General features: G+C 46.6%; 1 protein-coding gene across 10 annotated transcripts; it reads right to left on the bottom strand.

Annotated features, from left to right (window-relative positions):
* Nucleotides 1-38,511: 38,511 nt before the first annotated feature.
* On the bottom strand, nucleotides 38,512-69,901 carry ACTR3B (actin related protein 3B). Of its 10 annotated transcripts, none has more exons than XM_050940425.1 (9): nucleotides 69,851-69,901; nucleotides 61,875-61,985; nucleotides 60,472-60,567; nucleotides 60,208-60,315; nucleotides 58,355-58,498; nucleotides 57,426-57,599; nucleotides 42,547-42,672; nucleotides 41,851-41,934; nucleotides 38,512-39,521 (listed from the first exon to the last, which is right to left on the bottom strand). In XM_050940425.1, exons 1-9 carry the CDS (start codon nucleotides 69,887-69,889, stop codon nucleotides 39,387-39,389), a joined length of 1,017 nt encoding a protein of 338 aa, XP_050796382.1. In that variant the 5' UTR covers nucleotides 69,890-69,901; the 3' UTR covers nucleotides 38,512-39,386. The 10 variants fall into 10 exon arrangements, with proteins under 10 accessions (XP_050796382.1, XP_050796384.1, XP_050796386.1 ...); XM_050940427.1 differs by having other exon boundaries at nucleotides 60,277-60,315; XM_050940429.1 differs by lacking the exon at nucleotides 69,851-69,901 and adding an exon at nucleotides 63,124-63,238.
* Nucleotides 69,902-72,089: the final 2,188 nt, after the last annotated feature.

The raw sequence follows: 72,089 nt of genomic DNA, 5'->3' as shown, positions 1-72,089 counted from the left end.
ATCCGCGGGGTTGACGGCCAGACGCCTCTCCAGTTCCAAGACCTCCCGCTCCAACTGCCCTATCGCCGCATCCCTCCGTCGGCTGGCACCCCGAGTGTAGTCACGGCAGAAGAGCTGGGCGCGCACCTTCCCCAGATCCCACCACCGCCGCGCCGAGGAAAAGGCACGCCTCTGCCCTCGCCAGGCCAGCCAGAACTCCCGGAAGGATGCCACGAAGCCCGCATCCTCCAGCAAACTATTATTAAAGTGCCAATAGGCCGGCCCCGGCCTCTCCGCGCAGAGAGAGGCCGTCACGGTGGCAAGGTGGTGATCCGAAAAGGGGGCCGGCCAAACGCTGGAGGAGTGGGCCCGTGAAAGGTGGAAACGGGACAGGTAAATACGGTCCAGCCGGGAGTGGCACGACCGATGGGCCTCCACCTGGACGAAGGTGAACGTCAAGACGTCGTCTGGGTGGTGGTCGCGCCAGACGTCCACCAGGGAGTGGCGGTCGACAATCTCCCGGAGGACGTCCGCAGCTGCCGGGCACTGCTCGGTCCCCGAGCGGTCCCGTTCCTCGAGGGTGGTGTTAAAATCCCCTCCCAGGACCAGGCACTCACGAGGGTCCAGGGAGCTGAGGAAGGCGGATGCCTGCTGATAAAAACGTAGCCTCTCTGGGGCTGATGTCGGGGCATAAACGTTGATGAGATTAACCACAAGCCCCTCCATGCGGACCCGGAGGTGCAGCAGGCGACCCGGCACAGCCTCGGCGACCCCTAGCACCTCGGGCCGTAGGTCGGGGGAGAACAGGGTCACTCCAGTCGCGCAGACAGAGAAGTGGCTAAAGTAGACCCCGTCCCCCCCACTCCAGCCGCCAGCTAGCTTCAGCGGCCGGATCCGTATGGGTCTCCTGCAGGAAAACCACAGAGTACCCCCCCTCCCGGAGGAAGGAGAGCACCTGGCTCCTGCGGAGACCCATCCTACAGCCTCGGGTGTTTAAAGTGGCAAGGATGATCGGCGCCATGAGGAGGGCTGGGGGGGATCCTCACTGGCAGACACGCCCACGGCCTCCGGCAGGCCGCGCAGCAATCCGTGACCAACCCCGAAGGTGAGTAAGGAGTCATGGAAGACACGGACCCGCCAGTAGGCCGCGGCGGCCTGCCTCCCGGTACTCTTACCCTCCCCCATGAGGGCCCTCGCGGCCCGGAGGACCTGATGGAAATCCCCCCACCGCTGGAGCGCAAGGTGGACTTTGTTCCGGGAGCCACGGACGTCCTCAAGGAACTCCCGCAGCTCCTCCCTCAGCGCATGGGGGGGTGGGGTCACTGATCGATGACTGGCCCCCAGTGGGGCCCCCGTCACAGCCCCGTGGCCCACCAAGGCGGGTAGGCAGGGGGCAGATCCCCAAGGTGGCAGCAGATGGACCGACGCCACACGACCCGCCCCGCTCTCAGATTCAAGAAGGGGCGGTGGAAGGAGACAAGCAGCCCTTGGGGGGTCGGGACAGGAAAGAACTAGTGAACCCGCTCCCTGGGAGGTATTGCCAGGGGCGGCACTGGCATCACAGGAAGTGGGGGGGACAAGGACAGAGCCAACAGGAGTAGGGCGGGGATCAGGGAGAGAATCCGGGAAGGAGGTAGAGGCAGGATCCGGAGCCTCCATAGGTGAGACGCCAGAAGGTGGCTCCTCCTGGCCAGGCTCAAGGATCTGGGAAGTGGGCAGGGGACCCCTAACGATGCCGGGCTCAGCCACTGTGGCACGTGCGGCAGCCTCGGCACCCAGAGAGAGATGGTGGTCAATGGGGTCCCCGCTGAGGAAGGAGGGCGGGTCCTCCACACCCAAGAGGGACACCCCCTGGGAAGCGGGTCTCGGCAGCGGGGCACTGGCCGTCGCCCCAAGGGGCTCGGCAGCTGCCAACAGAGTGCCACCCACAGCCGAGTCGAGGGAAGATTCCAGGGGACCCTCAGAGGTGGGAGCAGAAACAGCGGGTAGGGGAAGGGAACCCAGGGACAGGGGGGATGTACTGAGGTCGCCCAGATCAAGGCCCGCCGGCAGAGGGTCGTCCTCCCCCTGCGTGACCGGGGTCAAACCCAGGGCCTCGATTTCTGCGTAGATGGGAGGAAGATCACAGTCCACCACCCCAGGGCCCTCCCCGCCAGCACCCGAGGCGATACCCACCGCGGCGCTCTCAGAGGCGCCAAGTGGGAAGGGGGCGAGAGAGGCTCCCTCGGGGGCATCCACGGGAAGGGACCCCGGAGGAGGGGCGGTGTCACCTTCCGGTGCTGCCAAGGCATCCCCAGCCGGCACCACAAACTGGGAGTCATCAGGGGACAAGGCAGAAGACTCGACATCGGCACCCCCCTTCCTGCTCTTCCGGGTGGCCTCCGAATCCGAAGTATGTAAAGAAACTCGAGCCTTCCGCTTGCCCCGCTTCCCCTGCACTAAGGACCAGCCCTCCATGGCATCATCCGGGGGCTGGCTAACAGGGGTCGGCTCGGGGGGCAAGGGCAATGGCTCAGGGACTCGAGGAGGCAGTGGTGGGACAGCAAAAACCGGGGAGGATTCCCCCTGGGACGAGCCCTCTCCCACAGCCGGCGGTAGCCCCGCCACACCCTCCCCTCCACAGAGGTGGACCGAGAAGGAGGAGGAGGGGCAGCTTCAGGTGCCGGGCAGCTAGGGGGACCGGCGATGACAGGGCCGGCGCCTTGCCGGGGCTCGGGGGTCCCGGACGCTCCTCCGTGCTGGGCCAAGGGACAGTCCCTCCGGACGTGCCCCATCGCCCGGCAGAGGTAGCACCGGGCCTCCCCCGTTGAGTAATGCACCCGGTAGTGGGCTCCCTGGTAAGGGACCAGAAAGGACCCCTCGAGCGCCTCTCCACCACGCGCCGCCGGTGGCAGTTGAAGCTGCACTTGCCGGCGGAACGAGAGAACATGACGGAGGGCGGGGTCCTTGCAGACCAAGGGGAGAGGGCTGATGACAGAGATGGGGCGTCCCAGGGCAGAAAGGGCGGGCAGCAGGGCGGCATTGGGCAGGAAGGGAGGGACGGAGGTCAAGATCAAGCGGACCCCCAGGTCTTCTAACGGCTCCAGGGGGACGAACACGCCCCCCACCGCCAGGCCCGTCTCTACCGCCTCCTGGGCGGCAGCCTCCGATGCCAGGAAGAAGACCAACTTCCCGTACATTTTGGAGGCCGCCACGATGGCCGTGGGCCCCACTACCCTGGCCAACGCCCGCACGTAGGTCTCCACGTGGGGCGAGGCGGGCACCAGGAGGCAACGGACGCCGTGCTTCCTGGTCAAAGTGGGAAAGGGGCCCCGGCCGCTGTAAATGTTGGCGAAAGCAGCGGGCGGAGGAGCAGCGGCAGGCGGGGGGGGGCCGCCGCCACCTGGGCGTACGCCCTGGGGGCCGGGGGAGGGACACCTGCAGAGCTGGCGGAGGGAACAGCGGGGAGGGACGCCGCAGCCAGTAGCGGGGCTGCGGCAACGGGGGCAGTCTCCGCCATGGAAGGCCTGGCCTTTCTAGCGGGGCCCTTACCCTTCTTCCCACCCCGACCCTTCCCACCGGCTGGGGGGGCTCCCCCCGAATCAGAAGGGGTGAGAGACGTGGCAGCAACGGAGGTCTCCCCAGTACTCGCTGCTGCCAGTGCCCCAGCAGGGGCGGTGGTAGGTGGATCAGCAGCGGCGGTCGAGGTAGAGGCTTGGGCAGTGGACACGGGGGCAAGTGGAGGAGGGGTAGTGGGAGCATCGCGAGGGGTCTCCCCCGCCGCATCCCCTGCCATAACGAGAGCGGGGAGGGGGACAAACAGCGAGGGGAGGGGAAGGAGAGCAGGCGGCCACCCTTCCCCGCTAGGCTGCAGGCAGGGGAGGAGGGCGCCAGAAGGGGAAGGCTAAAGGGGCGTAGGGAGCAACCAAGGACTACGGGTGGGATTGGTGCAGGGCACCAACGCAGAGGGGGGTTCCGGCTCCTCCAGTTGCACTAGGGGAGCGGGGGGGCAACGGCAGAGGGGGGAGTGCAGTGAACAAGGGGAAACCAAATGGGGAAGGGCACAAGCGCCTGAGAGGGGGCGTGGGCGCATGAGGGGGAACCGATCAGGACTGGGGTAGCACAGGGTGGGGGGAAAGGGCGAGCTGAGATTGGGGTAGAGGGACCACGGGGACAGCTACAGGGCTGGGGCAGAACTATCAGGCAACAGAGGGAAATAGGTGGGGTGGACAAATGTGGCAGAGGGGAGGGGGTCAGTCCAGTATGAGGGGGGAGGTGGTGCACCCACAGGCACTTGTGCCAAAAAGTCAATGGTTGGCTGCTGCTGCTGCAGGCCCAAATGGTGGAAGTGGGCGTGGTGAGCCAAGCGAGCAGCTCAGACCCAGAGGCAGGAGTCCAAAGCAGAAGGAAAACAGCCAGCGGGTGTGTGGAGGGGGCAACGATGGTGGTGGGGGCGAAGGGGACACGGATGGACTGGGGGCAGGCTCCACGCCACACCCCCGGTGCCCCAGCAGACACAGTCCAAACCCCCACCACAAGACCACAGTTTGAAAAAGACTCAGTCCAGAAAAGCCCCTTCCACAGTGGTCTTCATACGGTCTCCAGCAGCAGGCGGTCCTCTTCTCCTTCCTCTCCTTCTCCGGGCACCAACAGCTCCCCAGCAACATCCATAGTAGGCCCAGCAGCTCCAGGTGGTGGTGGTCTGGCATCCAGGCAGGAGGGACCCCGCTCAGAGGGTGGTGGTCTCAGCAACAAGAGCTGGGGTCCCTCACTCCCCTCCTCTCTGGGAAGGAGGCCAACAGCCCCCCCCCAAGGGGTTGTAGGTGGAATAACAGCAGTAACTGAGGTGGGGGGGAACCACCAGCCAGCCAGCAAACAGACAGCAGAGAGAGGGGTAGGTGGTGGTGTCTATCCCAGCCAGGGAAGCAGCAGGAGCAGGAACAGCAGCAGAAACAGCAGCAGCCAGGGCCCAGCGCCCAGCAGGAACAGCAGCAGCAGCAGCAGCCCTCTCCCTCCTTCCTCTACAGCAGAGTGGTCCTATTGGCATCCAGCGGGGGTGGGCGGGCAAAGCCCGACCACTTCTAAAGGGCCTCCCCCCAGCCGAAGGGGAGGACCCACAGGTCTGGGACACCAAATAATTACGGGGGACAACTAATGAAAAAAACAGGATCGGGAGTGAGGTCATAGGGCTAAACGAAGGGAACCCGATGGGGACACCGAGCAGAGAACCCCGGACAACGCCCACTGCTCCTCGAAGGCGTCAAGGGAGCCAGTGGACGCCGCCCAGAGGAACTCTGCCCGGATGCGTGAGCAGACGGAGGAACGGAAATAGGCCCTACAGTCGCAGGAAATCCCGTCGGCCAACCTCCTCTCCCTGGTGTTGTAGATGGTCAGTTTGGCCAGGGCCAAGAGGAGGTTGAGAAGGAGATCCCGCGACTTCGTGGGGCCACGGATGGGGAGCATGTAGATAAAAAGGTGAGGGGAAAAGTGCAACCAAAAACGCAGGAAAATATTCAGGAGGAGCCGGAACAGGGGCTGCAACCTGGCGCACTCCAAATAAACGTGTGCCAAGGTCTCCTTCTCACCACAGAAAGGGCAGGTGCTAGGGACAGATGTGAACCGCGCCAAGTACACGCCCGTGCTCACGGCTCCGTGAAGGAGCCGCCAACTGATATCCCCGGCGGGCCTCGGGACCAGGGCAGAGTACAAGCTGGCCCACCGGGGCTCCTCACCCTCGAGAGGCGGCAGGAGGTCCCGCCATTTGGTATCGGGGCGGGACGTGAGGGTGAGGTAGTGAAGGGTATGGAGCACGAGCGAGTACAGATGTTTCCGTGGCGCGGTCTGGAACAAAACCGGCTGCAGATCATGCAGCCGGCTGGCAGTGAAAGGGTGAGGGGGCCGATTGGGTCCACGGGGTAGGGGCCCGATAAAAATGTCCACGGGGCCTGGGGTGGAGGGTGGGCGGGGTGTGCCCTCTCGCAGGACCCGGTCGAGGTAAGCCCGAGCAGCGGGCAGTAAAGCGGCCTTCACCTCCTGAAGTACGCGCTGGGGAGTACGAGGTCTGCAGAGCCCCATGCGCTGAGCGAGCGTCAGGGGATCCAGCCAGTCTCTCCGGTCGTAGTCCAGGAGGTCTCCGACCCTGGTGACTCCCGCCGAGACCAACCTCTGGCACACCGTGGGGGACTCCGCCACCTGCACACGAAGCTGGGGATTGTGTAGCAGGGGCTCCGCGAGGAGGTCAACCCCCACGGTGGCCGCCACGGACCTGGTCGTTGAAAAGAGCTTCCAGGTCCGGAGGAGGTCTTGGTAGAAGACCGGCAGCCCGGAGAGGTCTCGCGGAAGACCTCTCGGATGGAGGTAAAAGAGCTGCCGGTCGTATCGGAGCCCTCGGAAGCGGCGGAGGAAGGCGTGCGCCAATACGCTCCATGCTGGACTACCCGCACCAAACAGGAGCCTCTGCAGGGCCTGGAGGCGGAAGACATGGACCTGAGCGCGTAAGCACTTCAGGCCCTGCCCCCCCTCCTCCACGGGCAAGTGGAGGACCCCTGCAGAGACCCAGTGCGTCCCTGGCCAAAAGAACTCCAGAATCACCGTCCGGAGGTTGGCCAGGAAACCCGGGGCCGGGACCAGGGTGTTGAGTCGGTACCAGAGCATGGACAGGACCAGTTGATAAAGCACCAGTGCCCTCCCCCTAAGGGAGAGGCACCGGAGTAGTCCTGTCCATTTCCGGAGCCGCTCCGTCACCCTGCCCTGCAAATCCTGCCAGTTCTCTGGCGGAGACGGATGCGTGGCAGAAAGGTAAACGCCGAGATAGAGCAGCGGACCTGCGCTCCACCGGATGGCCTGAAGCGCAGGTGGGAGGGAGCTCGCCTGCCACCCGTCCCCGACCACCAGGCCAGAGCTCTTGACCCAGTTGACCCGGGCGGAGGAGGCTGCCGAGTACACAGCCTGGCAAGCCTCCACCCGCGCCAAGTCGCCCGGGTCCTGGACCACGAGGAGCACATCGTCAGCGTATGCCGACAGGACCAGCCGCAGCCCCAGCTCCCGAAGCACCAACCCCGTCAACCTCTTGCGGAGGAGACAGAGGAAGGGCTCGATCGCCAGAGCATACAGTTGGCCCGAGAGGGGGCACCCCTGCCGCACTCCCCGCCCGAAGCTGACCGGCTCGGTCAGGGTCCAGTTGAGCCTGACCAGACACTCCGCAGAAGCGTACAGCACCTGCAGAAAACCCACAAACAGGGGTCCGAAGCCGAACGCTCGCAGAGTGCCCAGGAGATACCCATGATCCATCCGGTCGAACGCCTTCTCCTGATCCAGGGACAGGAGGGCGAACGACAGACCATCCCTACACCCCAATTCCAGAAGGTCCCGGACCAGATACAAGTTATCAAAGATGGTGCGGCCCGGGACGGTGTAGGTCTGGTCTGGATGGACCACGTCCGCCAGCACGGACCCTAGCCACATCGAGATGGCCTTCGCAACAATTTTGTAGTCCGTGCTGAGGAGCGAGACGGGACGCCAATTCCGTAAGTCGCGGAGGTCTCCCCTCTTCGGCAATAAGGCCAGCACGGCTCGCCTGCACGAGAGAGGGAGGACCCCGCTATGCAAAGCCTCGGCCCAGACGGTGACCAGGTCTGGGCCGAGGATGTCCCAGAACACGCGGTAGAACTCCACGGTCAGCCCGTCCAAGCCCGGAGATTTATTGGTGGGCATGTGACGGAGGGCCTCCGAGAACTCGGCCAGAGTGAGAGGCAGCTCTAGCCGGTCCCGGTCGCCCGTGCTGACCGTCGGGAGCCCGTCCCAGAGCACTCTGCAAGCGTTAGGATCGGTCGGATCCGGGGAGAAAAGAGTGGCGTAGAAGGCCCTGGCCCTCTGGCACATCTCCGCCGGATCCGTGAGGGGGGTGCCGTCCTCCGCCAGGAGGCAGGTGACGTGCTTCTTGGCCCCCCTCCTTTTCTCCAGGGCGTAGAAGAAGTGGGAGCCGCGATCCATCTCCCGAAGGAGGTGGATGCGGGATCGAATAAAAGCACCCCGGGCCCGATGGTCTTCGAGGGCCCGGAGCTCCTCCCGCTTCTCCCGGCACGCTCCGCAGAGGGATGGATCCTCGGGGTTGACGGCCAGACGCCTCTCCAGCTCCAAGACCTCCCGCTCCAACTGCCCTATCGCCGCATCCCTCCGTCGGCTGGCACCCCGAGTGTAGTCACGGCAGAAGAGCCGGGCGCGCACCTTCCCCAGATCCCACCACCGCCGCGCCGAGGAAAAGGCACGCCTCTGCCCTCGCCAGGCCAGCCAGAACTCCCGGAAGGATGCCACGAAGCCCGCATCCTCCAGCAAACTATTATTAAAGTGCCAATAGGCCGGCCCCGGCCTCTCCGCGCAGAGAGAGGCCGTCACGGTGGCAAGGTGGTGATCCGAAAAGGGGGCCGGCCGAACACTGGAGGAGTGGGCCCGTGAAAGGTGGAAACGTGACAGGTAAATACGGTCCAGCCGGGAGTGGCACGACCGATGGGCCTCCACCCGGACGAAGGTGAACGTCGAGACGTCGTCTGGGTGGTGGTCGCGCCAGACGTCCACCAGGGAGTGGCGGTCGACAATCTCCCGGAGGACGTCCGCAGCTGCCGGGCACTGCTCAGTCCCCGAGCGGTCCCGTTCCTCGAGGGTGGTGTTAAAATCCCCTCCCAGGACCAGGCACTCACGAGGGTCCAGGGAGCCAAGGAAGGCGGATGCCTGCTGATAAAAACGTAGCCTCTCCGGGGCCGATGTCGGGGCGTAAACGTTGACGAGATGAACCACAAGCCCCTCCATGCGGACCCGGAGGTGCAGCAGGCGACCCGGCACAGCCTCGGCGACCCCTAGCACCTCGTGCCGTAGGTCGGGGGAGAACAGGGTCGCCACTCCAGCCGCGCAGACAGAGAAATGGCTAAAGTAGGCCCCATCCCCCCACTCCAGCCGCCAGCTAGCTTCAGCGGCCGGATCCGTATGGGTCTCCTGCAGGAAAACCACAGAGTACCCCCCCTCCCGGAGGAAGGAGAGCACCTGGCTCCTGCGGAGACCCATCCTACAGCCTCGGGTGTTTAAGGTGGCAAGGATGATCGGCGCCATGAGGAGGGTTCGGGGGGATCCTCGCTGGCAGACACGCCCACGGCCTCCGGCAGGCCGCGCAGCAATCCGTGACCAACCCCGAAGGTGAGTAAGGAGTCACGGAAGACACGGACCCGCCGGTAGGCCGCGGCGGCCTGCTTCCCGGTCCTCCTACCCTCCCCCATGAGGGCCCTCGCGGCCCGGAGGACCTGATGGAAATCCCCCCACCGCTGGAGCGCAAGATGGACTTTGTTCCGGGAGCCACGGACGTCCTCAAGGAACTCCCGCAGCTCCTCCCTCAGCGCATGGGGGGGTGGGGTCACTGATCGATGACTGGCCCCCAGTGGGGCCCCCGTCACAGCCCCGTGGCCCACCAAGGCGGGTAGGCAGGGGGCAGATCCCCAAGGTGGCAGCAGATGGACCGACGCCACACGACCCGCCCCGCTCTCAGATTCAAGAAGGGGCGGTGGAAGGAGACCAGCAGCCCTTGTGGGGTCGGGACAGGAAAGAACTAGTGAACCCGCTCCATGGGAGGTATTGCCAGGGGCGGCACTGGCATCACAGGAAGTGGGGGAGACAAGGACAGAGCCAACAGGAGTAGGGCGGGGATCAGGGAGAGAATCCGGGAAGGAGGTAGAGGCAGGATCCGAAGCCTCCATAGGTGAGACGCCAGAAGGTGGCTCCTCCTGGCCAGGCTCAAGGATCTGGGAAGTGGGCAGGGGACCCCTAACGATGCCGGGCTCAGCCACTGTGGCACGTGCGGCAGCCTCGGCACCCAGAGAGAGATGGTGGTCAATGGGGTCCCCGCTGAGGAAGGAGGGCGGGTCCTCCACACCCAAGAGGGACACCCCCTGGGAAGCGGGTCTCGGCAGCGGGGCACTGGCCGTCGCCCCAAGGGGCTCGGCAGCTGCCAACAGAGTGCCACCCACAGCCGAGTCGAGGGAAGATTCCAGGGGACCCTCAGAGGTGGGAGCAGAAACAGCGGGTAGGGGAAGGGAACCCAGGGACAGGGGGGATGTAGTGAGGTCGCCCAGATCGAGGCCCGCCGGCAGAGGGTCGTCCTCCCCCTGCGTGACCAGGGTCAAACCCAGGGCCTCGATTTCTGCGTAGATGGGAGGGAGATCACAGTCCACCACCCCAGGGCCCTCCCCGCCAGCACCCGAGGCGATACCCACCGCGGCGCTCTCAGAGGCGCCAAGTGGGAAGGGGGCGAGAGAGGCTCCCTCGGGGGCATCCACGGGAAGGGACCCCGGAGGAGGGGCGGTGTCACCTTCCGGTGCTGCCACGGCATCCCCAGCCGGCACCACAAACTGGGAGTCATCAGGGGACAAGGCGGAAGACTCGACATCGGCGCCCCCCTTCCTGCTCTTCCGGGGGGCCTCCGAATCCGAAGGATGTAAAGAAACTCGAGCCTTCCGCTTGCCCCGCTTCCCCTGCACTAAGGACCAGCCCTCCATGGCACCATCCGGGGGCTGGCTAACAGGGGTCGGCTCGGGGGGCAAGGGCAATGGCTCAGGGACTCGAGGAGGCAGTGGTGGGACAGCAGAAACCGGGGAGGATTCCCCCTGGGACGAGCCCTCTCTCACGGCCGGCGGTAGCCCCGCCACACCCTCCTCCACAGAGGTGGACCGAGAAGGAGGAGGAGGGGCAGCTTCAGGTGCCGGGCAGCTAGGGGGACCGGCGATGACAGGGCCGGCGCCTTGCCGGGGCTCGGGGGTCCTGGACGCTCCTCCGTGCTGGGCCAAGGGACAGTCCCTCCGGACGTGCCCCATCGCCCGGCAGAGGTAGCACCGGGCCTCCCCCGTTGAGTAATGCACCCGGTAGTGGGCTCCCTGGTAAGGGACCAGAAAGGACCCCTCGAGCGCCTCTCCGCCACGTGCCGCCGGCGGCAGTTGAAGCTGCACTTGCCGGCGGAACGAGAGAACATGACGGAGGGTGGGGTCCTTGCAGCCCAAGGGGAGAGGGCTGATGACAGAGATGGGGCGTCCCAGGGCAGAAAGGGCGGGCAGCAGGGCGGCATTGGGCAGGAAGGGAGGGACGGAGGTCAAGATCAAGCGGACCCCCAGGTCTTCTAACGGCTCCAGGGGGACGAACACGCCCCCCACCGCCAGGCCCGTCTCTACCGCCTCCTGGGCGGCAGCCTCCGATGCCAGGAAGAAGACCACCTTCCCGTACATTTTGGAGGCCGCCACGATGGCCGTGGGCCCCACTACCCTGGCCAACGCCCGCACGTAGGTCTCCACGTGGGGCGAGGCGGGCACCAGGAGGCAACGGACGCCGTGCTTCCTGGTCAAAGTGGGAAAGGGGCCCCGGCCGCTGTAGATGTTGGCGGAAGCAGCGGGCGGAGGAGCTGCGGCAGGCGGGGGGGCCGCCGCCACCTGGGCGTACGCCCTGGGGGCCGGGGGAGGGACACCTGCAGAGCTGGTGGAAGGAACAGCGGGGAGGGACGCCGCAGCCAGTAGCGGGGCTGCGGCAACGGGGGCAGTCTCCGCCATGGAGGGCCTGGCCTTTCTAGCGGGGCCCTTACCCTTCTTCCCACCCCGACCCTTCCCACCGGCTGGGGGGGCTCCCCCTGAATCAGAAGGGGCGAGAGACGTGGCAGCAACAGAGGTCTCCCCAGTACTCGCTGCTGCCAGTGCCCCAGCAGGGGCGGTGGTAGGTGGATCAGCAGCGGCGGTCGAGGTAGAGGCTTGGGCAGTGGACACGGGGGCAGGTGGAGGAGGGGTAGTGGGAGCATCGCGAGGGGTCTCCCCCGCCGCATCCCCTGCCATAACGAGAGCGGGGAGGGGGACAAACAGCGAGGGGAGGGGAAGGAGAGGAGGCGGCCACCCCTCCCCGCTAGGCTGCAGGCAGGGGAGGAGGGCGCCAGAAGGGGAAGGCTAAAGGGGCGTAGGGAGCAACCAAGGACTACGGGTGGGATTGGTGCAGGGCACCAACGCAGAGGGGGGTTCCGGCTCCTCCAGTTGCACTAGGGGAGCGGGGGGGCAACGGCAGAGGGGGGAGTGCAGTGAACAAGGGGAAACCAAATGGGGAAGGGCACAAGCGCCTGAGAGGGGGCGTGGGCGCATGAGGGGGAACCGATCAGGGCTGGGGTAGCACAGGGTGGGGGGAAAGGGCAAGCTGAGATTGGGGTAGAGGGACTATGGGGACAGCTACAGGGCCGGGGCAGAACTATCAGGCAACAGAGGGAAATAGGTGGGGTGGACAAATGTGGCAGAGGGGAGGGGGTTAGTCCAGGAGGAGGGGGGAGGTGGTGCACCCACAGGCACTCGTGCCAAAAAGTCAATGGTTGGCTGCTGCTGCTGCTGCAGGCCCAAATGGTGGAAGTGGGCGTGGTGAGCCAAGCGAGCAGCTCAGACCCAGAGGCAGGAGTCCAAAGCAGAAGGAAAACAGCCAGCGGGGGTGGTGGAGGGGGCAACGATGGTGGTGGGGGCGAAGGGGGACACGGATGGACTGGGGGCAGGCTCCACACCACACCCCCGGTGCCCCAGCAGACACAGTCCAAACCCCCACCACAAGAGCACAGTTTGAAAAAGACTCAGTCCAGAAAAGCCCCCTCCACAGTGGTCTTCATACTGTCTCCAGCAGCAGGCGGTCCTCTTCTCCTTCCTCTCCTTCTCCGGGCACCAACAGCTCCCCAGCAACATCCACAGTAGGCCCAGCAGCTCCAGGTGGTGGTGGTCTGGCATCCAGGCAGGAGGGACCCCGCTCAGAGGGTGGTGGTCTCAGCAACAAGAGCTGGGGTCCCTCACTCCCCTCCTCTCTGGGAAGCAGGCCCACAGCCCCCCCCCAAGGGGTTGTAGGTGGAATAACAGCAGTAACTGAGGTGGGGGGGAACCACCAGCCAGCCAGCAAACAGACAGCAGAGAGAGGGGTAGGTGGTGGTGTCTAGCCCAGCCAGGGAAGCAGCAGGAGCAGAAACAGCAGCAGCCAGGGCCCAGCGCCCAGCAGGAACAGCAGCAGCAGCAGCAGCAGCCCTCTCCCTCCTTCCTCTACAGCAGAGTGGTAGAAGGAAGAGTCAGTACTGGCCCCAGGAGAAGCAAGCTTCTGCTCCCTGAGTGACCAGAGCAGGGGCTGCACAGAGTAATCAGGAACCAATTAAGACAGACAGGCTGATTAGATCACCTGCAGCCAATCAAGGCAGGCTAATCAGGGCACCTGGGTTTAAAAAGTAGCTCACTGCGGTCAGGCAGGGAGGAGCCAGAGCAGAGGAAGTGCATGTGAGGAGCTGGGAGCAAGAGGCACAAGGAGCTGAGAGTGAGAGGCTGTGCTGCTGGAGGACTAAGAGTACAAGCATTATCAGACACCAAGAGGAAGGTCCTGTGGTGAGAATAAAGAAGGTGTTTGGAGGAGGCCATGGGGAAGTAGCCCAGGGAGTTGCAGCTGTCATGCAGCTGTTACAAGAGGCACTATAGACAGCTGCAATCCACAGGGCCCTGTGCTGGAACCCGGAGTAGAGGGCAGGCCCAAGTTCCCTCCCAACTCCTGATCAGAGACAGGACGAGTTGATCCAGACTGTGGGGAAGATCACTGAGGTGAGCAAATCTGCCAATAAGCGCAGGACCCACCAAAGTAGAGGAGGAACTTTGTCACAATGTGTAAAATACAGTTTTGCACAGACAAATGCAAAATCTTGGACTAGTATTTTTATCAATGAAAGGGTGCTCATTAAGCTGAAGTCATGCAATGAGGAAGCTTCTGAGACCTTATCCATTTTGTAGCCTTGGAGATGTTATCCTCTCGAATCCCAAGAACTTAGCTCAACTCCAAACTCAGCACTGAGGTTTCTTTATTGACATACAGTTAAACGATACTTTGAGTTGATCAGACTTAACTGTAGGGGGTTGGGTACAAGGTACACTACACATCCAATGCATATAATCATGTATCAACTAATATACACAAGGTCACAGGGTTACTCATCACTATGGGCACCACCACCTGGCTGCTCTGGGCATTAGCTTCTTGCAGATGCTTCACCCTCCTCTGGCAGATTCTCCACCCATCATCCTGTCTCACCCTGCTGTCCTTCTCACTCCAGGAGCTGCAGCTTCCCCTTCGTGACTTGGCCAGGTCATTAGAGGTATGTCTGCACTGCAATTAGATACCCACGGCTGGTCCATGCCAGCTGATTCAGCCTTGCAGGGCTGTTTTATTGCAATGTACACTTCCGGGCTTGGGCTGAAGCCCCTGCTCTAGGACCCTACGAGGTGCCTGGGCAGTTAATTGGCCCATTTAGCCACTTTAACCCCTTCAAGCCTTGCATGAGGTGAACACGTATCCACCCCCTCAAGCCTGTAACCCTTGGGAATATGGATGCCTCCTGCCCTACATTTGACTGAGCTGAGCCCACAGGTAATCTCTTTTGTACCACTTCACCCACAGACTATGCTGGTCCTCCATGGCATCCCTAAACTTTTCCCTTTGGTACTCCAAGTCTTCTTCAGCTATTTGCAGGGTTTGCTATGCAGCTACTAGCTTTCCCTGGAGCTCTCTCACTTGCCCCACAGGATCCCCCAGCACCCTTCACTCAGGGTCTGAGTCCCCACAGCAGCCTGCTCTACCTCTGTGTTCATCTGGACCTCCGCCATCCCAATCATTTTACCTTCTAACTCCTTACCATCCACTACTGGGTGCATGGTTGACCACCCGCCAAGTCCATGGTTATCTCCATCACATCTACCCTGACAATCTCCAGCATACTCCAGTCCTTAGACACCCCCTTCTTTTTTCCTGTCTCAGTGGGGTCCATGCCTCCCCCTTTGCTACCCTGCAACTTCTTGAGAGGGCAATGTCTTTTTATAGGGTTGACATTGCAGTACCCAAAACAAACCCTTGTCCTTGCCTTGTCAATAGGCAAGGCTTCAGCCTTCTCTTGTCTAGTCCCTCTCCTGGGCTAGCCTTCACCTTACAGTTCATAAATGGGCATCTCCCTTTCGGTGCCTCTGCTGACCACAGGAAAAACATGCCCTTCCCTTTCCTGTTCTCCCCATTCTTTGGGCTTCCTTGTTTTCCTGCCTTCTGAGTAAGACCCCTCTCCCCCATTCAGATAGGGGCATTCTCTCTTTTTAGGTGTCCCCTTCACCCAGAGGCATAGCACTCCTTTGGCCGGGCCCTGATTTCCTGGCCCAGTACCTCCTTTCCAATCTCATTCTCTGCGGCCTCTGCTAATTTCTTCCCACAGGAGCTTAAATCAATACAGCTGCTGTTCAGCCAGCTGTGTCAAATTTTGCAGGTACACATGTGCCTCCCATCGTCTCTGCTTGTTCTTCAGCACCTGCCTTAGCAGGACCTGGATCCATCCATCTTGTTTGTCAGCCCCCTTCTTCACGGGTGGTGACTCTGGAGTCCAGCCTGGGAGGGTATAAGTGCAGTCTACAAAGAAGGCTTCCACATATTGTGGCTCCACTGTCTCTTGCCCCCCACCCCTTTTTTTCCTTGCTACAGCCTGTCACACTCACCTTATATCAGAGGTGACTGCCTCAGTCCTTCACAGACTACCACAGTCTCTTACACTCTCCTTTTATCAGGGATAATCACCTGCCCATGTTCTCCATCAATTGTCATGGGGGCCACACACCCACTAGAGCACCGCCTCTTGGCTGCTCTTGGCATTGGCTCCTTCCAGCTGCTGCAACCTCCTCTGGTGATCTCTCCACCCATTGTCCTCCCTCATCCTGCTTCCTGTCTTGCTCCAGAAACCACAGCTTCCTCTTCATGACTTGTCCCTCTAGCCAGGTCATGATGGTCCTCCCTTCCAGGATATCAAACTCTTTCAGGGTAAAAAGTCCCAGGCAGCCTACTCTCCACTGCCCGGTCTATGCCTCTTCTCCAAAGGCTGGTAGGGGAACCCAGACCTTCCCTCTCCTCCGGGTTCCAACTCAAGGACTCTCTCTTCAGCGGCCAAGGTGTGCACTATCCTATACCATGCTGCCTTTCTGGCTCTCCCCTTTCTCTGGGTTTGCTTGCCCAAACTTCTTCCTCCTAGGGAATAATTGTAGATCATACTCTATAGTTCCAAGCATGCCTCCCTTTACCCAGGGAATGACTGCAGACTACTTCCCTGCAGCCACCAGTTACTCTCAGCTATTGGGCTTTATACAGCACCCCCCCCCCCCGTTCCCGTCCAGCTGAGCCTTATCTAATTAATCCCTGCTCCCAGGATCCACCTCCAGGTGCAGTCTGGGCATTTAATTGGCCCACCTACTTAGCACACCCAGCACAACACTCATACTTGATACTATCATATCATATCATGCACTTTGATTGGCCAATCCCCATCTAGATCACGAACTGTTCAGACACTGCACTACATGCTGGGCCACAGCTGTACTCGTTGCTTACTATCCTACTAATCCTTTTCTACTAACTACATATTTTACATATATAAGGCTACTGTACAGTCATCCTTTGTTCATTGTTTCATGTCCTTGCTCAGAATAGACTTCCACAGCGTACTGGCCAGAAAGAATTTTGCAATTATTGCTGAGAAGTCCTTGAAGCCATTAGCACAGTGAATGTCTGCAAATGATGTAGCGGGAGACCTTTGAAGGGATACAAAAAAAGAATACAAACAAAACCTGTATTCAGAAAAAGCAAGGCCTCATCTGAAGTACTTGGGTTTTTATTCACTTTGCCTTATAAAAGAATGATTGCTCCAGAGAAGAGAAAACAGAAAGTAGCTAGTATGATTCCAAGTTATAGGAATGTTAAGAAGAAATTGTAAAGAAGTTAAGACCTTTCCTTACTAGAGAACACCACAAAGTCTTCTTGGTCCACGTAAGTCACATTTTAAAAGTATTGAGGCTTTTAATAATTTCCAATTAAATGGTAAAAGTTATACATGCAAGAAATTTTCTTAAAAGCCTGGGCCCTAATTCACACATGGTGTCCATTGGCATTGCTCCACTGGTATCATGGAGCTACACAAATTTAAACCAGCTGAGGATCTGACTCATAATTTCGATATTAAGTGTCACTTTAATCAAAGGACAGAATTTAAAAATTAAGATTAAATTGACGATTTCTGGAGGACGTACAGTTCCACATTTCACTCTACTGGTACATGTAATGTTCAAGTAAGAGCAGCCAAGGCAAAATGAATCAGCCACAAATAAGAGAAATAGGTTTAACAATAAATACTAAGGAGAACAGCTGTAACCCGGCCTTTTCATGTCCAACAATTCTTTATGTTCCTGGAATCTCATTTATCATTCCCACCCTGCACTGGCCATTTGGCTCTCGTATGCTTTTCGGTGATTGGGTTACACACTCACTAGACCTAAACACATTGCTGTCATAGTATTTCTCTGTAAAGGGTGTCATGTGACGTATCAAATGAAAGCTAGTGGCATACCGGGCATTAATATCATTGTGTGATGTATGTACAGATGGTATATAAAGAGTGTGTTTCTCTGCTGGAAAAATGTTCCTAAAATATGTTTTGGAGGCAGACTTGATCAACAAGTTTGTCCTAGACAAAGGAATGTTGATTTGCCTGCATCTCTCATGTAAATTGAGCACTGTGATGCCAGAGACAATGGGCAGTTCATTTGCATCTGAGGTAATCACATTATCAGGAGGATGAGGAAAGAACATGGTGTCAGCACACCAGACACAAAAGCTGAACCATGGGGGGACAGCCTGACGCTTGAGACAAAGACAATGCATTTTGGGAATCCAAGGAGAAGCAAAAGGGCATCTTGTTCTTCATCACTCAGGGAAGAAAGAGTCCAGTGCTCTTTGCATCTATGAACAATGGATCCCCAGCTATATGGGTTGGTGACACTAATGAAATAGCTATAGGTGAGAACAGCTTTAGACAAAGCTTGGAGTCAACTAGCATTGTTTGTAGGCTCTTCAAAGCATGTTATACTTTTGTTTTGTTTGTAATCATTTCTGCTTCTGTCATCTCTGCTTGGTATGTCCAGGTTACTTTAACTGTACCTGAGATTCTTCAAGATGGACTCTGCACATTCACACTCATGGCAGGCTCCAGACTGGTGCAGCCTGAATGGTAGAGCTTCAGCTAGCGGTAGCTGTTGGTAGGCTCACATGCCTCTCTTGCCCCTCCCCTCAGAGAACATTCCAGAGTGAGAGTATGAAAAGGGCCATCTCAGTTCCTTCCCCCACGACCCCAAACCCTTTGATAAGTAGCACTCCAAGATAGTGTGGAAAGGCAGGCGGGAAGTGTGACAATGCAAAGTCCAGCTCAAAGAACCTCATTTACAGGTAAATAACCTGCCTTCCTCCTTTCAAATGTCCTCTGCATATTCCCACTCATAAAATAGATTAATAGGCAGACCAGACCAGGTGCGAACACAGTTTGAATTAAATAAGAACTGCTTTGCCAAATCTTACATCAGATCTAGATTCCAAATCTACGGAGTAGTGTCAAGTAAAGGTGTGGACTGAACTCCACATTGCCACTCTGCAGACTTTTATTAGAGGAATTTGCCTAGAAAAGACCATAAACTCTGTCTTTAATCAAGTAGAATGTTTCCTAACTCAGTAGCGAAAGGACAACCACTTCAATTCATGTTACTTTATACATAATCTAAGGCAGCTAGAAAGTGTTTGTATAGAAACAGGTTTTCCCTTGTTCTTTCTTTCATAAGCAATAAACAATTTGGTCCTGTTTAAATAAAAGGCTAAAGCCCTTATAACCTCCAGAGTATGCAACACAGTCTCCACATCATGAATATGGTGTATTGGAAAGAAAACCAGCAAATGTATGGACTGGTTTACATGGAAACCTGATGAGACCACTTTTGGTAAAAAGTGTGGGTGTGCACAAAGAACTACCTGGTCTTTATGAGAAAAAGAGCGAATGACAGATCAGCCATTGATGCATGCAATTCACTGGGAGGTCTTGCAGACGTAATGACTATCAAAACATAGTCTTAATGGACAAATGAAATAAATTACAGCTTCCCAAAGACTCAGAAGGAGATCTCATCAATTGAGAGAGTACTAACATTTCAATCCCAAAATGGCATAATGCATCATATTGGAGGGTGTAAATTGTTATTCCCTTTAAAGAACCTTTTAACTCCCTTATTAGTAAAAATTAATTTCGCCTCCATAGGTACATGATATGCAGATATGGCTCAGGGCTTTACCTTTATCATCAGTGAGAGTGATCTGTTTTTTTTTTCTAAGTACTACATATATTATAAAATGTAACTGATTGGTGCCATATGTGACTCTATCCCATACATAGAAATCCACATTAAAAATCCTTTCCATTTATGACTGTAGCATTACCTTATGGACTCTTTCCTAGCATGCAACAATACATTGTGCATCTTTGATGAGCAAGTCTTTTCTAACAGTCCCAGGGTGCTACATCCCCCACCCCCCATCGTTAGATGGAATGACTGAAGATCTGGGTGGTAGATCATCCCATATTGCTGGGCCAACAAGTCTCGTACCAGAGGTAAGGGCTCCATTAGGCTTTGTGGCCGGTGAACTAAGTCCTGATACCACTGCTGTCTGGGCCATGCTGGCACTATTAAAATTACACTGGCCTTGTCCTTTCTTTGCTTGTTTATTTGAGGGATAAGATGGGGGAGATAATATCTTTTATCAGAGCAGCTTCAGTTGGTGAGAGAGACAAGCTTTTGAGCTTACGCAGACCTGACAAAGAGCTCTGTGTAAGCTCAAAAGCTTTTCTCTCTGCCCAACAGAAGCTGGTCCAATACAAGATAATACCTTACACACCTTGTCTTTCTAATATCCTGGGACTGACACAGCTCCAGAGCACTTATCTTGTTTACGATTTTCTGAATGAGGGAACTTGGGAGAAACGCATACATCAGACTCTGACCCCAAAGTAATAGAAAGGCAGCCAACATGGAGTATGTCTCAGCCTGCTCTTGAGCAAAAATTCTGGCACTTCTTGTTATTGCTCGATGCAAATAGATGTCATCAAGTTCCCCCATAAACTGAAAAGCTGTGTTATGATGTCCTTCAAAAACCACTCATGCATCTGACATTTTGACCTGCTCTGATGGGCTGCAAGGGTGTTTTGCTCCCCTGCTACATTGATTGCCATTGGGTGAACGTCATGATCTATCCACCTTCCAAGGCTCTTCACCTCCGTGTATAACTGTAGAGAATGAGCCCGCTCCTTGTTTGTTCAAATAACATAAACCAGCATATTGTCTGTTCCTACCTGAACTACCTTGTGTTGGACCTCTGATCTGTGTTGGACCTGATTGCTCTCAGCTCTAATATGTTCATATAAAGACTAACTAACACTATGACAAATGGATGATAAAAGGAACTAATTGGCTACAATTGGCTCTAGACACAGAGGCCGACACCTGAGAAGTTCTTTCTGTGGACTGTGTCACAGGACCTCTCAGAGTTGGAGGAAGACTATTTTTTTTCTTGGTGGAACTATCCGGAGCTGATGATGGTCTGTGCATCGTCTCGGGACTCTATTCTCTGCCAGTTCCAGCTGTATTTGCCAACACCACTGCTAACAGAATTGCTTGTAGGCTACTCTGTCTCTTTCTTTGCTCTCAGTGTACATGTAGTGCAAACTGAACACTTGGAAGGTGAGTGTCCTGCACCTAAACATGACAGCCACCTAGCACATGTATCAGACACCAGAAAACCCCCGGACAAGATGCACATCTTTTGAAACCAGGTTTCTTCTTTTGGCTCCATTAAGTACCAACTATACTATTATAACTAACTGTAATACTAAACTCTCTGCAGCCTGCTTAACAACTAAGATGTAAGCCAGCTAACTAATCATGAAACTGGGAGGATGCTGGAGCTCCACACAAATCATTCAGCTGGTCACAGTTAGAAGGAAGTGAGGTGACTGGATTGCCACGCCCCTTTTACATCTTCACGCTGGAACACTCTATGTTCGCTGAGGGGAGGGACATGCATGCGTGTGCTCCAATGGCTACTGCTAGCTAATGCTCTGCCCGTCAGGTTTCACCAGTCTGGAGCATCCCAGGAATATACAAGGACACTTGATTTAAACACTGAAATCTCTCTTTTCTTTTTAATTAATAAACTTATTCTTGTTTTATTATAAATTCATCTCAGTCCTGTCAGAGTCAGATGTGCATCCTCAGCTGAGTCAGACAGACAGACACATTCTGTCTCTTTGGAGACAGCTAACTTGGTAACTTCAGCAAGAGTCCAGGGAAAGGGGCTGGATACTGCAGAGGAACGGTCTTTGGGGTGTGTAGGGAACCGCGGAAGACTGTGTTACGGCCTAGCTAGGGTAGTTCCGCTTTCTCGGCGGCCAGTCACTGTAGGACACGGCCCGCCAGTTATAACTTGCTTTTAACCGGTTAGGAACAGTTTGCATGGCCCTCGGCTAAAGGGCAGACGCCACCTGTGGAAAGTCCCTGGCCTTTGGCCAAGGGGCAGACACAGCCTGTGGAAAGCTCCTACTTGCTTATGTATGAGTTGTATTTGTATTCTGTATATATAGTTGCATGGTCCCAGTCCCGCCCTTGAACTCCATACCAGGCCGATCTTCAGTGCGCTGGGTTCCCCGCCTCCGTGACAGCAACGCCAGGAGTCCCCGTTGCGAGTGTGTCACTTTACCTTCATTAAAGCCAATAACTCACAGTGTGTGTGGGCCTCGTTCTTGCAGAGCACCCTGGGTAGGCCTGTAGCCTCCCAAGAACGTTACAGGGTGGTTCAAGAATTGGGGACGCCAAGAGTTATCCCCAAGGCAAGGGACTTGCAGAGCCCTGAGATGTTTGTTGGGCTGGCAGCTGATGCACAATATAGCAGCAGCAGCAAATCTCTCTCTAGCTGAGGCAGAGGGGTAAACAAGGTTACTCACCGTTCTAACGAAGTGTCACAGCACCATTTGGGCTACTCGTGTCTTTTCATTCACTCAGAAACCAGTGCTGCCCACCTTTCCTGGGTTATGCATGAAGAAAATTTCCTTGTGATGAACCTAACCACCCCTGGGTGTGGCTGGTGCTCCAGATCAATTCAGCTGAAATACCCTTTATATTAAAACACTGACCCCCTCAGGGAAGCCAGTTTTATTAAGACATTAGGGTAGTTCAGTAAATCACACATTTGCAAACAATTTAATTAGAACTCCATCGTATGTGCAATATGTTAGAGCAACATCACATCCAGAGAAGGAGAATGTTAATATCCAGGTATCTCTGTAAAGAGGGGAAGCAGGCAGGTGACAGAGGAAAAATTATTTCCCCATGCTTATTCCCCCCCGCCCCCAGTTCCTCACTTCTTCTTGTCAATTGCTGGAAATGGGCCATTTTCATTACCACTACAAACAGTTCTTTTTCTCTCCTGCGCATAATAGCTCACCTTAACTGATCACTCTCCTTATAGTGTGTATGGCAACACCCATTGTTTCATGTTCTCTGTGTGTATATATTTCTACTGTATTTTCCACTGCATGCATCCCACGAAAGCTTATGCTCAAATAAATTGGTTAGTCTCTAAGGTGCCACAAGTACTCCTGTTCTTTTTTTAGAGGAACTTCAGCATACCAATATTCTATTCCCAGCTCAATCATTGACCCTTTGTGTGACTTGGGGAATGTTACAGCCTTCCAATATCTCAGTTATCCCCCTTTTACAGATGGAGAAACAATATTTACTCACCTTGGTAAAATGCTTTGCACAAACATCAATAGATGAATATAGCTTTGAGCTCTAAGGATGAAAACCCTATATAAATGCTAAGTATTATTAGTTTAAGTTTGCATAGTTTATTGTACCTATTTGGAGGTGATCATATTTCCTGCTAGGTTACAGCTTTTTAAATATGCAGTTTTCAAGATGTTGCCTAAACAGGCACTATCCTGCACAAACATCAGTAGGTGAATATAGCACATTCTCTGCATGCTACATTTTCTTTTCATTTGGTTTCACCAAATTCGCAATTAAAGCAGGACACCTGATCACACTGACTGACCTTCCCATGATGAGAAAAATTTGTGATGTGCCTCAAGATTCATCAATAGAAGTTCTTAAGGGGACGTCCATCTCTAGCTGAGAAGAGAGCAACTATGTCAGTAACCATTCTGATGCCGCACTATGTGAACATATGTAGACTAGACAGATAATGATCTTGTGAGAAACAAAGATGGCTGAAACCAGAGATGCTGGAAAGTAACTTTAGGCGTATGTAAGGCATAGGCGACAAGAGTAAATGGATGCCAGTCACACAATTTTTCCATTCGTGAGTGCCAATCGGAATATGGGCTATTTCTAGAAATGAACCACATATAAATTTTAAAAATGTTAGGTAATGAACCTTGCATTGGTCTGTATATTCATTTCCATAAATGAGGGAAATATCTTATCTACTTTTACCAATGCCTTATACACACAAGCTAGAGGATTGCACAGCAAATCAGCCTAGGTCAAATGAGAACAAAAACAACATTTCTTCTGTGATCTTCAGCATAAGATTGCATCACATTTTTCATAGACATGGAAGAGAATCTTAAGTTGGGTATTAAAATTCAAGGGCAGGTGCTGTCTGGCCTAGGGCATACATCAATTAGAGACATGAAAAGCAGCTGATCAGTTGTTGAAAATGCTTTGTTACAGCAAAGACACATCTGCATCTCTCTCACTGGTGCCATAATGGCTTTGAGGTCTCAGTAACTCCCATTAACATTAATGTGAGAACAACAGATGAGCAATCGAGATAAAGAGGTGGCAGTTATATGGCACCTTCCAGCCCCATCCATCTAGGTCCTTATCAGGCACTCTCCTCTGCAGTATCTGAGCTCCTCCTAAAAAAAAAAAAAAAAAACCACACAAGGAAGGTTCCAACCAGTACTTTGAATTTCTCCTTCCTCCCTCAAAAGTTACTGGAATGTTTTGTCCCTTTTGTGTGTGTGCATGTGCATGTGCATGTGCACATGTAAGAGAGAGAGTTGAACTCCTCCTCTTCCTCCACAGCCTTTTTTCAGTAGCTCTTGCTGTTGTTTTGGACAAGTTAGGCTAAAGATGTGCATCCCAAAGGATCTCAGAGCAATTTACAAAACTGATTTTGGGAATTTGGACTTTGATTTGGTTGCAGGAATAGGCCCCATATTTTATCTTCTGCTGAAGTACATCCACCATTAGGATGACAGGGTGATTGTACAACACAACAGCTTAGAATAGGATGTAAACAATATTTTATCCAGTTTTAAACTATAAGGAGACATTTAGGCAAAATAGTACTTACTCAAAATGGAATGTTTCCTGGAAGCCAGTTTGATAAATTGTGTTGTGGAGGGATCTTTAACAAAAAATAAATCAGGAACTTGCTTGTACATACCACCCACAAGACTACACCTCTGGTAATACAATGATCCATAGTACCGTGCTGTGGCCCTTCATTCCAGAGGGTCTCACATGGTGGAGTGTCAACCATCTCCATCACTAAAATCCAGACGCCTGCAGGAAGTGGTTTTCCTTAGAGATCTCTGATCCAAGTATTGACTCTTTGAGGCAGGGACCATCTTTGTCATGAGCTTGTACAGTGCCTAGAACAATGTGGCCCTGGGCCATGTCTAGGGCTCTTAGATGTTACCACAGTGAGGGGGAGTGACTGCAATGTTGTTTGCTAAAGATAAATGTTGATAGTTCTGTATAGATAGGAAGCAAAGTGGCCTCAAAAGTGGAACTATGAAATACAAATGAAGAACTTCTAGGGCTTCCTGTTGTGTGACTGGGCAAAACTCACAGAAGGAAGGGCCTAGGTGTGGCCATCTGACATACGGCAAACAGCTCTGTGAAGTGATGGTGTTGGATTCTGGAGATGAGTGGAGGTATTCTGACTTAACAAGATGACTTGTGGAATAAGTCAGCAGGATGTGACTTCTCAGCTGCTATGATGGAAGAGAGGTCGGCTTTCTATGCTTCTTTCATGGCCAGGACCAGCTGGAAAAAATTCCTTGTGCTGGAGCCTGTTTCTATCCATGATTTCCTGCACTGAGCCTCAAGTTTTTTTTTCATTCCTACTTATGCTGCTACAGGTCTGAAAACAAAGGAGATCTGGGAGGCTGATAGGGAGGGAGCTGATGCTTTAATGCCAAAGAGTGAGAGTGGCAAATGAGCAATCATATTGATTTACTAGACCTTCTATTCCATGGCCGTTTGGTGGACTAGAAGGACTTAAAAGGAAGTTTTGGAATTTGACTGTATCTAGGAGATCCCAGGAGTAATCCATTATTGTTGCTTTGTGCCTGAAGACCAGAAGGATTCTGATCTCATCCCACAGAAGAAGGGAAGTCCAGCATAGGGACCACAGTTGCCAACTTTCACATGGTAAATAAGCACCCTGACTTTCACAATAAGCCAAAAATCAAGCTAATCCCATTTCAAAACAAGCCAGTCCCTAAGAACTCCAACACTGTGTGTGAATAGATTCCCTTGGCGTGCAGTCTGGGACTGTGGTGGGTCCGCTATGCGCCCCTGACTCTCTCTCCCTTAGGCCCCGCTTGGCCTCACCTTGTCCCTGCTTGCCGGGAGCCGATCAAAAAAAAAGAAGCAACAAGCTACAACCCAAACAAGTGTAACCCTTCTGCCTCTCTGAGATGGCAGCAACAAGGGCCAGGTTCAGTATCCAGGGGTTCCATTTCAATAACGCAATGCAAAACAGGTTTGAGCCCCCACCCAGTGACCTGGGACAATTACGTACCACCCCCCGGGTGCCTCTAGGAGGCAATACTTCCCCTCTCGCAAGCACAGAGTCTGAGTGTAGCAAAATCCTTTTAATAAAGGAGGGAAACAATGTGGCATTATGTTGGCGAAAACACCACAAACAGGATTCATAACACAAACCATGAGCAAAAGACCCACCTCCAAGTGAGTTTGGCAATGTCCTTTTCCCCTCAGGATCTTAAGTCCAAATCACCCCAAAGTCCAACAACCCAAAAGTCTCTGTCCCTGTTCAGTGCCGCCCCAGAGTTCAAAAGTTTATCTGCAGAGTTTTAACCCCCTAGCCTGGGTGAAATTGTGGGGGGGGACACACGGGTTGTTAAGGGGCACCTTACATGGCCCAAGGCTGACTGCCCTGCCTCTCCGTGGAGTTATGCTGCAGCCTTCACCATGAACAGCTCTGCTCCACCAGCGGCTCCGCTCCTCCAGCCGTCCTGTGAGCCACTCCAGCCATCCCCGCCAACTGCTCCGCTCTGCTCCGCTCCACTTACTGTTCTGTGGGCCGCTCCAACCGCCCCATAAGCTGCTTCGCTCCGCCAGCTGCTCCATTCCACCAGCCGTCCCATGAACCACTCCAGCTGTCCCAGCAAACGGCTCAGCTCCACTGTGCTCCACTCACCGCTCCAACCATTTTGCAAACTGCTCCGTTCTGCCAGCTGCTTAGCGACATATCTTCAGGCTCCCCCACTAGTTAACACAGCACTCAGTGATCTCAGCTCAGTAATTTTAGCTCTTTTAGTGATTTCAGCTTGTAGTAGGGGAGCTCCAGTGCTGGTGCACCATTAGCCCAAAACAAATTCAGCTCAGCAGCCTCTAGTTAGAGTTCTAATGGAATCAAAATTAGCTCTGCTATTCAACAGTGGAGAGAGGGAAGGTGGTGCAATTGGTGTGCCAGGCCCTCAAAAGAGGCCTATACCATCAGACATACACACCTGTCCCCAGCCTCTCTCAATTCACTGGGTTTTGGAACCCATGTCCTTTGTCCAGCAAGTGATACTTAGTTGACGGTGAGACCCTCTGTCATAAAACAGTCTCATAGTCCTTCTTTCATATAATCAGGGTAACAACACTTTATTCCTCCTACCCCAATAACCGAGAAATTGAGGATACCACAGCTGTGAAAGTGACCATTTTGGGCTGCCGTGGGCTCATGCTAGGCGGGGTGGGTGTGCCTATGCAAACAAGATCAGTCCCCTAAGTTCTTTTCCACGCTTGCCATAATTCACCACCAGATGTCAGGATAGAGTTCATCCTGACTCTGCTTACACAAGCAACAGGCTACAAGCAAAAACTAGCCAACAAGCAACTCACAAGCCAATTAAGCCAAAAACAAGCCCAATTGTGTTTTTTTCATGGGTTTGGCATGTCTGATAGGGATGTGTTTCTTGCATTCCCTATATTTATATAAAAGCTGAAAAACTGGTTCAGACTGAGCTCAGCTGCATGCCTATGTCCAGAGACTAACTGGGAGAAGAAGAAATTTTGGGTCATTGCATCAGAAATATTGTCAACCTGGATGCTGAAGGTTCCCAGGATAATGCATTTTAGTAACTTCACCACCCTGCCCAGACAGTATCACAATGTTCTCCCCTCCAGAACCCTTTGCTTTCTGCCGTTCCATAAGTGAGCAGGATGCACATGTTGGACTTGTCTCTGGATTCAGAGTAGTTGAAAGTGCTCAAATGAATTTGCCTCCAAGTGTCCTTTCTTGCATTCGAGTTTTTAGGGGTCTAGGTCTGAGATGTAGTGAGTAACCTGGCTGTCTGAGATGAGCTAGCACCAAGCCTGCAGCTCCCATCACATGGGCCAGGTTGGGGGGGGGGGTTCTTTTGTGCTAAAGTTCTGAATAAGGGTCCTCCTAAGTACTGATCTTGCATTGCTCAGTAGGACCTTGAGATCCTGGTGTTTATGTGTCCCTGTTGCACACCTACATGAAGTGGTTGCTGCCTGACTGTATATGATTGGCCACAGGTGTCTAGTGATATGTGTTCCGAGTGCAGGTCTGCCCTTCCTAGGAGTGTTTATTCTGGATAAGACTGGGACTGTAGAGAAGTAGTGTTGGGTGAGAGTTAGTGTTTGGGAGTGTGCCAGGTGTGCATGGCTCAGTTAAGTACAGTTGATCTAAAAAGAGGTTGGTTTGGGGGGCATTCTACAGAAAAAATTGCTCCAAATGATAATTTTCATTGAAGTTCTCAGTGAAAAATTTCAACTTTTCAGCCAAAGATTGAAAGTGAAACATTGTCTGAACACTGAAATATTTCAATTCAGAATGGAATGTTATGAGCCCACAGTTCAGGTGCATTATGCTCCCATTCTCCTGTATGGGAGAAGTTCCCCGGCCAGATTGCATTCAAAAAATGAACATCTCAGAGGACCTAATCAAAAACCTCTTGAAGGCATGGAAAAGACTCTCATTGACTTCAGCAGCATTTTGGATCTGACCCACGGTTTCCAGTGATGGCTGGAGCAGGTGTAGAGAAGATCCTAAGGGCAGACCTGCTTCCCTATAATTTATTATTTGAGCGTAAAAGTTTAATGTGCTTGCTTTAAAAATTAAAATGGGGTTTTTTTTGCCTTCTGAGAAGACAACGGCTCATAAATCAATAAATACTACAGCCTGCACCCCTGAAGTATATTTATTCATGAGCTGTTTGTCTCTGCATACACCCAGGAGGAAAAAGTGGCTTTAATAATAGACACCATTAAGAAAAGATTTTAAAGAAATTAGGAACATTGTACCAAAGTTTTTGGGCTTGTGGCATAAATTTGCTCATGGCTAGAAGCCTAATGTGTTTAAGACTGACTGATCCTATTTTAATGCAATTTTTTTTATAAGGTTCTTGCATTCCTGGTATAAAAACCTATGGTACCAATAATGATTTTAACATGCAGGCTTCCCCTTGGGATAAAGCTGATTTGGCTTTGCTATAATTTGTTTAGCATAATCATTTGGATTTTTTTTTACACTGTATAACTAATGATAATATGGGTGCAATGTCTGATTACATCTGTCCTCAAAGAAAGAAAAGCAGGATTGTTGTTATTAAAGAAGTAGTAGTTATAAGTAAGGAATTCCCACAGCTGAGTGTCTATGCCTTAAGTAGTACAAATTTTATTCCCTTGGGTGTTTGATTGCTTACGTTTTACTTTGTGCATTTAGCCTTTCTGTATTATCCAATCCTAATATAGAATTTGAAAGAGAATGATCCAGGCTTAGTTGTTCTGAAAAAACAAAAACAAAAAAACCCCACAGCATACGTAGCCGCACTCTTCTTGGGCTAGTGTCAGAATTTACCTTTCATTGTCATGCAGCTTCCAGACAAACAACCATGGCAACTGCATCTAGCAACAGATTTTAATTCAGCTTTATATATTCATTAACTTTCCATCTTAGTTGGGATTCCACAGTTTTGAAAGATTATGTCTTGCTGGATGGTGGTAGTTCCATTCTTTTCTTCTGAAACTGCCTGTGCAAACAGAGCATGTGGCATTTTTAAATTGGGAAGATCTTAGAGTAGTGTAAGCATGCTACACACATTAGACTGGAAAGAAGGGAATTTTGATGGCATGGTAAACCACTCTTGAGGGGAAGAAAAGACATTGGACCTTTCCTGTTCATGCAGGACAGATGAAAAAAGAGTCAGTTCTAACTATGACAAAAAAGCACTGCACGGTTCCATGGTTTGTGTGTATCAAAGATTCCCAAATCAAGTGTGCTCAGTTTACAGAAAAAAGAGCTGTTTTCTCTGTCTACCAGCCCTATAACCTTACCCTGTGATCTGAGAGTCAAACTGGTTCCCCTTTCTTTCTCGCACACCATCAGCAGAAAAGATTCTGCAAGCCAAATTAGACCTTCAGTTACACCTGTGTAACCCTAGAGCCCTCAGGTAAGCTTACATAAATATAACTGATTAGAACTTAGTAAACAATTATGTTACTGATGCAAAAAATATATCTATAAATAGTTAAATACATCATCTCATATTCTCTTAACTGTCAGCACTGCAGGGCTAACAGGTGTACAGAACAGTAAAAGGATGATTTAGGTCAGTGAAGATAGCAGCTATGCAGCATTGGTAACCCCATGCTCTCAAATTTCTTGAGTCAGAATAATTAGAATGTCTTAAAAATCATGAGATTTTAAAACAATAAATCTTCAATCTTTTATTTACTACTGGTATCTCAGTCTTTAAGGTTCACATTTTCTCTGCATTCATGATAGCTAGAAACTTGCTTTTCTTTTTCTGAAAAAGCTGATATTCTCACATATTAACTAACATGACTCCAAGAGCTGGGACTTTAAGAAACACATCAAATATCACAGGAGTCACGTGTTGACAACACTGCCACTGCATACGCAGAGGGAACAGATCTGGGGAGTGAAAAGGTGCCATTTTTACACAGTCATTTTAGAGTAATTCTACGCAAAAAAGTGTCATCTAAAACAGTGGTTCTCAAAGCCGGTCCACTGCTTGTTCAGGGAAAGCCCCTGGCAGGCCAGGCCGGTTTATTTACCTGCCGCGACTGCTGGTTCAGCTGATCGTAGCTCCCACTGGCTGTGGTTCGCCGCTCCAGGCCAATGGGGGCTGTAGGAAAGGCGACCAGCACATCCCCCGGACCGCACCGCTTCCCGCAGCCCCGATTGGCCTGGCGCGGCAAACCGCGGCCACTGGGAATCTGCGGATGCTGCAGGTAAACAAACCAGCCCGGCCCGCCAGGGGCTTTCCCTGAACAAGCGGCGGACTAGCTTTGAGAACCACTGATCTAAAAGACAAACAAAATAAGGGACATGCAGTTTTCTACCTACTGTAATTAAGAAGGATGACAGATAAGTCAGCCCTAGTGGGATTTGAACCTGTGACTCAAGGGAGCCTAGCTATTCCAAAGATGATACTTAGACTATTGTATTCTTATCTAACGTTACTGGTATTACTATTCATGTATCTCCAATATAAAAAAATCGCTGCAGTTCTCCCTTTCAGAATCCCTACAATTAAAGCCCTCTATCATAGTAAATCATTTTCTGATTTATAAGTGAGGGTCTAACACACTCCTAGTACTTGTGCAATATTTAACAGACAATCCATCACCCACCCATGCAGCTCCACCCCCACAACACTAAGGAAGAAGTCTGAGTCAATGGATGAGCCTTACACCATGTCCAGCTCTAGCTGACCAAGGAGAGGATCAAGTTTGAAAATCAAGGGCCCTGCACTACAGTTAGGGTTGCCAGGTGTCCAGTTTTTTGATGACATTAAAATCCGGCCGTGGCTCTGCATGGCTCCTGGAAGCAGCGGCATGTCCCCACTCTGACTCCTATGTGTAAGGGCAACCAGGGGGCTGTGCACGCTGGCCCCACCCCAAGCACCGGCTCTGAAGCTCCCACTGGCAGGCAACCACAGCCAACAGGAGCTGCAGGGGTGGTGCCTGCAGACGGGGCTGTGCGCAGAGCCACTTCTGCATAGGAGCCGGAGTGGGGACATGCCACTGCTTCCCGGAGGTGCTTGAGGTAAATGATGCCTGGAGTCTGCACCCGTGACCTCCTCCTGCATCCCAACCCAAGACAGCCTGGTGAAAATGAGAGAGTGAGTGTGGGGAGAGCGAGCGACAGAAGGAGGGGGGAATGGAGTGAGTGGGAGCGGGGCCTCAGAGAAGGAGAGGGGTTGGAGTGGGGCAAGGATGTTAGGATTGCCAACTTTCTACTCACACAAAATCAAACTATGGCCACTCTGCTTTCAGTCTCCAGCTATTTAGACCTACGGATTTTTGGCTCAAGAACCTCAGCTGATCTCAGCTTCTGAGACTACTCATAGGGTGATAAATCTGAAGTGATGGACAGATGTAAGCAAAATATGATATGGGAGAAATTCCACTTAGGAACTGTCCTTTAATAAAATTTCTAGGGAGAGGTCACTAACTCCTTAAAGCCACTGAACTGTAAATGGCATAGCTATGAACTGCATGGTACAAGAAAACAGTTTGTAATCCTCTATTAATCCTCGCCATCAGGGCACATGCAGTACAATTATAGACTGCGGCAAAATCATTTGAAGCCTTTATTCCACAGGGCCATAATTATATCCTGGCCATAATCCTTTAATGCATTAAAGACATACCATAGAACTAAATGAACAAATGAACTAAAACATGCTCTAAGTCAGCCACATAAAAGTGACAGCCGAGCCAGCAAAGCAGGATCTTAAACATGATGCATGGTTAATAAGGAATGGAAAATATGGTATAGAAATATCAAAATCCATAGTGTTAATCTGTATCTTTGTCACATCGACAGTTGGGTTCCCTAGGTCCTGGGATATACAGAATATTAACTGCAGAGCAAAACGTGCCAAACGGCCACCAGTCAATCACATCAAGCAGAGGGGCAGGAATAAATGTCTTGAGGCTGACAGATGTTTGAATAGAAGTTACATTAATTTGACTGCAGTAAATACTGACCCACACCAAAGTGAAATAAAACTGCAAACAAGCATTTACCCTGAGGCCCCTGTGGATTAGAGTGCAGCCATATCTGTAATTTATATTCTCCATGCTATTGTCAACATCCTCCCACTTTTAGCTCAGTAAACTGAGGCTGACAAAGCTTATGCCATTTTTGTAAATAAAAGAGCACAGCATGTACTACAGAGAGTGAGATTTTGGTGCAGTCCAGTATCTTTCATACAAGGTTACAGCACACTATTCACCCAGGGTGAAATTCACTCCTGTGCAGAAAGACAACAGTCTATTCTGCACCACTCCAGTTCCACTGAAGCCCTATCAGTTGGACTGCACTGCACAGGCCTCGTGCTGGTTTTCAACATAGGTGTGAATTATAACCCAGACACAAATTCTCAATCTCCTACACAAAACTATAAATCACCATGGAAATTGAGATTAGGCTGCAGAGGGGGAAAAAAATCAATATCCATAATCCATATAAAAACCAACCACCCGTTCACATCTGTGCAGACTTTTTTCCCCTTATAAAAGTAGCTGCCATTTTGCTGTTGTCCCCTAAGGTAGTGGGGAACCAACGACACACCAAAGCAGACATTAAGGATTATAACAGTGTTGACTCTCACCTTCCAGCTTTAAAAACTGCACCATCCATTTGTCTATCAAAGTATGGTTTTCATGGCTGGAGAGTCACTTTTTTATTAAATGTTGTTGCAGAGAAGCACAACATGGTCTCCAAGACAGCTCAACATTGCAACGCTGAGAGGCTATCCCACCAATAAATCATCACTCGCCACAAAGCAGTGTGATGTTGAAACATTGCTTTTAGGGTCCAAATTAGTTCCTTCTCTCCTCCCGTTTACACAGACAGAAGGGTTAAATGTCACTGATCATATTTACTATGACCACTTGAATTTGTCCTGAGTGTGGTAAAAGATCAGTTGAAAAGAAAATTTCCTTTATCCTTTGCAATATATGGGAGATTTTCCATTTTCTTGTTTAAGAATACCTATTAGATCATTAACCCTGTACCCCACACAACACAAAAAATCCAGCTTGCGCTCTTATACTTAGTGCAATGATAAAACTTACAATACCATTTGAGCACGGCACAAATCATACCCTCCCAGCAATTCTGCTGTTTTGTTTGTATGAGAGGCCATACGTTTTGATTTATCTTCTCTTTTACTTTTACAATAACTGAAGGCAACGTATGTAGGTTCTTAGACTCAATCAGAAGACATTCATCTGACTGGAAGAATGCTGTAAGACATAACTGCCCTTTTAAAATGCTGTCTATGTACTGGTGGATGGTGGAGTTTTCTCCTCTCACACAATAACGTGCCATAAATCAGTGGAGATTAGTAAAACTCACTTCCTACTGAATAGCATTATGTCCGGAATTCAACATAATATATATCATGGCTGCTACTGGAGTATCTGGCATTTCCTGCAGTTTGTCAAATCTTCTGTCTCAACACATGCTTTACCTGTAGGAGAATAAGCTGCATTTTATGAGAGTCATTTTTAAACCGCAGACAAAAACTATAGTAAATTGTCACCCAAAAATATTGGACTTGCACTGAGCTAGAACAAAGCTGTGAAAACCAAAACGAGCCACCAAGTACATGTACACTTACAGCGGTGTGTGCAGCACAGACACTGCACACCCAGGAAATGCAGGTATAAATAGGAGGATGGATAGCTTAGTGGTTTGAGCATTGGCCTGCTAACCCCAGGGTTGTGAGCTCAATCCTTGAGGGGGCTATCTAGGGATCTGTGGCAAACAGCAGTGCTGGTGCTTTTTCCTGCCACAGTAAAAGGCTCCAGCAGCGGGGAAAGGCTCTCACATTAGGGAGCTGCCAGAGCCTTTCCCTGTCATGTGTAGCTACACATACCCAAAGCGCTGCTGTAAGTGTAGACAAGGCTACTGTAGGTTTTGAGGCATGAACTGAAAGCATTTCCTGGAATCGTTTTGAAGTAGAAGCAACATAACTCACTTGTCTTTGCAGAGTCACACTTTCCACATGTGGTGCAGTGATTTGAACATTTCTGTATTACCCTGTCTCCTCCCACAAGCCTCACTACACTAGTGCCTGCTCCACGACATATTACCCTACTATTATTGGGCTATGGCAGAAGCCCCAACCAAAATCAGAGACCCATTGTGCTGGGTACCATATAAGTACATAGTAAGACAGTCCCTGTGCCTAAGGATCTTACCATCTATAAATAGATGAGATGTAACAGGGTCAATGCCCCCTCATGGCCATAGGATGGCCCCGCAAATGGCTCCCAGCCTCAGTTTCCCCTCTTTAAAGAAACCATCAGGATGACTCTTATTTTGTTCAGTAATGCGCCTTCTTGGGGCTAGATTAAAATAAATAAATCATTCCCAAAATAAAGTACTCAAGTCCACCCTCCCAGTCTCCCATTGAGGGTCTCCCAGGCCTTCCCTGCCTAGAGTCAGAGTTCCCTGCTGGTGTCTACTCACTCCCAGCACTTTCCTTCATCTCTCTCAATCCCACCTGATACCTCGAGGTTCCCTGCTGGAGTCTGTCACTCCAGCTTCACTCTAATTGTCTCCCTCCCACCTCTGCAGCTCCCTGATGTTCTTTATAGGCAAAGCACCCCACACATATCCATTTCTACTAAGTAAGCCTCACACTCTGTTGTTCTAGACAAAAAGGTGGAAGGGGAATTGGAGGCATACAGAGGTGAAGAGACTTACCCACAGCCACACAGTATGTTGGAGGCAGAGTGAAACACACAAAACAACATGGATATGCTCAAGACCATCACAGGCCTGATTCAAAGCCGAGTGGCAGGAACCGAGGCATGGGCAGTCAGGCCTACCAGTCAGAGCTGGAGTCAGGCACCAGAAAAGGAATGGGGTCAGAACAGAGTCAGAGGCCAAATGACCAAGCCAAAAGTCAAACTAGACTTAGAGCCAGGAATCAAGAGCCGAAAGTCAGAACGAGGATAACTGGAGTCAGGGAAGGCAGGAGCAGATCTGTGTCCAATGCAGGACCAAAACTAGAAAAGCAAAGAAACAGAACCCAGTAACCAGACAAGGATGCAGGGACCGGGAATCAGAAGCGGGTGCAGGAACAAGGCAGCGTTTGTCTCAGCAGCAGGTCAGGGATCTGGCTTGTTGCACAGAGTTTCCTGGAATTCCCTCCATGCTTAAATAGTGCACATGGACCAACTGAAGGTCACAGGGAGTGTTGCTAATTGGGTCTTCTGCGGGCAGGACTTCCTTTGGTGTCCAGTCTCCCAGGGTTTACAGAACATTGATTGCAGGTCTGCCAGAGCTACCAGCTGGTGGTGTGGAAGCACCAGTCACCCAGAGCCCTACAAACTCACATGCGAGCCACCAGATCCTTACAATGAGAGTCTTTCCATTGTCTTTGGATTAGGCTCCGAACCAGGGGTGGGCAAATTACGGCATACGGGCCGGATCCGGCTAATGGGAGCTTCAAGAGAGGTACCCACAGGCAAGAGCAGCATGGAGCCCTCTACTTCCCCTCCCCCTGGGGCCAGGAGCAGAGTAGGGCAGGGTGGCGCGGGGCCAGGGCAGGCAGGGAGCCTGTCTAAGCCCCAGTGCATGCTGTTGCCACTCCGGAGCCGCTCCAGGTAAGTGGTGCCAGGCCACAACCCGCACCCTGAACCCCTCACCACAACACCCTGCTGCACGCCTCTTGCACCCAAACACCCTGCCCTTAGCCCCCTGCCGCAACCTTCCTGTACCCTCTCCTGCACCCCAACCCCCTGCCTTGAGTTCCCTGCTGCACCCCTCCTGCACCCCAACCCCTTGCCCTGAGCCCCCTCCTGCATCTCAACCCCCTGCCCTGAGCCCTCTCATACACCCTGCACCTCTCCTCCATGCAACCCTGGCCCTGAGCCCCTTCCTGCACACTGCACTCCCTCCCACACCCTGCACTCCAACCCCCTGCCCCAGCTCTACATTCATGGCCCTGCATGCAATTTCCCCACCCAGACGTGGCCCTCAGGCCAGAAGTTTGCCCACCCCTGCCCTGAACCCTTGGAAGAATTGTCAGAGTTGAAACATTGACTAAAACAGACCACAGAACCAACAAATTGTCAATCTACAAGGATTGTGTTAGAGTCTAAACCTCTCAAATGTCACAAGCATTCTGTGTGGAAACTAAACACGTGGCAGTTTTTCTCCTTACCATTTCCCTTTCCCTGTTTAAAAATGCTATTACAAAAATCTGGCCATTCAAGAGTAACATAACTAGCTATAACTGTACCACGCAATTTTACCTCAGAGCCTCCATTTACCGTAATAATTTCACCACCGCTGCACATAATTTTAACATTATGTAATGCTCTTCAATTAGGCAGGAGGTGATCTATTCCTGCTTGATATCACTAGCAGGTTTAAAGAAGCTTGATATATCATCCATCTCAGCTGCATGTTTGACACAACCATATTTTTTTCAAAATGAGAGAGGACACAGCAATCATAAAGAATGAATTATTTACAGACAGATTAGTACTTCGGGTCACATCAAGTCTTCACTGATTGTATTTAATTGAAAGTACCACAGTGAGCATATGCACACTATTTGTTAGGTTCATAAAAAAACCTTCAGTGCTATTAAACACTTATAACTGGAAAAGGAGAAGGCTCAGGGGATTGGTAATGGGAGATGTTGCCTTCTGCCTTCAGGGTGCTGGCTCAAATCCAGCCTGAGCTGGACTAAACTAAAAACCATTAGCTTATAACTCTTTGGTGACTAAGTGAAATGGGCTGGTGGTCTCAATTCCTAATTGATAGTCAAATGACCACATTATAAACCACCATCAAAATCTGCACCTGTTAAACCTGTGAGGTATGCAGTGTTGTAGCCGTGTCAATCCTAGGATATTAGAGAGGTGGGTGAGGCAATATCATTTATTGGACCAATATCTGTTGGTGAGAGAGACAGACAGACAGACAGACAGACAGACAGACAATCTCTCTCACCAATCTCTCTCTCTCAGTCTGCTCTACACAGCTCCAATTTCTGACAGCAATTCAGGTTGGTTTAAACACTAATACCTAGCTCTTGTAAACTACTACACATCAGTATGGCTCAAAGTGTTTTACAAAGGAGGTCAATATCATTACCGGCAACGGGGGCCCAGAGAGGTGAAATGACTTGCCTGAGGTCACCCAGCAGGCGAGCGGCACAGGGAGGGATAGAATGCAAGGCTCAAGTCCCAAACCAAAGCTCTATCTGCTAGCTCACTCTGCAACTTGTGTCCGTTAGTTTCAGATACACGAAGAACTGGAAACAGAACCAATTTGTCATTCCTAAAGGAGATTCTTCTACAGTTCAGCACTGAAACACATTTGGCAGGAGCAGAGTTTGTGAGTTTGCATTGTCACTGTTCTTGGTCTTCCTTCTGTGGTTAGGAACCTTCCGTCTCCAGGATGGTGAACTAATCGTTTCTTTTCATAAGCACTAAGTTCACACACACAAAATAAACTTGCTTAAGTGGCCAGATATATTTCCTAATTATTTTACCCTTCAGTTTGAGTACCATGTAGCTTTGTCTCAATACCAACTGGAGTTGGTCATTGCCCTTGGGTATGAGGTTCCAAAATAACTAGCATTTTGTGGGATTTTACAACCTGTTGAAAGGCAAAAATATCCAATTTAATCCAGGCTGAACTCTTACAATGCATCTGTATTCATTTAAAAATGACTTGTAAAAACACCACACAGCTGATGTCTAATTAATAGTCTCTCTACTTTAACTGTCAACACTGGTTTTGTTCTATGAAATCCTATGTTTTATGTTTAGGTTCACTAATCTGCCCCATCACCTTCGTATTGGAGCACCTAACTAAGACTAAGTGTCCACTTCTATCCTCACCTTCCACCTCAGTAGAGACCAGCTGAAGAGACTTTACTAATAACCTTTAGAATTCACATGTGGGGGCTGGAAGCAGGGCATTCTCAATGGGTTAATTTCAGGACTAATTTCCTCTGACTTTTTGACAGTTCTAATTCATTGACATTCAAGCGCTGGTTCCCAAGCTTTCCATTTACTCAGGTTTTTGCTTAAGGAGGTGACCTGAACTGGGTGGAATGGGAGTTTTTTGCCAAGTTCTTTGAGATTCTAGGTTGATACTTTATCATCATTCTATATCTGATTTAATGTAAGTCATTTAAATAATTATGTACTTACACCTACAGTTTGCAATAGGTGCATCATAAACATGGATAAACATATGGAAAGCTGTCCTGGGAATTATAAACACATCTTTGGCAAACATAAAACAGAGGTAAAGGAATTTATAAGTCAAACTACAACAGTATTTGTAAAGACATTAACAGTTTTTATTTCACTGGTGCAAGGAAGCATTTCATACATCACTCACCAACACCAAAACAAAATTTAATTGTCTATAAAATAGCTTCAGAAAATTCAAACGTAACAAAAAGTAATATATAGGCTGTAATAAATCTCAAACAATCCAGTAAACTGCTTAAAGTTCATGTCACTCAAACAAAATACCATTTTCTAGCACACGTGACAAAACAAAAAAAAGATTTTTTTTTTGTTTTGGCACCAAGACACACCAGTACAAATCCAATACATGCCTCACAATTGGAAACTTATAACATCACTCCATGCCACGGATAGTTCTTTGTGCTTAGAACTGGTCATTTCACCCTCCCAACATCACAAAATTGAAAATAATGTGAAACCTACATTTGTATTCCAAGTTTAGAACATTTATTACAAAGAAAGGCCCCAATCCCGCAATGTAATCTGTGCAGGTGGACACTTATACCCATGCAGAGTCCCACTGAAGTCAATAGGACTCCACACAGGCACAGCGATCCATCTATTGAGGTCGGATTGCAGGATCACGGCCTAAGTGGGAAAGGCTTAAATCCTTTTTCCTTTCCAGAGGCAGTAAGACAATGTTATAATCACCTAGACTGACTTCAGTACTGTTATGCACATTCTCCTAAATGGAGACTTGCCTGTTACCTAGAAGCTCAGATTTAGGAAGGAAAGAGGGATAGGCTTTAAAGGCAGTTGACACATAATTGGCTTTCACTGAAATGGTTCTGGGCCACATGTGGTGTACTATGAGATCCAAAAGCTCCAAGAGATGAACATCCACATCTTGCTTAAGTATTTACAGTAACTGCTGCCTTCTTCCATTTCAGAAGAGTTTCTTCACCAGCAAGATATGTTACCTGTGACTTCCATTAGACAAGTGTTATGACATGACTCCAAAGACAGGATTATGATGACAAATACTAGGGCCATATTCTTCATAGTCCTTCTTGGTGTGACATACTTGGAAAAACTCTGGCTAAGAAAAAGCAAAAATAAATCAAAAACATAAAACTGCAGAAACCTGTCAATTAAACTGTACACCAGCAAAGGCTCGTCTATGTAACTGTCTTTTTTCTGGATCACAGTGCTTGAAAAGGGTGCTATCCCCTTAAGAACAGAGCAAGCTAGGAACTCTTTGAGGAATCAAATGAAAGTTAATGAGTGGAAATCTGTCTGGGGAAGGGTCTAGTGAAGCCAGTATAAATTGTGCCCAATTTTCTTGTATTTGTTTCTCTTATGATTAAATAAGATAGGATTAAGCCTTGAATCCCAAGAGTCTCTGCAATTCTTAAGCCCAAATTTATGGAATTCAGATGATCCCATGTTATAAATGTCAAATACAGGATAGTTCAAAAGTCGGTCAAATTCTGAAGTCCCTAATCAGATAAAACTCATCGGTTCAATGAGGGTTTTTCTCAATTAAATACTGGGTAAAGATTCTAAGATTTGGCCCAATACGTTAAGTTTCAGTATAGCATGTACCATTTCACCAAAGTGAAAGCATATTAAACTGGGTATGCATATCAAACATAGATTCATAGACTCTAGGACTGGAAGGGACCTCGAGAGGTCATCGAGTCCAGTTCCTTGCCCTCATGGCAGGACCAAATACTGTCTAGACCATCCCTGATAGACATTTATCTAACCTACTCTTAAATATCTCCAGAGATGGAGATTCCACAACCTCCCTAGGCAATTTATTCCAGTGTTTAACTACCCTGACAGTTAGGAACTTTTTCCTAATGTCCAACCTAAATCTCCCTTGCTGCAGTTTAAGCCCATTGCTTCTTGTTCTATCATTAGAGGCTAAGGTGAACAAGTTTTCTCCCTCCTCCTGATGACACCCTTTTAGATACCTGAAAACTGCTATCATGTCCCCTCTCAGTCTTCTTTTTTCCAAACTAAATAAACCCAATTCTTTCAGCTTTCCTTCATAGGTCATGTTCTCAAGACCTTCAATCATTCTTGTTGCTCTTCTCTGGACCCTCTCCAATTTCTCCACATCTTTCTTGAAATGCGGTGCCCAGAACTGGACACAATACTCCAGTTGAGGCCTAACCAGCGCAGAGTAGAGCGGAAGAATGACTTCTCGTGTCTTGTTTACAACACACCTGTTAATGCATCCCAGAATCACGTTTGCTTTCTTTGCAACAGTATCACACTGTTGACTCATATTTAGCTTGTGGTCCACTATGACCCCTAGATCCCTTTCTGCCATACTCCTTCCTAGACAGTCTCTTCCCATTCTGTATGTGTGAAACTGATTGTTCCTTCCTAAGTGGAGCACTTTGCATTTGTCTTTATTGAACTTCATCCGGTTTACCTCGGACCATTTCTCCAATTTGTCCAGATCATTTTGAATTTTGACCCTGTCCTCCAAAGCAGTTGCAATCCCTCCCAGTTTGGTATCGTCCGCAAACTTAATAAGCGTACTTTCTATGCCAACATCTAAGTCGTTGATGAAGATATTGAATAGAGCCGGTCCCAAAACAGACCCCTGCAGAACCCCACTTGTTAGACCTTTCCAGCAGGATTGGGAGCCATAAATAACTACTCTCTGAGTACGGTTATCCAGCCGGTTATGCACCCACCTTATAGTAGCCCCATCTAAAATGTATTTGCCTAGTTTATCGATAAGGATATCATGTGAGACCGTATCAAATGCCTTACTAAAGTCTAGGTATACCACATCCACCGCTTCTCCCTTATCCACAAGGCTCATTATCCTATCAGAGAAAGCTATCAGATTGGTTTGACACGATTTGTTCTTACAAATCCATGCTGGCTATTCCCTATCACCTTACCACCTTCCAAGTGTTTGCAAATGATTTCTTTAATTACTTGCTCCATTATCTTCCCCGGCACAGAAGTTAAACTAACTGGTCTGTAGTTTCCTGGGTTGTTTTTATTTCCCTTTTTATAGATGGGCACTATATTTGCCCTTTTCCAGTCTTCTGGAATCTCTCCTGTCTCCCATGACTTTCCAAAGATAATAGCTAGAGGCTCAGATACCTCCTCTATTAACTCCTTGAGTATTCTAGGATGCATTTCATCGGGCCCTGGTGACTTGCAGGCATCTAACTTTTCTAAGTGATTTTTAACTTGCTCTTTTTTTATTTTATCTTCTAAACCTACCCCCTTTCCCATAAGCATTCACTATGTTAGACATTCCTTCAGACTTCTCAGTGAAGACCGAAACAAACAATTCATTAAGCATCTCTGCCATTTCCAAATTTCCCTGTCCAATGGCAGAAAAATTGCACAGAAAGGACAATTCAGAAGGATTTTCATAAAGACATACTGTTGAAGCAAGCATGGAACCTCCAAACCAAATCGCATAGCGCTGCATATGGTGTGTTATCACTTGAACTTCAACCGGTTTGGGCTAGAAAGTAAAATGGTTCAAATTTAGTCAGTCATATGATTTTATTTTGCTGGCAAGGGTCTCTTCTCTGAATGAGAGAGGCACACATCTTTACCCAGGGCTGGAAGCTCCCATGTTCCTCCACTCACACTGCAAAGCACACAATCCACACCTTCCTTCAGGAAAGCAGGTCTCAGCGCCTCCTCAGGACTTGTTAATGAAGTTCCACGCCCTGAGTTATACCATACATTGAAGAGCATTGCAATGGACACACTCTTCCCCACTAGAGATTAAGTTCTATCATCACTCTGCACCTAGTTTCCATTGTCATTGAGAGAAGGGGCCCTTGATGCTGCTTGCTAACTTAAGTCTCCTATAAAGCAATACAATAGGTTGCCACTGCACCACCAGGTGTATGGTTAACCGCCTGTTTTAATGGTACATACAACGTAATTTTATTAATATGGTGCAGACGCAGCTGAACTCTACATCTGGTTACCCTCATATGTCCCCTGCTCCCCAGGTTCTTATGCAGAAATGAAATCTCCTATTAATTAACGCAATAGTTGCTTTAATGCATCCACATTCATTTCACTCACTAATGTAACTGATATATTTGAAATTCTTGTTCACCTTTATTGGACCACCACTGAGTTCTTCGCTAAGTTTCAATCTTGCATCCACTACTCTTTTCAAGTCTCTCTGTAGTCGACGTCCAAAATCCCTGAACATTGTGGATCCTCCTGAAAGAACCACATTCTACAAGACAAAGACAACAAACTCTTCCTTGACATGCAAAAGTCAATTTCCCAACAAGAACTGTTCAGAAGCTGTCAAAATATACAAAATACCCCCTGGTTCGCACAGCAGGCCTGCCACTCTGTCTTACTTGGAGGCAAGTCAGTTTTATTGAATTGGTTTCTTTACATTTCACTTTATGCTTGACAAAAAATGTTAAAAATACCAGCTTTGAACTACATTTCAGGGTTTTAAAACAAGTATGTGATTAAAAAGAGAAAAACAGACATTAAAATGGCATGTTGGTGCTCCATGTACATGCTTATTGGTAGCCACTTCTGCTTAGTGTGTTTTTAAAGTTTTATTACCCTCATGCAAAAGCAATATAGCTGCATAAATAAAAGCACATGTATTCTATACTGCATCATCAGTGAAGTTACTGGAGATAATCCAGATAAGGAGTTTTGTTCTTGGTGTCATACCATGACAAACCTAAAGCTTTATTTGTTTTGGGAAATCATAACAACGACAAGTTACATATTTCATTAACCAATTGACCTTTTCAGACCCAGCCCTCCAAGTATAGTTACTGTTGAGTTTTGTGCCACTTCATGATTTCAAAGGTACCTGGCCAACAAACTCTACAACAGAGAGAGGTACAATATCCCAGACTTCTCTTTTCTTTAAGTGTCTTACTTCAGAGGGTCCCCACCTCTACCTGATTGTCTTGTACTGCCACAGGTTTTCAGGGCCCTATTGAAAGCCCACTAGTCTGGTCCTGTGCACTCCAATGGATTGTGTTAAGACACTAAATACAGGACATTTAAAAATCACATGTACATTCACTTACTGTCCTGCAACTCTGAGAATTAATGAAATTGTTTCAGTGCTTTAGAATTTGACAAACAGGACCCTGGAAATTTAAATCCTGTGTATCTAACACAGCCCAGGCAGTGGCACAGCAAGTACCTCTACAAGGTGTCTAATCCCTGACTGAAGACATGTTCCATAAGGGTCAGAAAGAAACTCAGCATGTGTCCATTCAAACTGCTGCAATTGCAAACCAAGGTGCCAATTAGCACTTACTACAATCATTTTTGTGGTGCGGACCACATCTACTAGGAACTTAACTAAATGTGATCAGGCACTCATTTCACGCAGACCAAGCTTCTATCAAATGGTAACAGTTTTTTGACACCACAGACCTACACTGGAAGTGAAAGATTCCCTGTACCAATCCTTGCAACTATCTAATCCCCATGTCATTTTCTTTTTTTTAAATAAAGTCCTGGAGTCCATGACATCTGTAATAAACATTCATCTTGCAGGATGCAGAATTAACTGCTTGGGGTTATTTTAATAATGGATAGAAGAAAACCTTGTTTCCCCTTGTAAAATAAGAGAACAGCTTGCTTCTCTGTTTATGATGATAATCTGGGCATTTGTCATAAAATCCTGTTGACAGAAAAAGTGTGACTCGGGGGTTTAATAACATAAACAAAAAAAAAGAATGCCATGGAGAAGAAGTCCTTAAAAAGAAAACATTAATAAAGAGTTTTTTTGTTGTTTTTTTTTTAAAAAGCTTGAATCTGCCATCAAAACCAGAACAGCTGCAGCAAATACCAAAATGAAGTGCAGAAAAATCAAGCAAGGTCTGTTCTCTGTCCAGATGAGTTACTAGCTGCATGTTCAATATGCAAAAGGAAAACAGAGGTGGATTTAAAAAAAAAAAAAAAGAAAAAGGACCACTGGAACTTATTTGATGACATGGCTATTAAGAAGATGCCATAAAAATCTATTGCTTGGAAGATAGCATAGAGAAGGACAGTGATAATTCAGCTGTAGATTTAAGCAAGTTCAACTGTAGATTTCTTGGATGAAGTGAGAGCGACATTGCTATAAGTAAAAAATAGAAAAAAAATTTTTTAAGAGTCTTATAGAGCGCATGATTTAAAATGCTCTTCCTAGAAAGGAAGTGTGCAACTAACTACAAACCTGATATCCTCCCACTGCTACTGTTGCTATTACAGCAAACTTTTTAAGGTGGCAAATTACACATCGTTCAGAAGGTACTTTCAACTTGGCTATACTATAACAGAACACAGAAAACATTTCTAAATGACTGTACATGAAGAACATCAGAGGCATTAAAACATGTTGGGAAAATAGTGAAGCATCTCAACTGATATCTGGACAAGCCACATCAAATCTATTGCAGATCTTAATTATTTCTTTAATGGCACATTTGCTATACCAATTTTTTTTTTAAACATTAGACCACACCTGCTAATAGACTATTAGTTAATCTCTCAGAGTTCCTCTGTTAAATGTGTGGCTGCCAGTGCTGGGCAAAACCTAAGACCGCCTTGGCAGAAGACAGCTGTGTTCACATCTAGGCTTCAACTCATTGCCTGAACTCATGAGATCTGTTTTCCCCCAGCAGAATAAAAGCCAAAACTTTTCTGTGCACAAGGCAAAAGGAATCTGCATACATTTTTGTCACTCAACCAAAGCATCAGAACCATCTAGAAATCAAGGGCAAAGCAAATTGCCAACACCCTCCTCCTCCTCAAAAAAAAAATGTAAATACTAAAAAACCCCAAAACCCTGTTGTCTTGGATATTTTACCAGGTAGAACTCAGCATTACATTCCAAATGCTACTAGAGCAAAAGACTTCTGTGAAGCATGTTAAAAAAGATTGTTCATACTAAAAACCTCAGCATTTCACCACAGTGACATGCCCTGAAATTCTTCAACCTTCTAGAGGAAGCCTGTCAGGGAAGGTGAAGTCTAAATAGCCGTTCTCATCCAGGCAATTCTTTTAATCAAGATTTTTAAAATATTGTGCTTGAACATGGAGAATCTGTAGACTCAGAACAAACCTAAGCAGACCACAGGACCCACTGCAAACACTGTCATGATATCGCTCAGGAGCCAGACAGATCCAGTTAAAATATCTTATTTTTCAAAAAGATAGTCCTAAACAAGAAATGGGTTTTAAAAAGTGCTTTTCCTTAAATCGACAAATAACATATACACCACTACCCTGATATAACGCGACCCGATATAACACGAATTCGTATATAACGCGGTAAAGCAGTCCTCTGGGGAGTAGGGCTGTGCATTCCGATGGATCAAAGCAAGTTTGATATAACGCACCGATAACACGGTAAGATTTTTTGGCTCCTGAGGACAGCATTATATCAAGGTAGAGGTGTATATGCAAGACTAGCTACACGGGATGGACTGAACAATACAGTGAGCCCCATGTGAGTTTACATTTCAGGGACAACTAGGAAAACTAACTCCACCTTTCCAAGTAGAGAACACATTACCCTCTAAAGCAGTGGGTTTCAATATTTTTCATCTGTGGACCCCTACAAAATTCTGAATCAAGGTACAGACCCTTTTGGAAATCTTAGACATAGTCTGCACACACTGAAAGGTCTGAGGACTACAGGTTAAAACCCACTGCTCTCAAGTGACCGTCAGGAAGAAAAGACTTCCCTTACACTTACGTTAAGCAAACACCCCCTGGGATACTGAAGTCTGAGAGATGGTACAGATGAGACATCTCCCAGCCCTTGCTGTACTAGGCTGAACAGGTTTCATTGCCTTTCATATTTACCAGAGTTTCAACTTCTCACTTTCAAAAGCTTGTCAAATGGGTCTCTCCTTCCTATTGATTATCTGAAATAAAACTGGTTGAACATAGCACAGAAATTTGATGCAAGCTGTGCATGATGCACTAATAGGACTTATTGCTGGGCAACAACGGAAAATCAGTTGAAGCCACATGTGACTTGTCTCATAGACTTTAAGGTTAGAAGGGACCATTATGATCATCTAGTCTTACCTCCTGCACAATGCAGGCCACAGAATCTCAACCATCCACTTCTATAACAAACCTTTAACCTATGTCTGAGTTATTGAAGTCCTCAAATTGTGGTTTGAAGACCTCAAGCTGCAGAGAATCCTCCAGAATCCTTCAGCAAGTCAATTAATTTCTTTGCCTCACTGCTCCGTTAAAAGGGACAATATTTACCAGCCTCTCAGATGTGTTATGGGGTTAATATTTGTAAAGAAGTTTTAAGATAAAGTGATATACAAATAGCAAATATTATGATTCGGATAATTACCCACACAAAGTATTACACTCAGACAAAAGGTTAGACAGTACCTTGCTGTAGGGAACATAGTCCAGACTTGAATTTGGGCTTGGATAACTTTATTTGGTAAAATGCTAAATGGAGTTTATACTAAGGAATGCTAAAGCAGCTCTGATTTTAGGCGAAAGGGCACTGGAGTAGGCCATGCACTCATCCTGGGGTTGGCCCCCTCTCAGAGTCCCTTTTGCCCTGTCATGTTTAATGTCACAAGGAATGAGTGGAAGTATGTGAAAGGATAATTGACAATTAACCTTTAATTATATTTAGCAAAGTGAGAATGGGCCTTATTCCATTAGAAAGAAGTCTCTTGCCATCTCCTCATACCAGCCTCTTACATGTGCTGCTTACAATGAAGACATCAGCTTATGGTCTGCAACAGATTTTGCAAAAAAATATCGATTGGAATCTTCTACTATGACCTAAGATCAAGAAACCAAATGATTGGTCCATGACGAGCTATAGCCAACACACTGGAATCTCTTAAGTGGAAAAGAATGGTCCCTGAGGCAAGGAGACACTGAACCCTCTACAAGACTAACCATGCAGAAGGAAAGCGGGGATTCTCTCACATCAACACCTGAACCTGTATCCTGCTATCTTCCCTGGACCAGCCATCCGGAGAAGAAGTGAAAGACTAACCATCAGCTAAGCCAAGCCTTAAGTCTACAACTAACAGAGAGAAGAAAACGACCACCTCCCCGGCACATGAAACAAGCTCAAGTTATTTACAACACCAGAACTAGTTCTTAGCTCAGACCAATCACATGAATTCCAGATGCTATGACAGCGGTCCCCAACCTTTTTCATCTGGCTGGCACCAGACGATGAGCCATGGAGGACCGTGGTGGCAGACGAGCATCCACCGAAATTCCACCGACAAGCAGCAACGTCAATAGGCATCACCGCTGAAATGCCACCGACAAACTGCGTCATCCAGAGGCATCACCGCTGAAATGCCACCAAAAATCGGTGACACTTCGGCAGCGACGCCTCTGGATGACGCAGTTTGTCGGCGGCATTTCGGCAGATTCTCATCCGCCGGCCAGTACGCGGGTGCACTTAGACGCCCCGGCAGCCACCATGGTGCCCGCGGGCACCATGTTGGGGACCCCTGTTCTATGACCTGGTGTACACTTAAAAATTAGATTGACCTAGCTACTTTGCTCAGGGGGGTGAAAAATGTCATGTCTGGGCACCGTAGTTAGATTGACCTAACCCCAGAGTCCATGCGGCTAGGTTGATGGAACAGTTCTTCTGTCAACCTAGCTACCGTCAGGGGGTGGATTACATAGACCAAAAAGCCCCTTCCATCATCATGGGAAACATCTACGCTACAGCTGCAGCTGTGCTGCTGTAGCGCTTCTGTTTTTAGCAGACTCTTAGCCCAATTTATTAGATAAAAAAATGGCATTCTTCCTTAATTCCCTTGGAAGCACTGAAGTAATTCTTATGTTAACTTTATAAACTGATTTAATAATCTTTGTATTGGTGAGCTGAATAAATTGAACTACTGATCTATTGATTGAATTTCTATTGTAACCTTAATTTGATCATTTCATTGTGTTATATTTCATTAGTTTGGGAAGTCAGAAGTAAATTAGATAGTGATTTTTTTTAGCTTCATATTTGTTTGCTTATTCTTTTAATTAATCTATGAAAGCAACTAGACTGTTTCCTCTCCCCAGACTTCAATGTAGGAAAACAACCTATTTAGAGGTAAAGGTAAATAAATTGAGTCAGAACTGGAGCCATATTTTAATTATTTGATTAAAATCCTATTACAATTACACTGCATGTCAGGAGGATGCCTTGTAATCAACAATGTATTTCTGAACTAAACTTGACTTTTTGACATGAATAAACAGGACTTAAAATTCCCTTAAAAGTACGTTTTCAGTACATACTTAACATTCGGGTATAATTTCCAGCTTGGGTAGACATACCCGCACAAATACACTAAAAACAGCAGCATAGCAGCACCTGCAGGCTGCCCTGAGTATGCACCTGGAGTTTCAGATAGGATTGCACTCAGGGAAGCCAGCCTGCCCTATTGACTGTGCAGTCACAGCTTCACTGCTGTCTTTAGCCTGCTAGCACAGGTATGTCTACCCCAACTGGAAATGACACCTTCATCTCCACTGTACATATCCCTTAAGAAGAAGAGAGGCACAGTATGTCAAGCCTGTAACCAGACTACATCAATAGTAAGCTTCCACTCAGATCGTAGAATATTTGAACAAATGTCCAAATAAATTAAGACATTACCACAGAATCAATTTAACAATTTGTTAGCAAATTCCAAGATCATACAGATTAATTCAGATCATCTCAAATAACAATAATGTAAAGTTTAACCTACTTTTTACACTACATTTTGTACAAGCAGACAATCATTTGTTTTGGGTATAGTCCCCACTCACTTATAATTTGTAACAAAGGTTTAGGTGATGTAATTGGTTCATGTACTAGTTCTTCATAACAATGAATAGGGGTCACATTCCAGTTGTAACAAACTAAAATGGGCATTGCTCAATCCTAGTCCCCATTTGTCTGAACTGTAAAACCACCACAGAGTTTGGCATAAGCAGAAGCCTTGAAAGGACCCAGACTGTGTGGATAAGTCAAGTCTAAGATACTTTATGCAGCATCTGAACACACTATACTTGGAGCATGTGTCCATCACCACCATTTTTAGTCATCCATGTGCAATATGTAGTCATACATTTCACAGACTGCTAAGGGAATGCACATCACTTTTCACTGGATGAGAACAAGTGGAGGCTGGAGCTATCGGGAGATCTTTTCTCCTCAGCACAGGGAGATAGCAGCAGCCATCTTTAATCTCTTCCAACAGCTGGGCTGAACGCCATAGAGTAAAGAAGTGACAAAGGCTCTCTTAAGAGCTGCCACTGAAGAGGAAGAGAAGGGTTCCTCCTTAATGCTACTGCAGTGGCTGTACTATGGTAACAATACTGATAGGATTAGACTCATAGACTCTAGGACTGGAAGGGACCTCGAGAGGTCATCGAGTCCAGTCCCCTGCCCTCATGGCAGGACCAAATACTGTCAAGACCATCCCTGATAGACAGTGGGGATGGGATGGTGTGCCCCATGCTGAGTAGCTGGAAGAAAGACAGAAATAAATTGCTTAACTTCTGTAGTCAGAACTCAGTGCCAAGAGATGATGTGACATGGACCTAATGGCATCATCACAAGCACTGGCCCCTCCTGCCAGCCTCCCTGCTCTGCACTCCCATTAAACTGCCAATTGTGGATTTTCTATTTGCTAAAGCACAGATTAGCGAGGTTCTCAATAACATTTCCAAAGCTTCACAGTTTTGGAAGAACCAAAAATGCAGAAAAGAAAACTGATGACAATTGAGCTGAGAACCACTGCAGAATAAATCCTCATTTGTAATTCACAAATCACCATATTTGGTTATTGGACCTGAAAATATCCACAGTATGATGGTCAGACAGTGCCATCTACCTATCATTCAGTGCATTTTTTTAAGCAACCTACAGAAAGGGTTTTAAATATGATATGTTAGAAGACTTCAGAGGAAAATTTTCCATCACCCATAATTGTTCTTAACCCTCCACATTCCAAGATATGCACAAGTAGAACTCCTTTGTGCCACATACAGCGGAGAGTATCTTCCAGCTTGGGGGAGAGACATGACTCTATAGTTCAGAATCAGAATGTGCTACCAGAAGCTGTCAGGATAGTTCAGCTAGGAGCTAGAGCTCACGTCTCATAACAGAACACAGATTCACACCTAATGCTGATCCCATAGTGCAGCAGCAGTAGGGTGACTAGACAGCAAGTGCAAAAAATCAGGACAGAGGGTGGGGGCCATAGGAACCTATATAAGAAAAAGACCCAAAAATTGGGACTGTCCCTGTAAAATCAGGACATCTGGTCACTCTAAGCAGCAGGGAGATACTGCACCCTGAAACTCTATTTTTCAAGTGAGATCTTAAACAGTGAGCAGAGATCACTGTTGCCCATTTGTGACCAAAAGCAACCTACAGCTTCAATGGTGAAAAACAATGAGCAACATAGGTTATCCTTTCAACTCAGAGAGAAAGCTCACTGCAGGCCTATGTTTTAAAGTCAGACTGAGGATTTATGGGCCGCAGTTAAGGAATCTCCATTTTAATATTCTAACAAGCCGGTAACAAAGATCTTTCTTGGCTGAGGTCTGATAAACGTATACAGGGTTGACAGCCTGGATTATGTCACTATTTTTTCTTCTTTACATATTTTAATATCTAGCTTCAGTATTTAGCTATTTGGGGGATGGAGGGAGGGAAGGGGGAAATGCAAGAGTCAAGATTAACAAAAACATACAAGTTTCCAAACTTATTATTAATAAATTTCTTAAATTTATTAATTAAATAAATATAAAATATATAAAATTAAATCTAAATATATTAATAAATTTCTAGGAACTCAAGTTATAATCCCAGCTCTGCTACAGACTCCACATGTGGCTTGGGCACATTACTTAACTTCTCTGCTCAGTTCCTCCATTGCTGTTGCAAGAATTCAAATGCTTCGAAAATGAAAAAGCAGTAAATACTAAGTACCTTTCAATGAGAAATCCAAGTTATTTGTATTCCCCCAAAAAGTTTTTTTCTAGTAGTACTTATACCTAGAACTTTCCCTTCCCATACCAGATAAGAATGGTACTTACATAATTAAATAGTTCATTGTGAGAATATGGACCTTTAATTTTCAGATGAAGTGAGTCAGTTTTACCCCAAAAAGACCATATCTTATATAATGGACGACAAACCTCAATGGGACAGTTCTGTATAACTTCATCAACTACATCCGAAATGGATTCCATAAAATCTGGATTAGCAAACTAAAAGAAGTGGAATACAGACATACAAATGACATGAGAGGACTCTACAGTTAATTTCCATGAACGATATGCAACATTTTTCTGTAAAAAATTCACAGGGGCTGATATCGTTTCTACTTATTAAATATGGTATGTACTTGTAGTGACCAAAATAAACTTTTTTCTATATAAATGTAACCCTTCTGCCCCTCTGAGTTGGCAGCAACAAGGGTCGGGTTCAGTATCCAGGGGTTCCATTTCAGTAACACAATGCATAACCGGCTCGAGCCCCCACCCAGTGACCTGGGACACTCACATAAACACACACCCCTGGGCGCCTCTAGGAGGCAATACTTCCCCTCTCGCAAGCATGGAGTCTGAGTGTAGCAAAATCTTTTTAATAAAGGAAGGAATCAATGCGGCATCCCATTGGAGAAACACCACAAACAGGGTTATAACACAAACCATAAACAAAAACCCACCTCCAAGTACGTTTGGCACTGTCCTTTTTCCCCTTAGGGTTTTAAGTCCAATCACCCCAAAGTCCAACAACCCAAAAGTCTCTTGTCAATGCCACCCCAGAGTTCGAGAGTTTATCTGTAGAGGTCCCTCCCCCCAGCCTGGGTAGAAAGGGGCACCTTACGTGGTCCGGGGCCAACTGCCCTGCCTCTCCGTGGGTTCTGCTTCCGCCTTCTCCACGAACTGCTCCGCTTTACCAGCCGCTCCACTCTGCTCCTCCAGCCGTCCTCAGAAACTGCTCTGCTCCACCAGCTGCTCTGCTCCATGAGCTGCTCCAGTTCTCTCTGCAAACTGCTCGGTTCCGCTCGCTCTGTGGGCCGCTCCACCCGTCCCACAGCTACTCCGCTCTGCCAGCCGCTCTGCTGCCACCAGCTGTCCCGTGATCCGCTCCAGCCGTCCCCACAACTGCTCCACTCCGCCAGCTGCTCTGTTCCACAGTATAGCTTCAGGCTCCCCCACTAGGTAGCACAGTACTCAGTGCTCTCAGCTCAGTAATTTCAGCTCTTTAGTGATTTCAACTCTTAGTGATCTCAGCTCTTAGTAGGGGAGCCCCAGTGCTAGTGCACCATTAGCCCAAAGTTCAGCTCAATAACCTGTATTTAGATTCTTGAGGGAATAAAAAAAATCAACTCTGACATTCCACAGTGGAGAGAGGAGGGGGTGGAACTGGTGCTTCTGGCTCCACAAGGAGACTGCACCACCAGGCACAGATACCTGTCCCCAGCCTCTCTCAATTCACTGGGTTTTGGAACCCATGTCCCTTGTCTAGCAAGTACCACCCAACTGAGGGTGAGTCATTTGTCACCAAGCAGTCCCACAGCTCGGCAGTCTGGGATAGGGTAGGTGTGCCTATGCAAATACACTCTCTGAAATTCTTTCCACCAGATGTCAGGGTAGAGCTTATCCTGACTCTGCTTACATAAATAAAAGGGAAATAATGCCACAGAGGTGTTAAACTTTTTTACTGTTGTAGCAAAATATAGGCTTCGTTTCACTCTCAAATCTTTAGACTAATCTTAATATTTGCCCTGCCTCAACTTCAAATTGTGTATTTCACTGCCAAGAGTTGATATATTGAGGGTCTATCTACAGATATGTAAACATACACAATAACTAAAGTTTGAGAGAGAGAGAGTGAGAGAGAGTATGTATATATTTAGGAATTATACAAAAATTAAGATTGAGAAATCAAGCACTCATGCTTTAGGAAAATTAATTATGAGCTCTTCCGCAATATTAAACTCAGTCATATTGCGCATATTAATAGTATTTACATTTAAGGAAGAGGGACAGAAGAAGATATAACAAATATGCAACATGGATAGATTAACGTTGAGGCAGGAGAGAGATTTGGAATTTTCAGACTTCAGTGCTAGACATCTTAACCCTAATGTAACAATGCTCCTCTTCCGCTGTCTGCAGGGATTGAACGTGGGATCTCTGGATCTGAAAGTTTACTGAGCTAATGAATAAGGTCCACTGGCTCAGAGGCAGTAGCAGACTCAAACCTATATAAATGATCTGGCCACTAGAGTGGACAGAGAGCCACAATGTTAGCATGGATCACTCCAATACTACATTAACATTAGTTTAATTCCCCTTAACAACAAAAACAACAACAAAAAGAGGTAAAACAAGTCCTGTTCTTATCTGTACATGCCCAAGCGCACACTAGGTTAAATGCAAACCTAGCTAACATCCTCTGAAATTGAAGAGCCAAATGCCCTGGTACCCAAACATTCAAGAGTCCCAATATCTGTATCAGAGGGGTAGCCATGTACCAACAGAACTCCACTGGCCATCACATACAGTTCCCAGCTAAAACCCCTCCAACGCATCATCAGGGATCTACAACCCATCCTGGACAATGATCCCTCACTTTCACAAGCCTTGGGTGGCAGGCCAGTCCTCGCTCACAGACAACCTGCCAACCTGAAGCATATTCTCACCATAACTGCACACCGCACCATAGTAACTCTAGCTCAGGACCCAATCCATGCAACAAACCTCAATGCCAACTCTGCCCACATATCTACACCAGCCCACATATCTACATCACAGGACCTAACCAGATCAGCCACACCATCACCGGTTCATTCACCTGCACGTCCACCAACGTAATATATGCCATCATATGCCAGCAATGCCCCTCTGCTATGTACATCGGCCAAACTGGACAGTCCCTACAGAAAAGGATAAATGGACACAAATCAGATATTAGGAATGGCAATATACAAAAACCTGTAGAACACTTCAATCTCCCTGGACACAGAATAGCAGATTTAAAGGTAGCCATCCTGCAGTAAAAAAACTTCAGGACCAGACTTCAAAGAGAAACTGCTGAGCTCCAGTTCATCTGCAAATTTGACACGATCAGCTCAGGATTAAACAAAGACTGTGAATGGCTCGCCAACTACAAAAGCAGTTTCTCCTCCCTTGATTTTCACACCTCAGCTGCTAGAAGAGGGCCTCATCCTCCCTGATTGAACTAACCTCGTTATCTCTAGTCTGCTTCTTGCTTGCATATATATACCTGCCCCTGGAAACTTCCACTACATGACGAAGTGGATATTCACCCACGAAAGCTCATGCTCCAACACGTCTGTTAGTCTATAAGGTGCCACAGGACTCTTTGCCAATATCTTTATGTAAGTTAGACTTAACAGACATGGTTTTTCTAAGGCTGTCTTACGCTACGAGCTAGGGATGTGATTCCACTTCTCACATGCACATACTTGAGCTGGCCATCACTGCGTTAGCAAGCGTATAAACAATAGTGTAGACACAGTAACACTAGTAGTGGCAGCAGAGGTACAGCGGAGCCCTGCCGAACAAAACTTCTTGAAACCAAGGATATGTACTCGGCACGGCTCTGCTGTCTCTTTACTACCACTCCCCACGCTCCCACCGCTACATCACTATTTATACTTGCTCTAGCTCGATAAGTGACAACATGAGTATGTTTACACAAGCACTACACACCAGTAGCTTGTAGCCTAAATTAATGATAGACTTTGCTCACATGTGGCAGAGTAATAGAGAGTTACAAGTCAGTAAGCAAGTCACTCCAATAGATGACAATATAGCATTTCACTACAGCTGGGACCATCTGTGGTGTGTTTATTAAAAATGTCACAGGACATGTTTCTTGCAGACCCTGCATCATGGTGTGGCATGAATGGACTGAAGCATTTTTTGTTTAGTTTTGTGTTTTACCAGAATCGACACATTCGGCTGACATGCCAACCCAATTCAATCTGGAGTAGGGATCAGACATTCAACAGTGATTCTTTGCTCCCGAATTCTGGAGTAGTGCAGGCAGTGCACTTGGCCTCCTGTCATGTCAGATCAGTGTTAGAAGGCTCCAGACGGAACTACACCTAGCCTGCCATGTTTTTGTAATAATGTAGGATAGGGGCCTGAAGAATGATTAAAAACATTTACAAAAATTAAGTGAGCAGAGATCTTAGGACTTTCAAGAATCACTGCCCTTCACTCAGATGATAGGGACGAATATGGGCTTAGAGGTGCTGTCTGAAGCCAGTGCCAACACATAAGATGACACATATGGGTGAAATTTTTTCATATTGTGGATCACTTCTCAGAGATTCCCTTATGGGCCAACCTTTCCTTCCAATTACAACAGTTTTTGGTGACATACATTAGTAACATTCGGGCAGTATTAATGAGACAAGATGAAAATAAAAGTTTCTTTAATGGGGATGGATGCAGCTGTTACATTACGTTCCCTCACATTTTGCACCTGTTTTTCCCCCTCTTTAGATATATGATGTTTGTATTAGTCAGTACCAGATCTCCACAACTGCCAGTAGTCAGCATTATTCTACTCTTTCCTGATCATGCTGCAGCTTGGCTCCAGCTGTATGTTCAGTATCTCTCCAGTTTTGATCATGATTGACTTTACACCAAACATGAAGCATTTGCACAGATGCTGAAAGGGTTCTGGGTTTTTTGACTTTAAAGTTTGGATGTCTAAAAAATCCTTCTGTGTACCCTATAAGAGCTCTAAATGAGATACACCCAGCAGGAAGAGTAACTGTTTTCAGGGTGGATAGATGCTTTAGCATTGTCCAGAATCACTGCAGTATACCCCATGACTTCAAGCAGGTGGGCTAACTCACTGGCCCATGCACCAGAAAACACTTTCCAGCCACAGGATTTCCATCCCTTTCCTTTCTGGGTTCAATTTTATTTCTTCAGATTAAGCTGTTTAACACAAGTTCAACATATCGATTATGTCCTTTCTCCTCAGCCAAGGTATTTTGCAGAAGCCTGCCTACCTACCACCTACAGGATACGCTACACAGGCTGTCTGCCTGGAAGAAAGGTGAGCATCTCTGCTTCCTTCTCCCTCCTAGCCTTCGCCCTGCAAGCCATCTGTCTAAGTCATATAAACTGGGTTCTTTCTCCTGCCGTGAGGAGCCTACTTGACACAGCTCTCGCAACTGAGCTACTTGCAGGTGGGTTGGTTGTTAGGTGGGAAACATCATGACATGTCAGTTATGCTTATACAATCAAGGAATATTTCTGGCTATGGGTCACATAATTCCATTATCAGAGGGGTAAACATGTTATTCAAATCACAGGGCAGGAAGGTGCTGTTAGGATGGTATATGCTCTTTACTCTAAAGGGGAAGGTTTCTATCACATAAATAATTTCCTGCTGGACATTCCCACACTTCTCCTAGCTACTCCTGGCCTTCAGTTTTACAAGGACAGTCACTATAATAAGATCTTTTCATTGGAGTTTCCTTATCTAAAAGGCACCTCAAATATAAGTGTCCAAGAATTAAAATACTACTTCTGGTAAATTGCTATAAGCAGCAGTGATATTCAAAGGGTTTGATTATACAACTAACTATGTTGTATATAAAATTCATGAAGTTTGCTAATTTAAGCCAGTATTTAAAAAAATAGAAAAAGCCTCAGTCAAGATCTGAGATTTCAGGTAAATTTTTCTTGTTTTAGTTGATGTTTCTGAAAAACTGAAAGATTTAGATATTATATATCTTCACAGGAAAAACAAAGGATTAGGCAGTTATTCACCTATTATTGTGCTTCTGTGCATATATTAACCACAAGTCTTCCAGCCCTCTCAGACAAGACTTACTGGTATTTATAATTTCCACAAGGTGGTGCTCTTGCATCAAGAATTATATTGCGCTTTTAAAAAAAAAAAAAAAAGGTATTGCTAGGCACTGTCATTCTTACCTCAGGATGAAAGAAAATTTCAGGTCCAAGAAACCTTTCATAGCCAATATCTATAATGAATTTATTTTTGTTGATTGCATTGATGCCTGTGTACTGTTTGATCCATTTTTGTGGATCTATATCATATGTGGCAAATTCTTTTACTATGTCAGGGCAAATGTAACAATATTTTTCCTGTAAAGAAATACCCTGCATTAAAAGTTGCCTAAATTGATCATACGTAATTATTAAATACACTGAGGAATATTTCAGAAACACAGTGAAAATTACTTAATTGGAGCATCAAAAGCAAGGTCTAAATCTATCAACCTAGGGTTCACATTTGGTAACTACTGTTCTTACAATTCTAACTTTATTCTTAAGAAACAGAGTGTTCAGGAAAAATCCTACATAATCAATTGGCAAGGCCCCCAATCCTGCATTAAGAGATGCACAAGAGCCCATTGATTTCAAAGGGGCTCCATACTGGCAAACTCCTTAGCTTACATAGAATGTCACTGAAATCGCTGGGTCTCTGCAAGCAGAGGGTCCACCTGTACACATTTCATTGCATGATTAGAATTAGGTGATCATCCCAGTAATATTATGCAATATATGCAAGACTCAGAGGTCCAGGTTTTATGGAGAATTTTCTTAACTAGCCTAGTCCAAATTTGAAGCAAACTCTAAAGCCTGAATCAAATCCAAATTTCACCTTTAAAACAAGTACATATTAATTCTAAAGAAAAGTCTTGCTTGATGATTATTCATATTTCTCTTTGTTTCCCCTTTACATCTTTTCCCCCTCATTTTGTGAAGAACTGATATAGAAGGGAAATTATAGTTAGACAATTCCTATATTTGTATATGTAAAAAGGGCCACTGGTTAAAACAAAACACAAAAATCTACCTCTCTTAAAAGAAAGGTAAATTTCACATCAAATTTTTACCTTTATGGCTTTTGCTGTCTCCATAGACTGTTCAGGGGGAATTCCCACCTCCCTCTCCCTTAGGATCTGCTGAATGAAATATGTAATATCTCTACCTGCAATAGGGATATGTTTGATGCAACTTCTAATTACATAACCTTCTGCCTATGGAAAAAAAAATGCTTAGAAAAAGCTGGTGTATGAAGTACCAAAAGTTAACAGAAGAATATAATGTTCATTTTTACCTAGCAGCTTCTTGGATTTTTTAAAAAAACTAAAAGTGAAACTTTGGCACCTTTCAAAGTGACCTCAAATTTGTAAACCCTGATGATGCTAAGGCCCTTGATTACTATTTGCAGAACTGATGCTGCTGCTTAATATTATCTAATATAAAAATCAGCAGTGAATGTTAAAAAAAAAAAAAAAAAGCAAAAGGTTAATTTTAAATGCATTCTGAAGATAGAGACGTTCCAACCATGAGGTCTTTTTCAGGAAAGATCTAAAAAGGCAAAAAATACTCATGAGAAGAGAAAGCAGGTATCCTGCATGAAACTTAAAAATGGATAGAGAAGAACAAAGGTTACAAAAATACCGAAGAAACAACAACAAAAACTATTAAAGGAAGGGAAAGTGACCAAAAAACGCAGTCAGGAAAAGTGATGTTTTAAAATGCATCCTAAAAAAGGCAATAAATAAAGACAAGAGAAAAAGGAACAGAGTAATATATTGGCCATAACTAATAATAGTAAATACAGCAATGACTATTCATATGGCAAGATTGTGTTGTTTCTAGTAGTTCCCATTTTAAGTTCCATATAGCAAATACTGCAAGGTATAGATAACTACCAACATGCAATAAGCTTAAAAATGTTAATGAAGCCCACAGCACTATAATATATTTCAGTACTTAGATGTCATTCAGACACATTATCTTTTTCGCAAATATATTGGATGCCATAATTGGAACAGAAATTAGAGTGCATAAATAATGATTACATCTTTGTATCCTGAGAGGTTTAGGCAATTAGAAATGGACTAGATGCTTGTGCTGTGTTTATATAAGCTTGCCTTTGTTTCATACAAGCAACATGTACTCTAATTTTTTTTTACAACAGCATGAGGAAATACCCCATATTCGAAAGATAGAATACTATACTAATGTCTAACCAAAAACTTTTTGGATATGGAACTTGCACAGAAAAGTGCTACACATTCAGGCAAAGATGAAATCTCTTCATCATGTGAGAATATCCACTACACAGACCAATTTTCCAATTTTGAGCAGTATTAACAAATATTGGTCATGGGAAAAATTTGGATACAGCAGGATGCATGGGCAGGATTTATACAAGAATAAGAATCTCCAATAGGCATATTGACTCCTTTTTCATGGCCTTCATGTTGGAAGATAGGATACTGGGCAAGATGGACATATTGGTCTGACCCAGAATGGCAGTTCTTACTGACCTCTAAGAGAAAGAGCTGTAATGGTATTTAATGAACTTGGATTTCAATTTTTTCCAAAACCACAACTACTGTAATCACATTAAAAAAACTCATTTGAAAAATGCTGACTTTTGTATAAATATCACCACTATAAAAAGTTTAAAATTTTAAAAATCTGATTTATAGTTACATATCCTCTGTTGCATAAATTTCTAATGCATTGTCTATATTTTGGTTCTAAAACTAATGACAGTGTCCCTTTAACACATTATATATACACATTCCTTTTCCCTAACCTCCAATACCCCTCCACAGTGTCACAATTAATATCCATAAAATCCAGAAAAAATAAAATTGGTCTATTAACTGAAGACCAAGAAAACTTTCACAGTCACACAAACAATTTTAGGTCTTAAACTGCATCCTACCACAGGAATTACATGTGTTACTCCATCACCACTGTCAATGACTATTCCTGTTAATGTATGTTCACCAACCTGCCGTGAAATCCAAGATGCGGCTAAGGCCAACACTGCCTAGATAAGAAACAAAGTTACTATTTAGATATGGATAGAACACGTTAACAGATAATCTTAGAAGATCCTGCTTCAAACATTTCAGGTATATGCTTGCAGAAGACATACATGCTCTAGCTATATCGTACTTTAAAAGTATAGATTCATTTTGTTCACCTGAACAGCAATGTAAAGTCCTAGTACGTTAAAAGATTCAAACATGATTTCTGCAAGATACTCTCTGTTTTCTGGAGTGTTCAATGGAGGTTCTGTCTGTAAAGAAAAGTCACCTTATTAAATATCTAATGCAGTTCAGACTTTTATTAAACTTGTCTCCTGATGCAGCAGTAACCCAATTTTTAAGTTTATGAGTGCACTCAAGAATCCCAAACCAGTCCCAGGTAAACAGATCTGATCCATTTACTCTTTGGTGGGCAGACACAGGCCCAACCTTCCACAACATGGTTGTTAACATTTCTTTGAAAAATTACAGATGATTAGGGGAAAAAAGTTTGGTTTGACATGTGAACAGAAATGACATACATGTACATGTGAGCACAATGAGTAGTAAGACTTTGACATATAAGTACATGTAAGGAGGAAACACATCCAGAGTAAGACTCTGATCCTGCAAACACTTGTGCAACTGCCTCACTTTCCTATTGCAAGTGGTCCCATTGATCTCAATATGACTACTCACCATAATAAAGTTAAACACAGAGTATGTGTGTTTGCAAGACTGGTGTATAAGGGATAATCTGCATTATGTACAGGGAGCAGACTTAACGTCTAAGGATTCTTCATATTGCTGCTACTCCTACCTGGGAGGGGATGAATTACCAAGGAAAACAGATGAAAGAATGTACATTAATTTTAAAATAAACTAAAATTAGATTACGTGGAATCCTGCAAAACAAACAAGGAAATCTGGTTGCATACAGCTACTTAGCGTAATAAATTACAACCATCTTTCCAAACAATTCATATAAACAGCCTGATGTTTAGTGGTGAACAAGTTTCAAGGTTGATCCAATTTGGGACCTTAACTACTTACCAGTGGTCTTTATTTAAAAAAAAAATCCAGCTATGACTTATGTATTCTTTATATTTATCTCCTCCTATGCAAAACCACTGATTTTTCAAAAAGCATTTTGTATTAAGTAACTAATTTCATCTTCAACAGAAACCTTTCACAGAAGGTAATACATAATTGTGCACATGATTGCTAACATACAGCATATTGCTAAGTGACATTTCCCCCTATTTCACTGTAATGCTTTATTTTGTTTGACTGAAGTCAGCCAATTATTTTAAGCTGCATTTGTAATTCAATCAAGCCATCCAAAGCTTTTAAAAAAAATAAAGCTCAAACCAAGAAGCCTGTTTCAGAAGTGTACTGGAAACTGGCTCTAATGTGATTTTACATATTATTTCTACAGCAATAAAAAAAATGAAAAGTTACAAAAGTCTTCTAGGCTTTATATACATAACAAAACCTACTTGTGCTGGGAATGTTATCCACCACAACTATACCATCTCCCATTTGTGGAAGCATTTTCTTACCCAGTTCTATTACTCACCATTAAAAAGTAATGATCTTCAGGTTCAGCGCGAAGATACTTAAAAATTACTTGCTCCATGAATCTCTCCATGAGATCCCAGTCTTCAATAAAACCATGTCGTATGGGCCACTGAAGCAAGAGAACATTTTAAACATGTCAGTGTATGAGCCAATAGGTAACAATACAATGAACATGAGAAGCAAAATCCTAGTATCTTCTATGAGAACCATAAATACTAGCCTCTATAAACATTGTGTCACTGTTCTACTTTTAAAAGAAAGCCAATAATTTTTAGGTCATCATCCTCTCCTGGGTGTCTCATTATGATTCTGTTTGTGGATAGAGGACTGGACTGGGAGTCAGAAGACCTAGGTTCTATTCTTAGTTCTGCCACTGCTTTACTGTGTGATCTGGGAAAGGCACTTCACCTCCCTGTGCATCAGTTACCCCATCTGTAAACTAGGGATAATGATACTACTTATCCTTCGTAAGCATTCTGCAATCTATGAATGATCAGAGGTAAGAAGAAAAACCAAGACTTCAGTATTATGTTATTTTAGATCTATTATTTTAGTTCCTATAAGCAGGGGCTATCTTCGCATTTTGTTTAGTGCCCAGCACACAGTTGGTGCTTAAGCTAATATATAAGAAAGTAATATTGGATATGTATTTTATGAATATTTAACATACACCTTACTTTATTAATCCTCCACAGAAAAGGGTCCTTTAGAGGAAAAAGAAAAACTGACTCTCAGAGAAGTGGACTTATAGGATGACCCTGTGCACAGGTGCCAGTGGCCAGGGGACATGTTCTGACATTTCTCAAAGTAAACTGATCAGTACCAAAACAGTCAGTAATTTTATCATTAATACAAGTCTCATGTAATTTTCAGCAAGAGGAAATAAAAAGATTTGGTATCTATGAGTATCAGCTACTGACATTACTAGTGAAAAGAAAGTGCATTATATTAATGGACCCTCCCAAAATGGATCGGTCATCAACCGTTACTAAAGCATTAATAAAACTTTTTTTTTTTTAAAAGAGGCCAACCAACCAAATTCGCACATGCTAAACAGAAGCCAACTAAATTCAATCCTTTCATTCTGCAACTGCAATTACTAGTATACGTAATGATAGCAAACTTCAGGTAAGTGTTTATTTCAAATCTTCTTTACAGGCATTTAAACCATCTACAATAAAAAAAAATACAGAGTCAATTCAAAAAGATTTCTGAAAGATGTTTAAAGCTTCATTATATATTCTTACTTTCGTAGCATAGGTAGGTTTATCTATGGCTTCATCTCCAAATCTCTAAATCATCAACTTCCTTCAATACTCTCATCTGGGCTTGGTCACCTACTTTTGCTGACTCTCTGATTGCAATACCTAAATAAACAAACAAACAATCCATCACAAAAGAATACATTAAAATGAAACTTTTTCTAAACATAGAACAATGTGAGGTGTTAAGTATTCCCCTTTCCTGCTTTAAATAAAGCAAGCAAGGCTTCTTTTCTCGAAAACAAAGACTGGCATGTAGGAAGTGATAAGCTGACACACTAATATGTATGGGTACACTTTCAGTGCAGTGCAGGGGATTTGGTCACTTATCTCCAATTAACATGAGTGAGAATTGTGACTACATCCCCTCTCTCTCACTCACACCACTTTAAAAATTTCCCCTATTACCAACTACAGCACTCAAGAGAACTGTGTATTTTTGATTTCCAATCCAGTAGGCACTCCTGAAGTGAGGAAATGACAGGTTTTTCTGGATCTCAATATACCAGGCAAGTTGGAGAATTAAGAGAAAGATGAAGTGGGAGCAAGAAAAAAATATTCGAAAACATTAAATTACTGAGCCATTATTCTGGCTGATAGAAAAAAAATCAATTTGCAGCCCTACAGAGAAGCCTATTGAGACATTCATGCTTGCTTTTAGCAGACGGCAACTATCACTAAAATCACTAGCAGAAGGCTGGTGTAGACAGAAAGATTAAGCAGCAAGAAATCTAGGGCAAACTATAAATAAAAACAGAATAAAATGTTGCCTGTTTATTTACAATCTTGTTTCAGTAAGCCAGAATCACACACTCAACCACTTATAATGGAGAACAAGCAGTCTGCAGAATAATCACTTTAGAGTACTTTTAATAGTATTAGGATAAAGGACTTCTTCAGTTTGAAAACTTCTTTCAGAAACATACACCAGACCCCCACAAAACATTCCAATTGACAAAAGCAGGATTTACATTAAATTAATAGTTATTGGAAATATTTTCTACCATATGGTGAATACATAAACCTATTTAGCACAACACATACATATATCTTTATAAACTCTTTCGATTTAGAAAACTGCTTTAATACTTAAAACTATGTTAACTGAACTACATAGTTACTGCACTACAGTTCTGATAGAGAGTGCTTCCCCAGTTAATTCCTTGGACATCTGGGCTTATTTATTATTTCCTTACCTTGTAGCATCTTTCCAAAAAAGTCAGCATTCAAGGCAGGCAAAAAAATACTGTGGACATTAGAAAACTAGATGTTTTGTTAGATTAACTGAACAAAGTCCCATAAACCTTTTCAAACACAGCAGAAGCATAATTAGCACCTCAAAGTTAAGACAATATGTAGTCCGTACAAAGTTTTTAAGCATAAGATACAAGACTACAAGACATTACTGAAATAAAGGACAACTAAAATCAGTGGAGTTTAGAAAGGTATCAAATTTAGATTTGAACATTTTTGGTGTTAATATGGATCAATAAATAAAAATAGGTAGCAAATCCAAATAACGAGACCATTTTAATATGCTATGGGCACAGCACGTATGCACCACAAAAAGTGGTGCAGTATATTGCCGATTCTTCTTCGAGTGATGGTCCCTATGGTATTCTATTGAGAGTTATGCACATGCGCCACGCCTCCGGAACTGTTCAAAGTAGTATTGCCTGGCGGTCCGCACATGCGCTCTTGTATTGCCTTATGGTTTCGCCTGAGGCGATAAAGGGTGGGGAAGATCATCCATGTCTCCGGTTCCTTTTCACGGCCACGTGGTCCAAGTTGGAGCTTCTGCTGCCCTCTCATTGTTAGTGACGTAGTTTCAAAAAATTTTTAACAAAAGCAGTTATTTTCATTCGTTAGATAAAAGTTTATTGTTTTTCGTTGTACTTTGGTAATTCATAGTATTTTTTATAATTAAGGATTTGGGATGCCACTTCATCAGTTCTTCTCCCCAAACAATCTCTCCCCCCTTTACCCGCAAGCAGCTCCCAGGTCTGGGTACTGGTTTATGCTGAAGATGCCAGGATTCAAAGTCTGTGCTGCCTGCCCTCGCTCGTTTTCCATCAGCAACGAACACCAACACCGTTTATACTGTTTGGGGGAAGGCTACACGGCAGTATCTGCCTCTCCTTCACAGCCTGTACACAGGAAGGCTGAGCTCTCCACCTCAAGAAGCATCCTGTTGGCCCAAAGTCGGATACTGGCCAGGAAGCCCCCTTACCCCCCAAACATCAATCTGAGCAATACAAGAGCACTCCCCCAACCCTGGAGATCCAAATCAACCAGTATCCATGCTACAGACCCCACGTTGGGGCCTAGCCATGAAAGCATGCACATCCCAGTTTTTCCTACTCTTCTCCTCCCTAGAAGTGAGAAATAACGTTGAAAAATCAACTCTGTACGTTACTCGGCCCCTGGAATTCATAGGAGCTCGCATCAATTCAACCTCTGCCTGAGCTTATCTGCCACAAGACAGATTCCAGAGCATAGTGGAGCAAATAGCACAGATAAAGTCCAATCCTTCTGTCTCCACCAGGTCTTACCTCTCCATCCTAGGGCACATGGCAGTGTGTACATACATCACCTCCTTTACCCACCTGCACCTTCACTGTCTACAGCTATAGCTGCAAAGAGTCTATTCCTTTATGCACCATGCTCAACTTTCCACCAGAAGTCATCTCTTCTCCTCAATGGTGGATAGACCCAATACAAGTCTGCTCTGGGATGCCCTTCCTCCCATCCTCGCCGACCGTGACAGTCACAACAGATGCGTCACTCTCAGGCTGGGGCACTCACACTGGAGATCACATGACACAAGACACCTGAACCACGCAAGAGGCCAGGATGCATATAAACATTCTCAAACTCAGGGCAGTACACAAAGAATGCCACAAGTTCTTATAAGCTATCTACTATTGCCACGTCCTCATCACGTCAGACAACACCACCACAGTATACTACATAAACAAACAAGGGGGCACAAGGTCCCCAGCACTGTGTATAGAAGTGATTTGCCCCTGGGAATGGTGTATCGAACTACATATCCTTTTATCAGCAGCCCACCTGCCTGGCGCCTAGAATGTGATTGCAGATTTTCTCAGCAGGAACTTTGCAACTGACTACAAATGGGAGTTGCACGACACAATCGTGGACATCTTTGGTCCCTGGGGTACACCAATCAGAGACCTTTTGGCATCTCACACCAACACCAAATGTACCCAATTTTGATCCAGGGGAGTACTCTGTGCCCACTCACTGGCAATGCTCTGGTCATGGAATGGTCAGATCAGATGAACTATGTCATACACACACACACACACACACACACACACACACACTCCTACCCCACTTCCTCCATAAACTCTGGCAGGAGAAAGTGACAGCCATTCTGATTGCTCCATTCTGACCTTGCCAATTCTGGCTCCCTCATCTTCTCTGTCTGTTGAAACAACCTCCACTCCTGCTACAGACATTTCTGGAACTTCTGACACAAAACAATGGCAGACTCAGGCATCCAGACCCATGGACACTATAACTGACAGAATGGGTTTTGGATGGACACTTCCATGAGTACGGGAATGCTCACTGGCAGTGCAAGATATCCTCTCCAGTAGCCGAAAGGCCTCCACAAGGCGATACCACCAGGCAAATGGACACGCTTCACCTCCAGGTCAGATTGGCAGACACCTGGGTGGGGGGAGGGTGTTCGCCTTCCTCTGCAGCATTGGGCCTGGATCACTTGCAAATTTAAACTAGTGTAAATGGTGAATTCTCTATAACTTCAAGTCTTTAAACCATGATTTGAGGACCTCAATAACTCAACCAGAGTTTAGGGGGCTATTTTAAGAACGGCCGGATTAGGTTCTGCAAAACAAACAGGAGTACTTGTGGCACCTTAGAGATAAACAAATTTATTTGAGCATAAGCTTTTGTGGGCTACAGCCCACTTCATCGGCTGCATAGAACTGAACATGTAGTGAGGAGATATATATACATACAGAGAACATGAAAAGGTGGGAGTTGTCCTACCAACTCTAAGAGGCTATTTAATTAAGAGAAAAAAAACTTTTGTAGTGATAATCAAGATAGCTCATTACAGACAGTTTGACAATAGGTGTGAGACTACTTAACATGGAGAAATAGATTGAATGTGCAGGAAGTCAGACTTGATGAACACAATGGTCCCTTCCAACCTTAAAGGGTACAAGTCCTGGGCCCAACAGCAAGATCTTGCCCCTAAAGCTGGCTCTCAGCTCTATCCGAGTGCATGCAGCAGCCATTAGTACTTTCCATCCTCCAGCGGACGGGCATTCCATTTTTATCCACACCTTGACCACTCAATTCTGGAAGGGCCTTTTAGTAAATATCTGCTCATTCAGCCCATTGCTTCCCAATAGGTCCGTATCTCTTTAGTGAACTCACTCTTTGAACCGCTGGCCTCCTACCCTCTCTCTCTCTCCCCTCTCCATGAAAGTCACTTTCCTTGCTCCCTTACCTCAGCGAGAAAGGTTGGTGACCTGGGAGTAATGATGGCAAACCCCCCTTTTACCATGTTCCATAAGGCAAGGTCTCTCCATAACTCCTTCCCTAGTTTCTGCCAAAGGTAGTTCCAGTTCCATCTCAACCAATCCATACATCTGCCTACCTTCTTTCCAAAACCACATGCCTCAAATGAAGAACAGTGGCTTCATTCCCTAAATGTGCATAGGGCGCTAGGACAAAGCCATTCTGGCAGTCTCTCAGACTATTTGTCATCATAGCGGAGAGAATTAAAGGATAGGCCATTTCCACCCAGAGAATCTCTAAGTGGGTCTCAGAGTGCATTATGCGTTGCTATCACTTGTCAAGGCTCTCCCCACCAGAATGGATACAAGCCCATTCCATGAGAGCACAAGCATCGACCACAGCTGCACTCCACGACAAAACCCCTTGCAAACATATGTAAGGCGGCCACATGGAGTTCGGTACACACCTTTTCCTCTCATTATCCTCATTTGGTGCAGAAGCGGAAGCATAGAACAAAGGACCATCTTCCTCACACCCTCCTCCTATCTAAGTACTGCTTGTTAATCACCCTCAGCGGAATACAACAGGGACCATCACTTGAAGAAGAGGAGGCTACTTACCTGTAACTGGGGTTCTTCAAGATGTGTGGTCTATCTGTATTCCAATCCCATCCTCCTTCCCCTCTGCCACGGCTCTGTAGGTCTACAGTGGAGAAAGAACTGGAGACATGGCCAGTCCACCCCACCCTTTATCACCTTGGGTGAAAACAGGAGGCAAGACAAGGGCGCATGCTGAGACACTGTGCAATACTACTTTGAAAAGCTCCAGCTACAGGAGCAGGTGTATAGCCCTGAGTGGAATACAGATAGGGACCACACATCTCCAAGAACCTCCAGTTACAGGTAAGTAACCTCCTCTTATTTGAACAGCGTGAGGGTTATTAATTTTATTCAGACAATTGAGAGGGCAGGAACCATTCAGCTGCAGGGTGCCCTCCCCCACAGCCAGGAGCTCTTCTTTTTCCTCACAGTGCTGGCCAGGGGTCTGTACTCTGCCCCGCAAGGACTGCAGCCTCTCCACACACTTTGCATCTGCAGGAATGAAGTGTCATCAGCCCAGCAGCAGCACAGGAAGCTCTCTGCAGCTCCAGTGTCACAGCCCCACTGCCATGACAGGGGAACTGCAGAGGGCTCCCGGCACTGCTGCAGAGCCAGTGATATCCAATCCCTGCAGGTACAAGGTGCAGAGAAGGCTGTGGTCCTGGCAGGGCAAAGCAGAATCTTGGCCAGGGATCTCTGCTCTGCCCTATTAGGACTGCAGCCTCCCTCTCTAAATCTTGCACTTGGCCGGGGTTGGGTATCACCAGCCTGGAGCAGCACAGGGAGCCCTCTGCAGCTCAGCTGTCATAATCCTGCTCACTGACTCCCGTGACGGTTGGGCTGCAACAGGCTCCCTGCATGGCTGCAAGAGCCATTAAGCAGCAAGGTGGCCTCCCTGGCAGCTATGGGTTTGTCCTGCTCCTCCTCCTCCTCCCAGCCTGGCTAGGGGCTCTGCTCTATTATCCAAACCGCCACATTATCAGAATCCCTTCCCTGTTCCCCCAGCATGAGATACATGAATTCTATGCCATCTGCAGCATGTATCTCATGCTGGGGGACAAGGAAGGGATTCTGATAATGTGGAGTTCAGATATATAGGAGTATACTGTATACGACTCTCACCCAGGGACACTGTTATTTAATATTTGGTTGGGTTTTTTTTACTCTGTCTAGAGTCCTAGTCAGCATAAAGATGGATACACATTGCTTCCAAGTGGTACCTGCATTTCAGTACTTAAATTGACAAGAGGCCTCCCACATACTACCCAAGCTGTAACCACAGAGTCAGGTAGAGAGGAAGTACCTTGTATTCTGTCTAAGCCAGAGTCCTGGAAGAAAAACAATAGAGATAGGAAGGAAACGGTACTAGGTACTTTTCATCTCAGTCATAGCAACCAGAAGCTGATTTAATGAGGAATAGTCCTGGCAAACTGCAGGAAGGGGTTTTCATTAGCTATACTCGAGTCAAGGATGCAGATATAGTAAATATGGAAAGAGACCTTAGAAGATTGAGTTAAGATCTGAAAAGCAAATTATTTATTGCTCATCATTTTCGTGAATAACTTTGTACATCAGAAGCTACGGCAAAAGTTACTTACATGATGGAATAATGAACTGTGGTTCCGTATCTCCTGCATAGCCAAGTTTTGTGTACCTAAAAGAGCTATCAGTAGGTCTTTAGATGCATCAAAAAAAAAATCAGTTCATTTGCAAACTCAATACTGACTATACAACGTAAAGACACTAATAATGCTTCTTGCGGTGTGAAAGCCAAACAAGAATATGGACCATCTACATTGTTAAGCAAAGTTCTGCTCTGAAAAATGACTAAATGTCACATAGTGGAGTTCCATATTTATGCCTAATTATTTAAGTATCAAACATTCTTAGTTTACAAGTGAAAAAGTATTTTTCCTCCTTCTGTCTACTCAGTTTAGGTTTTCTCCATCTCACTTATCACCTGTTAAGAAAAGAAAGAAAGAAAAAGAAAGAAAGAAAGAAAAGATTCTGCAGGACATATTATTCTGTTAAGAACGTAAGAACAGCCAGATTGGCTCAGACCAAAAGGTCCATCTAGTTCAGTATCCTGTCTTACAACAGTGGCCAATGCCAGGTGCCCAAGAGGGAATGAACAGAACAGGTAATCATCAAGTGATCCATCCCCTGTGGCCCATTCCCAGCTTCTGTTCTCCAACATCTGTGCAACCCTATTGTCATTGACAGGGTTAGCAGAATGACTACTCACAGTTACCTCTCTAAGCTCATTCTGTGTTAAGTTTATATTATCTAATGGAGGCAGATGAGAACAAGAAGTTGGTTCGAAGCACAAGTCAGAGAGTCAGGAACTAGAGTTCTAAACCTGGCTCTGATACAGATTTTCTCTGTGGCATTGAGCAAGTTACTAACATCTTCACAGGATGGATAAAAATCAATTTAAATAAAAATCCAATTTAAATCAAATCATTTTCAGTTTTAAAAATCAACCTGTTTGAAATTCTCATAACCTATATTAAGGCCTAATATTACTATAATCTGTTTAATCATATAAATTAGAAACAAAAAAATTAAGTTAAGCAGGACATCTTTGCTGCTGATGTTTGAAAGAAAGTCAAACCACTGAACTGGTAAAAAAAAACACTGTATATCCACCTGGCACTAGAGTTTGTTGACGTGTTAAATCAGCTTTGACAGCAGTTACCTATTCTGCAGGTGCAGAGAGAATATATTCTTCACTTCAGTTTATTCGACTAATTAAGTTCAACAACTGGTTCATTCAAAGTTAAGAAACCAACTGGGAATTGAAACAGCAAGCAAGTTTGTTTCTCTCTTCCTATCTATGAATAAAAACTAGGTGTGAGCGGATATCCATTACTTCTAGAACAGAGGTGGGCAAACTACAGCCTGCGGGCCACATCTGGCCTGCAGGACCATCCTACCCACCCCTTGAGCTCCCGACCCGGGAGACTAGCCCCCTGCCCCTCCACACTGTCCACCTTCTCCTGCAGTCAGGCCACCGCGCGGACAGTGCTTTGGGTGGTTGGGTTGCGTGTGCCTGCCAACCAGAATGGCAAAACGGGTGGCAGAGCTGCCAGACATGCTGTTCTGAGTGGCATGGTAAGAGGGCCAAGGGGTTGGATAAGAGGCGGTGGGTCCTGGGGGGCAGTCAGGGGACAGGGAGGTTGGATAAGGGCCTGGGGGGCCTGTCAGGGGGCAGGGGTGTAGATAAGGGTCAGGGGATGGGGAATGGGGGGGTTGGATAGGCATGGGGATCCTGGGGGGCCTGTCAAGGGGCTGGGGTGTGAATACGGGTCAGAGCAACTAGGGGACTGGGAGCAGGGGAGTTGGATAGGGGGTGGGGTCCTGGGAGATGCATGAATCTCTATCAAAAATTGAGTTAGGCTACTTTTCCATAAAAAAAGAATCATGGGGGGAACATCTAGGTCAAGCTTTATAAATATGGCACGTAAGGCCTGGACTATATTAAGGACTTGTTCCTGTGGGGGACACAGGGGCTGAGCTACTTGGTACAAGAGACTGGCAAAGTCACCACAGGCACTGGGACCCAGCCTCTGACTCTACAAGGCACCATCAGCTATCTCACCAGGATCACCCACTGAACCCGCCTGAATAGTCTCATGCTCCTATTTTATAGCTTCTCCTTACCTGAGCTCTGATTGGCTCAAATTATGAATATTTATAACTCCACTCACAAGGATACTTACTATCCAGCTCATGGAAAAATACTGATCTACCCAGTAACTACCAGCCCTTGCTTCTGGATGGTTCTAGGCACTTCAAGTAAATGGCCTTGCTCTGCCTCTTTGCAGGTATATACAG

The sequence above is a fragment of the Gopherus flavomarginatus genome, chromosome 2 (assembly GCF_025201925.1).
Source record: "Gopherus flavomarginatus isolate rGopFla2 chromosome 2, rGopFla2.mat.asm, whole genome shotgun sequence".
Taxonomy (NCBI): Eukaryota; Metazoa; Chordata; order Testudines; family Testudinidae; genus Gopherus; species Gopherus flavomarginatus.
The sequence above is the reverse complement of the archived record's forward strand: the minus strand, read 5'-3'. Positions and strand labels throughout refer to the sequence as shown.

What these genes read in the sequence shown, in the direction of transcription:
- ACTR3B (XM_050940425.1), bottom strand. Translation starts at nt 69,889, where the DNA reads ATGCAGGAGATACGGAACCACAGTTCATTATTCCATCAT. An exon ending in AAGATCATTACTTTTTAATG is followed by an intron (nt 60,568 to 61,874) that starts GTGAGTAATAGA and finishes TTTTCTTTACAG; the next exon opens with ACAGAACCTCCATTGAACAC. An exon ending in TAACACATGTAATTCCTGTG is followed by an intron (nt 58,499 to 60,207) that starts GTAGGATGCAGT and finishes TTTTTTCCATAG; the next exon opens with GCAGAAGGTTATGTAATTAG.